Here is a 67041-nt window from a genome sequence, read left to right on the forward strand (position 1 = left end):
CCGCTGTGACAATCAGCAATGCATATTTGCAGCAGCAGGGGATTATAAGCATTAGCCCTGAAAAGGGGATCTGAGGAGATCACCACAGTATACCACAACGGCTCAGTCTGAGATTTCTCTCTCTTTCTCTCTCTTTAACTGATGGGAGTGCTATCAAAAACCTTTGGAGACACTTGGATCAAAGAAGGACTGAGGGAAAGCAGAGTAAGAACACTAACACTGCTTAAGGCCTCTCTGCTTTAGGCACTTTGCCAAGTATTTAACATACTCTTCTGCTGCATTTCAAAGCATAAAGAACAGAGAATAATAAGTGATTAACATCCTTCATGCATGTTTCACGCATGTTCCATGCTGCCAGGAAAGTGGACTATGCATTGAATTTGGTTTTTTAAAGATGGAGCTATATGAGTCACATGACGATAACTCAAGAATGAATAGTATTTAAAGAAGGACGGTACCCATTTCCATCAATGGCCACCTCCCAAGTTGTGAGGAGAGAATTCTACCCAATTATATTCCCTTTAATGCTCAGTAAAGGTATCATTCAACAAAGCTGGTATTTCCACTCTGTGGGGGGACAGATACTGAGCTGGAAAATGTTTTCCCTGAGAGTTTGTTTTGAACAATTATGGGATCCTTTCTTGCTAATGAATAATGTCTTTATCTCATATCTGCTATCTCTTCTAAAACTCTCAGAGACTGAGAACATTCACCTCCTCATCCTTTTCTCTCAGGTCCTTTTAACTTAGGTGGCTCTTCAATTCCTTTTCCAGCCCAAATTTGAAGGAGACAGTGTAGCATTGTGGTGGGAGTTAAGACTCCAGAGTTGGACAGATTCAGGGTTTTTTTTGTCCAGCTATATGCCTCCTGGGGCCAGGGACTGTCTTCCTGTTAGCACCAGTTTCCTACTTGTAAAAAGGAGAGAAGATTAATACCCATCTCACGAGTACTTTATTATTGGAGATCCGCTCTCATGGGGTTGTGGTAAAAATTCAAGAATAAAAACTATGTAAAGTTCTTAGCCTAGTACCTGGATAATAAAATGTGCAAATTAAATATTGGCTATTTTTAAATTTCTGATTTTTCTTTGTTTTTCTCACACTCTTTTCTATGTCTCTCCCTATGCCCCAGGAGACTGTGGCATTATGAAATCTCAGAGTAGAAGGGACCTAAAGGGTAACCAAGTTGTATTGCCCATCTCCATCATTAACTGCCTTTCCAGCACCTTTATCCTTTGCTCTCTGCTTCCCCCTCTCAGCGCCATTTTCCATAGCCTCCTCCTTTACCTACTCAGTTTGAGCATCAAATTACACCATGGATAGATTTCTGTTTCTTGCTACAAAGGCCAGCCCACTGTGAAGTACCAAGCCCTGGGAATGGCCACCTGTGAGAGGCCAGCCTGTTGCTTGTTGTCTAGTGCAGAGTGAAGCCCCAGCAGTGTCTGAATGCTGTGCTTAGAGCCGAGTCAGTGTTAATCCCAGTGAAATAATTCTTGATCACTGCGACTGCGTTTCCTAATACAGATACAACATGGGCTGGGTGGGGCCAGCTGAAAGGAAGCCATTTTACCCAATGCAAAGAGAAAGGGCTGGGGGGAACCACGTGAGCCAATAACTTTAAGGTGCCTTGCCACCCTGAAGCTATTGGTATAAAATTATTCAGGCTTTTTGAAGTCCTAATTATTGATTCCTTGTCTTGGTTGCTGACAACTGCTGAATTCCTTGCTCTACAAATACCGAGTTGCCTCTTTTTCACACTCAACTTCATGCTTTCATTTCTTTGTTCCCATTTTTTTTTAATTAAACAAATAGGCCAAATCTCCTCTCATGTTGCCCTTAGGCCAAGTGTCAAAGGAGGGCAAGTTCCTGCCTAAATCCCACAGCTCACATAATACACACACACGGGGGGGGGGGGGGGAGAAAGAGAGAAAGAGAGAGACAGAAAACAATCCCCAAATCATTAGGCAAAAAGCCTTATTATCCACTTGATCCTGGGGCCCTTCCCATCTGCCTGCATCTCTTTTCTATACCCCACTTGTCTTGCTTGTCTTACTGTTTTTTATTTGGAGATCTATTCTTAGAGCCCATTCCAGGAAGACTCAGGGTCTATCCAAGTGCCAGATTCTTCCCAAGGTCTGTCAAAGCCCAGTTTCCAAGAGTCTGTGGGAGTTGCCCTTTTGATCCTCCCCAAGTGACAACAGCCCAGTGACACAGTGACAAGATTCTCCATCCTCTTGGTGCATTTATCAGAATCCCTGTCAGTTTCATTCAGGTGCTGGGCAAGAGGTAGAAAAATTCCATTGTGAAAAATAGCTGTTAACCAGTTCTCCCTGACCTCTTCTGGCCCCAACTCACCCCAGAACACAGTCCATACAGGTGCAGCATGCAGAACTGGTATATGCATCTGTCATTCTCCCAGAGGAGGTTTTCAGACCCTTTGAACCAGAAAACAATCATCTGTATCATTTTTTTTCTTTATATGGTAGCTTTCTCAAACATGCACTTCCGTGTAGCATGTATACCTTTTCATTTGTGGTCATTTTACCAGTACTCAGAACTATCATAATACACAGTTTTATAGCACCCTCCATCCAGGAATCTCATTGCACTTTATAAACAGTAGCTAATTGGAGAGAGACTGCTGAGTATTTATTTAATAATACAGTTGTATCTTCTGTTTTAACAAAATGTTCAGTTCTTTACTGTTTATTGTCAATGTAATTTCCTTCACATAATACAAATTAATGAGGAGAGAAAAAAGCAAATTTGTTTTTCATTAGTTACTAATTTAAGGATTTCCAAGCCGATTAATCAGAGTTCTTCCAGCCCATCCCCTCGGTTCCCATGCACTCAGCTGATCAACCATTTTTCTTCCTAAGAATCTCATTTGTAGTCAGTATTTGTTTTGAGTCCTTAACCTATACAATTTCCCATTTGCTTATCCATCTGCATCTTTCACAGGTGTCTTTCCCTCGCCCTCCCTCACAACCCACGTGCACATGACACAAGCATGTACACACTCTTCCTTTCTCGTTTCTCGAAAAATTCCCTCTTCTTTATCATCTAGTCTCTCCAAGTTTTGCCTTTCTTTTTTCTTTTTTCCCTTTCCTTTTTTTTACTACCTTTGAATCTAACTTGGTGGCCTCAAGGGCTATATCTTTCAATTTGGAGTTATTTCCAAATACCCACACAGACAGAGATGATAGCTTTCTGCTGCTGGGGAGATTATTAGCTGCTCATACGACTTTATCACAGAATTTTTGTGTGTCTGACAGTTGCTTATAAAATTTATATTTTTCCTCAAGTTTTCGAACAGCGTGCCTATCATTGTCAGGTGTCTTCTCCTTTATTGGGCCCACAGGCAAAACCCAATTACTAATTGTGAAACAAACAGGTCTCCAGCAGAGAGAGACCCTCTCTCCTTTTATAGGAGCTTCCTGGCAGGGCTGTCTTTATGGTGTGTGACCTGTGGAGTTGTACAGAGTCCCATGCTTAAAAAGGCCCTGTGCCTGGTTTAATGCTTTGTTGTCACAAGCTTGAAGTTCCAAGGGGACCTGCATTTTCATTTTGCGCCAGGCATCACAGTTACGTAGTCAGTCCTATTTCCATGGTATTTGCTTCTTCCTTCAATTTGCAGGTCCTGGAACCCCATGTAAATCCAGAGGGGTTGGGCTGGCCCTTTGGTGTTTATTATTATCAAGGAAGAGGCCGCAACAGGCTTCTCTCACCAGTAAGAACTTACCCCATCCCATTTACCTCCACTGAGAGAATCTCCTCTGAGTCTCCTAGATCATGTGGTGACTTTTACTCCAACACCTTCTTCTCCTCTTAGAACTCAGTTTTCCTCCTCCCAGGATTCCTTGTCTGAACTTTTTCTCATCCTCTTTCACCTTCATCATGAGGTGATTCATCCTAATCGGGTGACTGGGCGGGGGGGCGGATGACCCGACTCCATAATTCAATGGCAGAGATACTAAATCTGGTATCCAAGATCCTCTGGACCTGACGTCTGAGCTCAAATATTCAGCCTGGCCTGAAAAAGTCTTTCCTGATAGTAAAATGCTATCTAGAAGGAACAACCACCAAGTGGTGGGCTGAGAAGAAAAGAAAGAAATGAGCACTTGGAAAGAAAGGGATGGGAAGACCATAAGAGAAGCAACAGGAATCAAAAAACAACTGGTCTAGGGAAGAGGTGCAGGTTCATCACTTATGAAGATATATGCAAACAAGATGCAAAATGAAGTGAAAGGGGACAGGGAAAGTCCCCCATGAGTATAAAACTGATTGAAATGTCAACTGTCATCTGTACGTAGGGGCCTATTGTGAAGGAAAAGCTGAGACTCTGCTGGAAAACAAATCTGACAAGAACTAGACCACGTCTTTCTCTTTTGGACATACACACACACACACACACCACCACGACAATGGCAATCATGACAATATTATTCTGTTTTACCTGACTTGTTCCTTTAGGCAGCTGCTCTTAAAGATCAGGGGCTTTATCTTTTTTGCTTAGGCACTGCCGTTTGTCATAGTGTCTAGTACTTGGTGTGTATTTTCAAAATTCTAGCTCAATTTATGACCCTCCTGTTCAGTACTTAATGTGTTTTGCATTGACAATGACATTCAATGTAGATTCAATAGGATTTGAAGAGTAACAAGCATAGAACACACTGCTTAGACTCAAATTCCCATTCGGCTATTGCCAGCTCTGTAGTCTTGGACATAGGGCTAAACTTCTCTGTGCCTCAGTTGGTTCATGTATAGATGGGTTCTTGAGAGGATTAGATGAGTTAATATATTTAAAGCCCTTAGCATGCCTGGTACTAAGTACTCAATAAATGTCAGCTATTATGATTGTGGTTGACTTTCCTCTCTGCCTTGTGAGAAAGCAGAGCTGGACTGTGCAAAGTGTGTGGTGAGGCCCTGCTCTCTGGAGCTCCGGAGCCACATTTCCTGCTCTAGCCAAGGGCTAGAATCCTCCCAGAGTTCCAGAGCATTCTCACCTCTCATGGCAGGAAGAAGTCTTGATCTGAATGTACAGCTCAGGGTCTTCTTCCCTTTCCTTCACCTTCCAGGCAAAGGTGATATATCCCATGTTTATTTCCTGAAGAAATTTGCCAGAAAGACCACTCACATCCAGAGCAGACCACAGAAATATAGCTGTGCTGTATGGATAATGTTCTTTCCAGATATTGATAAAGCTCCTGCAATGGTGAATGAGACAGCTAGATGAGGATGATATATCGAATGTATAAGTAAGAACAAAACATATTACATTTGAGGAAAATCTCTCTGGGAAATCAGTGGGACCAAATAGTGGAAATACTAACATAATGGATAGGACTATAGCACCTGAAGAAAGGCAGTCACCTTTCTCTCCACATCTCTACAGCGCCTACAAAGCAACAACATCAAACCAATTACACAATAAAATATTTAGAACATATTTAGTTTAACCTGCAAACACAATGATAGACCTTGGCATTTTCCATTGCTTATAGTTTCTTTGTGGAAAGAATTCACCCCACTAGGTGACAGCTGTCCTTGATACTAAAATAACATTCAATCTTTCTTCTTTTTTTTCCAGATGCAAACGAGGGACATTTGTGACTTGCTTTCACAGTGTCTAAAGCACTTGGGTTTTTAATTGATTATTTTTTAGAACAGCCAAGCTTGCCATTGGAGAATTCTTTGAATTTTCAAACAAAGCCCAATGCCACAGAAACCCTGCAGAGTCCCCGAATAAAGCAATATTATACCCTGAAGAAAGCATTTGATTTCAGGAGCAGCCGTGCTAACATTCATCAACAACATCCTTCACTGCCCCCAGTAGATGCACGTAAGTGGACTCTTGGTGGACAAGATTGTCATGTTCTGCAACCTTCTACTTCTCTCTACACAAGTATCAAGTTCTCAGATTGCACGTACTGACCCGAGTCAGAGAGCCAAATTATCAGAAGGCAATAGCTCTGTACAGGAGCCAAAGGAGTAGAAAAATAGCCTTTATGTGCCAAGCTGGTTTCTTTAACACCTTCCATGTGAAAGATCTATGTAACAACATTGGGCAGATATGATGGCAAGAAAGAATCATCTAAGTCACCTTTGCTCCCCGAACACTGCATTGTCTACAGTTGAATTGCCAATTGCTTAATCTAAGCTTTTTGAGTGATTTTCACTGGTAAAAATAATAATGATGATAATGGGTTAAAAGAATAGCTTCCTATCCTAATATGTCTTCAGATCACAGCTGGGTGACCCTTTCATTTTGGTGCAGGAGCCCATAAGCATGAAGGGACAATTGAGATATAACATGCTAGAAGAATGTCTTTAATCCAACGTGCTGTGACACTAATGGAATACATCTCAGACATTGTAATATTAAACTATTTGCATTAACTCTCCCTGGTTGCTGGCAATCACACTGTGACAAGTGTCACCTTCAACAAGAAGATAACCTTAAACATTCCATTTTGGCACAAACGTCTTTTACTAACAATAAGTAATCCCAGAAAAACAAGTGCTTCTACACAGATTTCCCTTGCATACACTGACCTACGGTAAGGAGACGACAAAGGCTAACTAATTAACAAGATGTTTTGAAGCTAATACTCAAGAGTGTTTACCCTTCTGATTTCCATTTGTAAATATTTTCTTTTTGTTTGTAGTGGAGTTTGGAGCTAGTGAGACTTTTGATTGGCTTTAGTAGGTTTTTTGGGGGGAGGGAGGGGGACAGAATTTCCCTCAATCTAGTGTGAGGATCTGACATTTGCTCTTAATTTATTCAAAATGTGAAATAAAATGTTTGGTGTAGGACTTATGTATACATTTGCACTATCAATTCTATCAGTATTTCATTGGTATTCAACGACTAAAAGGGTTTGAGCTCTCTTCCTGTATGAAAGATGGGAATGGGGCCCTTTGAAATCCAGCTAACAGAGTATTTCTTATTGTCACTTGAGATCTGTGACAAAAAATTTCCAGAACATGCTTCCAAAGGGATTGTAATCAGGACCAACATAAACAGTCGGAGGCAACTCACTAAATGCAAACAAGTCTAAACAAAACAAAATAAAAAGCTAAGATGCAAAGCCAAACATTTCAGGAACCAAGAAGATTCAGTGAGAGAAAAGATGTGAAGTAGAAGAAGATAGGTGACCCAAATGAATTCTCTTATTTAGGATTCTGATCCTTACTCTTGCTTTTTTTGGAGTACGTATGGCCCCTGGGCTGGGTGTGTTGGAAGGGGTCAATTCCAAATGACCATGATTGTCTTCCATATGTAGGCTTTGTTATTTTTACATGGGACCCAAACATCTCAGAGCACACTGCATTTGGAGATAGTTTTCACCCCATGGAGAGCCTAGAGTACAATAATATGGGTCAACAAAGACAGACAAGGTACATATTTTTATAATAAGCATATAATTCTTCAGTAGATCCACAGGTCTTTAAATCATTCTCTTGTAGTTTAAATTTTACATATCTTCCTAATTTCCTCCATTCACTGGTAGAAGAATGATGTGTGAGCATAAAAGGATGGAGTTGAAACAGAAAGATGTATGGTGAAGATGAACATCTTCACTGTGATTAGGGAAGGGAGAATGATTCCTATGGACAAAGAATGTTTTGGGTAAATTTACAAGGTTTGAGAGACAGCTTAGAAGACACCTGGGTTGGAAAGATTGTTTAGTGTATTTGAGAATGGTAGATATCTATAAAAATATTCAGGAGAATTAATGGATGTGGGAGAGAGGAGAGGAGCAAGGTTAAGATCCAAGAGAATAAACCCAGGGCTAGAGCCCACAAAAAGAGCAAGTTGGTGGTATTCTTAGGACTACCTGCTAAAAGGCTACCCTTGCCTTCACTAGGTATTGATTGAATCCTTGGACCTTACTATTAGGCTAAAACTAGAAGACCTGAGTTTATCAAACTGGTGAGACAGCTTATTATCTATGAGCACCTAGGTAAGTCTCTTTTTTATTTATTTATTTTTTATTTAAATTCAATTAGCCAATATATAGTACATCATTAGTTTCTGATGTAGTGTTCAATAATTTATTAGTTACGTATAACACCCAGTGCTCATTATATTATGTGCCCTTTTTAATGCCCATCACCCAGTTACCTCATCTCTCCACCCACCTCCCCTTCCACAACTCTCAGTTTGTTTCCCAGAGTCAAGAGTTTCTCATGGTTTTTCTCCCTCTCTGATTTTTTCCCTTTCAGTTTTCTCTCCCTTCCCCTATGATTCTCTGCACTATTTCTTATGTTCCACATATGAGTGAAACCATATGATAATTGTCTTTCTTCGATTGACTTATTTCACTTAGCATAACCTCCTCCAGTTCTATGATGTCGATGTAAATGTAGGTATTCATCCTTTCTGATGGCTGAGTAATATTCCATTGTATATATGAACCACATCTTATTTATCCATTCATCTGTTAAAGGACATCTTGGCTCCTTCCAGTTTGGCTATTGTGGACATTGCTGCTATGAACATTGGGGTGCATGTGCCCTTTCTTTTCAATACATCTGTATCTTTGGCATAAATACCCAATAGCACAATTGCTGGGTCATAGGGTAGCTCTATTTTTAACTTCTTGAGGAACCTCCATACTACTTTCCAGAGTGGCTGTACCAGTTTGCATTCCCACCAACAGTGTAAGAATGTTTGCCTTTCTCCACATCCTCCCCCACATTTGTTGTTTCCTGTTTTGTTATTTTTGGCCATTCTAACTGGTGTAAGGTGGTATCTCATTGTGGTTTTGATTTGTATTTCCCTGATGACAAGTGACGTGGAGGATTTTTTCATGTGTCTGTTAGCTATTTGGATGGTTTGTTTGGAGAAATGTCTGTTCATGTCTTCTGCCCATTTCTTGACTAGATTATTTGTTTTTTGGGTATTGAGTTTGAGAAGTTCTTTATAGGTCTTGGATACCAGCCCTTTGTCTGATATGTCATTTGCAAAAATCTTCTCCCATTCTGTGGGTTGTCTCTTTGTTTTGTTGACTGTTTCCTTTGCTGTGCAGAAGATTTTTATCTTGATCAAGTCCCAAAACTTCATTTTTGCTTTTATTTCCCTTGCCTTCTTAAGACATGTCTTGCTGTGCCCAAGGTTGAAAAGGTTACTGCCTATGTTCTTCTCTAGGATTTTGATGGATTCCTGTCTCACATTGAGGTCTTTCATCCATTTTGAGCCTATTTTTGTGTATGGTGTAAGGAAATGGTCTAATTTCATTCTTCTGCATGTGGCGGTCCAGTTTTCCCCACACCATTTATTGAAGAGACTGTCTTTTTTCCATTGGATATTCTTTCCTGCTTTGTTGAAGATTAGTTGACCATAGAGGTGAGGGTCCATTTCTGGGGTCTCTATTCTGTTCCATTGATCTATGTGTCTGTTTTGTGCCAGTACCATGCTGTCTTGATGATTATAGCTTTGTAATATAGCTTGAAGTCAGGCACTGTGATGCCCCAAGTTTTGGTTTTCTTTTTCAACATTCCCCTGGTGATTTGGGGTTTTTTCTGGTTCCCTACAAATTTTAGGATTCTTTGTTCCAGCTCTGTAAAAAAAGTTGATGGTATTTTGATAGGGATTGCTTTGAACGTATAGATCGCTCTAGGTAGTGGAGACATTTTAACAATATTTGTTCTTCCATTCCATGAGCATGGAATGTTTTTCCCTCTCTTCGTGTCTTCCTCCATTTCTTTCATAAGTGTTCTGTAGTTTTTAGAGTACAGATCCTTTGCCTTTTTGTTTAAGTTTATTCCTATCTTATGGTTTCTGGTGCAATTGTAAATGGGATCGATTCCTTAATTTCTCTTTCTTCAGTCACATTGTTAGTGTATAGAAATGCAACTGATTTCTGTGCATTGATTTTGTATCCTGCCACATTGCTGAATTCCTGTATGAGTTCTAGCAGTTGGGGGATGGAGTCTTCTAGGTTTTCCATATAAAGTATCATGTCATCTGTGAAGAGTGAGAGTTTGACTTCTTCTTTGCCAATTTGAATGCTTTTTATTTCTTTTTGTTGTCTGATTGCTGAGGCTAGGACTTCTAGTACTATGTTGAACAGTAGTGGTGAGAGTGAGCATCCCCAACTATTTCAATCTACAGAGTTACCTAGTGTGAGAGGGCCTACAACCTGGCTCATCTTTCCTGGGAGTTTTTAGATGGATCACATGAAAAAGGATATGAAAGCATTCTGAAAATCTGAAGTGGGACTTTTAACAACATGGAAGACTGAGAAGACAAGGATGCAAATTCAAGTACTGGAAAAAATATTTCTCTACCAGTTATTTAGTACATAGCTCAAAGAATGAAAAGCAAATCCAAAGTGACAGAAGTTAAGAGAGACCAGAGATTGGGGCCCAGAAACATACCTTTGAATCTGTGTGAGGCCGGAAGGTGAAAAACAACTCTGTGCATAGAGCTTGAAGTCTTAAAAAGCTGCCCTATTTGTCAAGAGATCTAGAAAAATTTTTCCTACCAGCTCAGAAAGACAGAAATAAAGCTTACTATTTATCCAAGGCCTCAGGGGAAGGGGAAAGAGTTGCTTATGAGAAATTTAAAGCCACATGTGGGTTGTACCAAATGTAGATGTAGTCTGAATTTATTCTACTAGAGTGGTACAGAAAATTTAAACCATGAGATTAACATTAGAAACTGATCAAATGACTTGAAATCCCCAGTGAAAACACATCTGAAAGGACTCAAAAGTGTTTTATTTTTTTCTCCCACATTCAGAGCAATCAGGATCTCCAGGGAAAAATAGGCTCTGCGAAGATGAGTTCACAAATTAAAAAATTACAAACCACACGAGGAAATGAGTCACCATGAAGGAGAATCAAGACATAAAAACAAATGAAAACTATCTACCCGAGTCTTGAACATAATAAATTTTAGATGATGTAGATTTTGAAAGAATTAAATAGAACTTCTGGAAATGAAAATAGAGATTAAAATTTTTAATGCTAAAAAAGGATAAGTATTAGTATGAGGAGAGGTGAGATATCAAAAATAGATGTTTTTATTTTATACTGTAATGATAAATATTACAAGAATAAGGGAACTTTATGTAGTGTTTATTAATGTCTACTATGAAGATCTATATTAAGTTCTGAAGATACCAAAACCAGTTAAGATGCAGTCCTTGACCTTGCAGAGGTCTGACTCTGCCAAGAATACATTCTGTGGATCATGCCCACTGTCCAGCCATTTACCTGCTACTTAAATTAAAAAATTTAAAAAAAGCTTTCTTTTTTAATCAAAAGGGAGATTATTTGGCATTAGAAAAGAGTTAAAATTAGCATTACAGAAATTGAAAGGGAAATTAAAAGGGACCAAATTTCTCATTATTTGATTTAATTTTAAATAATACTGTTTCTATGTGCCATCTAAAACCATGTCAGGGTCACCAGTGCTATATTTACCTTGCGTTCTGAGAAACACTTGTTTAAATCTTTTTGTTTTTTATTATGTTATGTTAATCACCATACATCATATCATTAGTTTTTGATGTAGTGTTCCATGATTCATTGTTTGCGTGTAACATCCAGTGCTCCATTCAGTACGTGCCCTCTTTAATACCCATCACCAGGCTAACCCATCCCCCCACCCCCCTCCCCTCTAGAACCCTCAGTTTGTTTCTCAGAGTCCATAGTCTCTCATGGTTCGTCGCCTCCTCCGATTCCCCCCCTTCATTTTAGAGAAATATAACTCCCATTCTTATTAAGATAGGGTTTTGAAAAAGAGATGGAAGCAAAAAATAAAGTAATAAATATCATGTCATTTATTCAGTCTACAAATAATTTGAGACGCTGTGGAAGAATCTAGGGTTATTGTATGAACAAGAAGACTTCACTCCTTCCCTCAAGATAATTACATTCTAAATGGGAAGACAAATATTATAAAGAGGCAGAGAAATATTAAAATATTAAAAGGAGGCAGAAAAAAATGATTGTTGCAATTCCCAGCATCACCTGGGAACTTGTTATAAATATCATTTTTCAGATTCTATTCCAGACCTACTGAATTGAGAACTTTGTGAGTAGGTCCCAGCGATCTGTGTTTTAACAAATACTCCAGGTGATTCTGATGCGAGCTGAAGTTTGAGAATCCTTGCACAAGGCTTTTATTACAAGTTTAATGGAGGGAGTTCTTTACAGCAGTTAAAAACACCCCAACAGCTCCTGGAATGGAGCCATTGAAAATTACTTGGCTCCAGGTACTCTTATGGTGCCTTCAGCTTTTCATGTTTTTTTCTGTGGACTAATTTAGGTTTAAAAGACCTTGTTTTTTAAATTGAATCTTGGTAAAATCTTAAGGAAGAAATCAATAGCTAAATATAGTCTGTTTGATTTCCCCTCTTCACTACCCTCAGGGGGATAGACTATGGGCCTTTGGCCTCCAGCAGGGGGCTCCATGATCATCCAAAGAGGCAAAGAGAGGTCCCTACCCAAAGACCAAGAGTGAGGGCCAGCCGTACACAAGGGCTGACTCTGCCAAGAATACATTCTGTGGATCATGCCCACCGTCCAGCCATTTACCTGCTACTTAAAATGCTTAAGTATTCAAAGTACTTAAAGTAAAATGCATAAAATACCTTCTAAGGAAAGTAGATTCAGTTAATTGCAGAGCCTTTAATTTTGTGATTGGGTGGGCATACAAATTGATACAATACGACCTGTGGCCTTCTTTTTGTCCCTCCTTCTGAGTAACACTCAACTTTTATCTTGAATATATGTTGAAGAAATATTTAATGAAGATTCATTAGAAGGGATGCCAAGGGGCACCTGGGTGGCTCAGTCTGTTAAGCATTGGACTCTTGGTTTCAGCTCAGGGTCCTGGGATCAAGCCCTGCATCTGCTTGAGGATTCGCTCCCTCTCCCTCTGCCCCTCCCCCACTCTCTAAATCAATCAATCAATCAATCTTAAAAAAAAAAAAAAAGGATGCCAAATGGTTAGCCTGCCCAGGGCTACCACAGGTCCAGGTCAGGCAGATCAAATGGACAATTCTATGTCACAACTTGCTGATGGACAGACTGGTGATGTGTTCTTGGTCCATCTCTGGGACTGCCCACCGCAAAGGAAAGTCAAGCTGCTAACCTCACTGAAAGTTTAAGCAATAGTTTCCCATAAACACAGCATCTTTGAGGCTGAACCTAATCTAGAGGTAATTATCATCCCTAAAAGTTGTTTGTAAGGTTTTGTTTAACACTTGGACATCTTGTTATCTATGGTCATTGAGTAACAAGGTCAATCCATGCTGTTCCTGCAGAATAGCATTAACAGTGCTGATTTTAACTAGACATAATCACTATCTGTAAAGGACAATGCAGGAATATCTTTGCCCCTTTGAATACACCCCTCTCTCTAATAATAGGGCCACTGAAAGCAATATTTGGTGACTTAGCATTGGGCCTGGGGAAGGGTAGAGAATGAGAAAGGAAGACGTATTCCTTTAATAAGGGTGTAGTACTTTTTTTACACTTCTACATTTCTATAGTGGAAGAAAATGCTTTATATCAAATATAAGAAGGGATCTCTTAGTGTTCTACACTGGGGACTGCAGTCATTTTGATGGGTGGGCAGAGGTGAAGGATTAGATTAAGCTCTAGGTCATTTTAAAATCAAGGGGTAGGGGTGGGGCTGCTTGTTGGGCAGCATTTGAATGTGGTCCTAAAGTAAATTCCCAAATGGAGACATTGACCTTTTCTTTAGATGAAGGACAAGGAAGTGACTGACAGCTGGAAAATCTTTTGTATGTATAGCCAGAATGTTGGAAACCAATATGGGATCCCTAACATTCTAATGTAAAGTCAGTAGCATGCCTGGAGTTTATTCTAGAACCAATCCATGATAAAAGTGCTCCCGATGACACTTTCCCATGAGGAGTGGAGGATTTCATAGGTCTGAGGTCCCCCTTGGTATTTGACCAAGATTAGACCATGTTGGGGGCAACAAGGGTAGGGGTTGTTTGCCGGAGAGCCAAGAAACACCCCATGATACAGTGGCACTCACTGAGGTAGAAGGCATCTATCTCAACAGATTTTTCAGTATGGGTAACTGGTTATTTAGGGGAACAGATATTGAAGATAATAAGGAAAGATGAGAATGATTAATTTTCAAGCTTCAAATGGTCAACTCATTGCCCTTTATGTATGGTTTCTTATGAGCTCTCAAAATGGTACAAATGGAGAAAACGAGGTAGAGAGATGTTAAATGACTTGCCCCAGGTACCACAAAGTGGTAGAGCTAGGTTGTGAACCCAGGCACTCTGATTCCAGAACCTCTACTCTTAAACAGCTAAATTGCCATAAACTTAGCTGTCTCTGAGTCTCTGGATTTATGGACAAGAGGACATACCAGCTTTTTGCAGTCAAACCTCCCACAGCTGGAAGATCCTCTGTATTCTAAACTTTGCACTTAACCTCAGTTATTTGGCAAGTTCAGATATGCCTGCAGTGAGTTTGAGGGAATTTTCGATGCGTTGGTTTAATTTGGAATAATTTCATTGGACTATATTTCTCCTCACTAGTCTATGCTTATTTTCTCCACCGTACCATCACTGCATGATTTAAAGAGGATATTACAGTGACTAGAACACTTTAATTCCCCAACCTTCTATGTATTTGTACATGACCTTAAAGCAAAGGAATTCTCAGGTGATTCTAGTATCTACATTGATAAATGGCAGTATCTACATCTGCAAATGGCAGGTAATGGCTATTGCCTGATGGGTTTTTAAAAAGCAATTTGTTTGTAAGTGACTTCTGACTTCTTGGGTCAAATAATTATATAAATTAGAACAGAAATGAAAGATTTGCCATAACACCAGTTACTACTGGGAAAAAGAAGAACGTGCCTTCAATAAGAACCATGGAGATCAAAGGGCAAATGCATTCAATTGAGTGAAACTAATAAATTATTGGAAAACACTTTCTAAGTAGAAGAAAATGTCATATACATGAACAACAGCATTATTACTAACTTTAAAAGAATACAGAACTTCTCACATTGTAGCCTATCAAAATCATCTTTCAACCATTTTTATTCAGAAACAATGACTTACTACAATGTTTATATAGGAACTAAAATTCCCAGGGCAGAATAAGCACTTATTTCATTGATGGAACTCTGGAAGCTTAAAAGGCATTAGACTGAGGTGGTGCAAGCAGCCTCTTGGCCTTCTCACAAATGAGATCAAGCCATTCCCAGGAGAATTACCAGAACAGATGTCTGATCTGAAGGGGAAGTTGACAATAGATCAGAATCTACATGGTAAGCATATATTATTTAAAGTTTAGGCTTTATATAGTATCATAGATTATAGGCTCTTCTCCCTAAGACCCAGAACCATATGGCTTTTAAATCTGACTAGTGACATCCTAACAACGATAAAGAAAAACCCTGTCGTTTCATATTCAGACAGATGCAGAATCGAAGACTTCTTGTTACCCTTTGGTTGTGCAAAGCCTTTCAACTCCCTCCAAATACTTCATGCTCCTAAAGTCCCTATCCTATAAAATTACCAAGTTAAATCTCAGCTTCTTTAAGTCAGACATTTCCAGCCAATGTGCCAGAAACAGGTTACAGATGTGTTGAATGATTGTTGCTTTCCTCAGTCCGTAGGGGGCTGGGTAGGGTCTGAGAGCAGTGGTTTCCACGCATGAGCCGCTGTAGCGATTGACTCCAGTGTAATTAACACACAAATATTATTTTCCATGCATGAGGTGACATTTTTTTTAAGTTGTTGAAGAACTGTCCTGAGTGTGGCAGAAAGATGCTCTTATTCTGAGGCTATCTAAAACTGATTTAGGAACCTTCCGTAATAGTGCCCCAGTACCTAGTAAGTGAAGTAAAAGTGCTTATTTATTTTGTGCTATGGTGAGCACTGTGAATTGTGTAAGACTGTTGAATCACAGACCTGTACCTCTGAAACAAATAATACATTATATGTTAAAAAAAAAAAAAAGAAGAAGATAGTAGGAAGGGAGAAATGAAGGGGGGAAATTGGAGGGGGAGACGAACCTTGAGAGACTATGGACGCTGAGAAACAAACAGGGTTCTAGAGGGGAGGGGAGTGGGGGGATGGGTGAGCCTGGTGATGGTATAAAGAGGGCGCATACTGCATGGAGCACTGGGTGTTATACGCAAACAATGAATCATGGAACACTACCTCAAAAACTAATGATGTAATGTATGGTGATTAACATAACATAATAAAATAAAATAAAAAATAAAATAATGGAAAAAAGTGCTTATTTAAAAAATACATACAATCGAAGCTATGATTTAAAAACACTTACACCAAGGTATGAATGACTGATAAGTTCAGTACAATATGAGGACATTTGCAATCTAATAAAGGATCTTGTTAATCCGAGCTCATTTCTAATCGAGAAACCACAGCTTCTCTTCCCCCTAGCAACCTCTCGTTGCCCCCAGCTATGGGGTCATCATCCTCCACCATTCCCTGCCTTGCAAACTAGTCCTGTACAGTGTGAAATGCACAGAATCAATATTGTTTCTTAGCAGGAAGTCTTGTGTCACTTATACTTCTCTATCCTAACACTTTTCCAAGTGACTTCATATCTCGCGGGGCTTGGTTAAAAAATAGTCATTTTTGGAGGGAGAAGTGAATGTTGATGAAAACTTAATAGATATTCTAAATCAAGGAATCATAGATCCATGACTGCAGAGGATTGCTTATGTACTATCAGTTATCACAGAGACACATAACCTCCTAAGGGCTTTGAGCTATTTTCCCAGCATAGGCAATAGATTTGCACACGTGTTTGTTGAATGAATAACATATAAATCAACAAATAATCAAATTCTGGTTGGTTCATGACAACTATCGTTAAGGAACAGAGTAAAACAATTTGGTCTTTGCATAGTGCTTTAGTCTGGCTAAAAAGTTAAAAAGAATGTAGCAATCAGCAATTATACCAAAACATCATAATGTGATTATTTGAGAGCTGGGAATCATGGTACAATCCTGTTTTGGAAAGTCAAATGTACAAGTTTTTTGATCTATGTTCCCAAAATGAATTCCCAAGATTAGATCTAAAATTGGTACTGAATCAAATACTAGTATCAGTTACAGGGAGAAGTTTCAAGTGTGCCTCTAAATCTATGGAGAATCATCTGCTTTTTTTTTTTTTTTTTTTTCCCTCAGTGCCTTCAGTTTTTTGCATATATGTGATCTCTGGAAAAAAACAACAACAACAATATGTATAGCAAAGAGTTTGACTTTATATATGAATTCTGTGCACAGATTAACCGCTCCTGAGTCACCCAGGAGGCTCTGGGGAGAGCTAGGTGGCACTGAATTTGATCAGAAAAGACAGAATCATATTTTTAAAAGAATTCTCGCAGCAGTGCAGCTACATAGCAGAGGTTTGCCACTTTTCTTTTCAGTGTTGGCTGCAAACACCACACTCCCAGCTGTCAGCACGCTTGGAGTGAGGTAAGGGAGGTGAAACAGAACAAAGGGATTGGGCCCTATTGGGTGCTGGTGGAAAGACCCAGGCCCATCTGACATTATTTGCACTGCCAACTCATTTCCTAAACTCTCCCCCAAATAAAACCTTCCGTGAAGACAGCACTTCCCAGGCTCAAGGTGTAGCTACAGCAGCGATGCCACTTAATCACGGTTCTAGCCCGTGGGCCCTAAAAAGAGGCAGGAGAGGACTGCTGGGGCCTCATACGTGGGCGGGGGGAAGAAGTACAGGGCGAATTCGCTGTTAAGTCAGGCCTCAAACCCCGCCTCGCATCCCTTCCACTGCAGAACGGAGCCTCGCTGAGTCACTGCAGCTTTAGGGAGCCGCTGTGGGAGGAGGCAGCCCGATGCCCAGGGCCATTCTGGAGAACCGCAGGAGAGGGTCCAGGGTACCACGCTAGGCCGAGGTGCTCAGTCTTCTTGGCATCCAGTGGACACGGACAAATTCATTGCTAAATGGAAGCAAAATCCCCTCTGGCTTGCTTCTGCCTTGTTTATGGTCTTTCCCTTGTTATTTAGGAGCTAATTAGGCAGTCTGCCCAGTGTCTCTGCTCCCAAGCCGGGTGCTGCCTGCTCTCTGACCATTTGCCTGCCTGCTCTTTCTATCAGCAGACAGAGGTCAGCGAGAGAAGGCATCAGACTTTAATAGGCCTCCTCTCCCACTTGTTAGCATCAATGGAAACATCTTTACAGAATGTTTCATATTTGGCTATGAGGATTTGGACATCCGGGGATTATTTATGGATTTCATTACTCACTTTATTCCAGTCACTATTACTGTGAAGAGCTGGGGCTTGCCTATATCCCGAACACAATTACAAATTTGTGGAGGGGTCTTCTGCCCTGAAGAACCAAGCATGTTCAGCTCATCAATCTATCCATGGCAAACAATGGTGGGTTACCGAATACAGAAGGATGCAAGAAGTGCGTGTGTGGAATTAGAAGGTACGAGGGTGGAAAAGTGTCAAACTGTAGGAACATCTCCCTCTGAACAATAGAGCTATATCTGAAAAGTTCTTATGAATAGATTTCTAAACAGTAGTTACATTTTAAATCCGCCAGAGGAGTTGACAACTCAAGGCACGCCCTGTTATGGGCTCTTTTCCAGGTGCAAAGTATTTTTGTGAGGAAATAATTCCCTCCCCATTCATCTTTTTTATGAATATGAATTTGAATATATCGAGTTGTCTTCAAACACCTGTGTAGCTAAGTCTGCCAGGATGCTTTTCATTGACTACCTGGTAGATGAACAGACTCATTCTCAAGCAGAGAAGTGCTTATTGTAAATTGGACATAGGTTTTTAATCGGCCACACCTGATTAGGTTCCTATACTTCTTGAACACTCTCCTCTGTATATAGGAGAAAAGCAAATGGGCCAATTCCATACAGCCAGGTTTAGAAGCTTCTGCTTTATGTAATGTTAAATCTATTGGTTATTGTGTTTATGTATATTTGGGTGTATTTGTTTTATTTTAAGTCTCTAAATCTATTATCTTTGCAAGCACTTTAATCAGTAGCCTACCGAGTTTTCATTTAGATCCAACAAGTTGGAGTAAGCTCATTTTCATTTGTAAATTTCATACTCTTTTCTGCGGTTTATACCTCCTCTCCGCTCTTCTATCCCTAGACAAAAAGCTAGTGTTTTTAGTTCCCATTTTCCAGATGATTGCTCTGTCTCTGTCTTTGCTGTCATTTGTGCAGATGGCTTCAGAGTTCCAGAACAAACATATAGTGCCATGAAAAATAAGCCAAAAAAAATTGCAAGTGTTTGAGTATAGTAAAGCTGATTTTGCCTACAGTTTTCGTTTCTCTTGGCCCACTGCCTGACATCATTAGGTATACTCTGAATATTCTAGCCCTGGACACAAAGGCAGGAATTGCTTTTTTAGACTGGTTGCAGTATTTACTGTCTGAGATGATATCAGCAAGAAGAGACACATTAAGCCTTGCCAAGGTCCTTGGTTCATGACTGTTCCCTGGCTTTGAAATTCATTCTTACCCTTCCATCTAAGATGAGAAATCATATCTTGGTTACCCGCCTAATCCCCTTTAGAAGCAGACTTGGTTCTTCTTCACCCTTAAGAAGGCAAGCTGTGGGCACGCCTGGGTGGCTCAGTCGGTTAAGCGTCTGCCTTCTGCTCAGGTCATGATCCCAGGGTCCTATGATCGAGTCCCGCATCGGGCTCCCTGCTCCGCAGGGAGCCTGCTTCTCCCTCTGCCTCTGTCTCTTTCTCTGTCTCTCATGAATAAATAAATACAATCTTTAAAAAAAAAAAAAGAAGAAGAAGGCTAGCTGTGTGCCTTTTAGAAGAGGAGAGCCATAGAAGCTGATTCCATTGGTAGGCACTGCATTTTAACCATAACATTGTTTGTTTCTAGCTTCAAACTACCAAGGATAGTCTTTTAGCATGCTCACCAAACCTCAAGAATTTTCTGTTCTACTGCAAGCATCTCCTGAGGCCACCTTGTTAAAGAATTTAATTTCATAATCAGTTTCCCAGAATCAATATTTCTTTTCCTATTTCCCTTTGCTTGGACATAATGTGATTAGAACAAAGAGCTCTCATGCTTTGGGACTTATCAGAATTGTTGCTAAAGAAAACACTGTCCAACAGTCCTCTTCCCACATGTGAATTCTGCTATTCTCCTTCCAGTTGGGCATCACAATGGCCATGAGAGCTAGGGACCTCAACCAAGCAGGCTTGGAACTGGGGCTCTTGGGAAGCAAATGTGCCCCCATCTTCTTGAGGGGCCACTAGAAGGGGCAACTTGTACCGAGATCTACGTTGATCCATATCTGGTGTTGCAGGCATGTGTCCCATCTTGCTCAACTCTTCCTGGAGGCTCTTTGGGAGACAGTGGCATTTTGCAGTAGGTGTGACATATTCTGGGTCATTCAAAGAGATATTTGGATTTATCTAATTTCAGTGAATAGTGCTAAAATTCATAGGGGTTTTCCTTCTGTTAGGAAACAAAGGGCATTCTGTAAGGCTTTTCTCTGATTCCTCAGTCAGTGGGAAGAGATTAATATTTGAAAATATTTGCATCAGATGACCAAGTAAGACAAATTGCTCATAGCCACCCAGGCTAGAAAGATTGGGATTTAACAAGAGAAGCAATCAGAGGCTGAATTGAATGGCTAAAGGGTCTCTGTTCCTTCTAGAATAATCAGAGATTTGAATGAGGAACAAACCAGAAAAATTGTTGTAAAGAAAAAACTATGGCAAGCACCCCCCCACCTTAAAAAAACACACAATTTCTTCGTATAGATCTTGTGAATATATGTATGTTAGGATCTTTACAAAAACTGTGAAATAAGCAATTAATTTGGGAAAGCATTAATGCCAGAATATTTTAAAGCTTTACTCCCCTCCCCACAGCATAACTCAAAAACTGTTTTTAGTTTTTTTCCTATCCTTTCTAAACTCAAATTCTTAATTGAAAAGCAGTCCATGTTATTCAATATGAATGAGATAATTACACTTGGGTCAGGTGTAGGGTTGGGTTGCTTTGGATGGTTTTAAAAGATTCTCCCCCTTAGTCCTTATCTATTTGTTCTGAAGGGTTTCTGTATCTCTTTGGGCAAACCAGGCAGAAGCAACAGCAATAATCTTATTTACAAAGGGGGCAGGAGGGCAGAGGGCTGGAGGCCTCAAGGGCTGATGTTCAATACCATCTCTGTCATCCTGAGATCAGAGGGTTTGCCCCAGCCCAGGTGAATAATGACCAGGAACTCTTTGTGACTGATGACTGCTCTGTTTCAGGAGCTAATTGATGTCCCTCAGTTGCTAGTGAATAATGCTCTTTCTAGCAGTGACTGTAATGTCATCAGGAAGGAAAATATGTGGCCAGCTAATGAGGAAACAGGATATGGAGCCCCCACCCCCACCGCGGTGCTCTACTGGGCCAAGCAGGAAGTGATACTCCTACATATGTATACAATGCTTTGTAAAAATCTCTTTGAGTAAGCAGAATTAGGGAAAAGGTTTCCTAAACGTTGACCTTTTTTGCCTAATATTATAAATCTGCTCAGGCCCCTGTAAATCATAGTGAAATGCATCAAGAAAAATAAATCTTTTGGTATTTATGGCCCTTGGTGATCTGGCCCCTGGTCCACATCCTCATTTCTCTCCTATGGGTACCAAGTCCTGGCCACATGAGATTATGTGTCATTCTCTGGACATATCATGCTCTCTTAAATCTCTCACCTGCCTCCCCCACCCTGCCATTATTTCTCTCCCTATAACATTCTTTATCTCCATCTTCTCTATAACATTTTTTGTCTTCCCTTTCCTCTTTTCCTGGATAGTTCCTACTTGGTCTTTAATAGTCAGCTTCAATATTCCATATTCCTAAGTCAGTTCCTTGTGCCCTTTCTGGTTTCCCACAGTGTCCTCTATTTTAGCATTGATTGCATTGCATTGAGATTACCTGTTTAAGTGTTCACCTTTTTTCATTAGATGTTAAGTAATTTGATGACTTACCATGAAGACACAGCATTTTAACCATAGCATTTTTGCTTGAATTGAACAGAATAAATGCACAGTACAATTTGCTAAATGGAAATTGCCTTGTAACTATCAATTCAGTAATGTAGTAACTAAGAGCAAATCTGAACTCTACCATTTAATGGTTGGGTGAACTTGTGCTGGTTACTATCTGTCAAATGGGAATCACAATACTTCACAGGCTGGTTAAGAGGTTTAATTGAGATGATGCATCTCATAATAAATGGGATAAATGCTAACAATGACTGTCGGTGCCAAGTAAAATATAGGTTCTCAGTAAATACTTTCTAACTTGTATTTTAAAATTTTAACAAGCCACATTTCATTGACTGGTAGAGCATTATTTCCTAGATGACTTGTTCTATGTACAAGTTAAAAATAAAACAAGGTTTTTTTTTTTAATTATTAAAATGAAAACTTTGTCCTAGGAAGTGAACAAAGGGCTGGGGAAATCACTGTTGTCAGTGGGATAAGGGATATATTTGTAGCACCCAGATCTGGGGATAATATAAATAAAATTTTCCTCAGCCACTGTTTCAGCTACCCAAAGTGAGTGCTGAATCTTTTTTTCTTTTTTCTTTTTTTTTTTTATTCTTATGTTAATCCCCATACATTACATCATTAGTTTTAGATGAAGTGTTCCATGATTCATTGTTTGTGCATAACACCCAGTGCTCCATGCAGAATGTGCCCTCCTCAATACCCACCACCAGGCTAACCCATCCTCCCACCCCCCTCTCCTCCAGATCCCTGTTTGTTTTTCAGAGTCCATCATCTCTGATGGTTCATCTACCCCTCCGATTTCCCCTGCTTCATTCTTCCCCTCCCGCTACCTTCTTCTTCTTTTTTTTTTTCTTAACATATATTGCATTATTTGTTTCAGAGGTACAGATCTGAGATTCAACAGTCTTGCACAATTCACAGCACTTACCAGAGCACATACCCTCCCCAGTGTCTATTACCCAGTCACCCCATCCCTCCCACCCCACCCCCCACTCCAGCAACCCTCAGTTTGTTTCCTACAATTAAGAATTCCTCATATCAGTGAGATCATATGATACATGTCTTTCTCTGTTTGACTTATTTCGTGAGCGCTGAATCTTACTAGGCAAGTAAAGAACACAAATTTAATTTATTTTGACATCCAGAATAGATTTGATCAAGTTCTTGAATTGCTACCATCTGGAGAATGAAGGAAGGAAAATGCAAGTACTGGTTAGAGCCACACACCGCATCACATCCCATGCTCCCTTGCAATGTGGTGAGATGGAAAGATCCAGAATTTAGAACCAAAGGACCTGGGTTTGAGCTCCAGAGATTCAACTTACTACTAACTGCTGATGTGAGCTTGAGCAAGATACCTGACTTCCAGGTCCTACATGTGTGAAAATGTCCTGCAAAACAATAGAACTTTGGGCATTATTTTTACCATTCTGGTACATAATGGTGATGTTCTTCAACTTTGCATTTCCTAGAACATGGGAAGTTTGCAATAAATACTTGTGGACTATACGGCTTTAAATGAATAATGAATGAATGACTGGAGTCACTGTAGTTTAAGAAAAATACTATGGGCTTTGGAATCAAGAAGACCTGGGTTCTAACCCTGGCTATGTGGTATTTACTTCACTCAGCTTTTGTCTCACCTATATTATAAGGCTAATAGTATACATATCATAAAGTTGCTTGAGGACTAAATAATATATATATGATGTAATATATATAATAATATACGTGTATATATAAATAATATATATGTGTGTGTATATTTGTATTATATGTGTATACATATATAAAGTGGCAATGTAAAGCACTAGCACAATGTAGCTTCTTTATTCCTAATTATTAGCTAAAGGGCTAGTGTAGACATTAATTGAATAACTAAGATAAAATGAATGATCTGAACATGGACCAGTGCTAATACCTTACATTAGTATAGCCCTTCACGATTTTCAAAGCCCTTTTTCAAGACATCTGATATCATCTGATGATACTGATATTTTCAGAGCAGGCATTTTTACTGATGAGAAAACCAGATCATAGGTGGTAGCTTGTCCAAGGCCAAACAACTAGATAGCGACTGATCCAGAACTACATTGTGGGTCTAATAATTTCTTCTTCTCCAGTGTTCTTTCTAGCACAATAGCTGCCTCGTCAGTCAAAACTGGGTATCTTTGAGATTTGCTGAGATTCTGATGTTGATCAAAATGTTGTATACCAGATAAAGAACATTTGAACATTTTCAAATGGATCAGGTTTACCTAAGGATATTAAGAATTCTAATATTATTATTATGGTGGGGTTTTTTTTTTTTTGAGAGAGAGAGAGTGGGGGGAAGGGGCAGTGGGGTAGAGAGAGAGAGAGAGAACCCCAAGCAGGCTCTATGCGCAGTGCAGAGCCTGTCATGGGGCTCCATCCCACAACCCTGAGATCATGACCTGAGCAGAAACCAAGAGTCGAACACTTAACTGACGGCGCCACCCAGGCACCGCTCTAATATTATTATTCTTAACAACTGAAGGGCTACATAAGTCATCTGTTTCTTAGTGGTAAGAGAAAAGTTATTCATTTGCTCTACAAATGTTTGAACACCCATGTTCAAAGCAATGAACAAGCTGCTGCAGTCAACACTGGGGAGTCCCAGAATCTCATTTTTCTGTTAATCCAAGTCTACAGCTGTATTATTTTAATTGATCCTTCACCCCATTTCATTCCTTTCTGTCATTCTCTTTTCCTTTGGATATGTCACAGGGAAACATGTCTCTTATAATCCTATGTATTCATTCCTTAATATTACTGGAAACTTCTGAAGAACAGTAGCCCAATGACCTGTACTTCTAGATGTTCAGAGACTTATCCATTCTTCTTACTTCATCACCTCCTAAACTAATCAGATATGGACACTCCAAATTTCCCTCACCAGTATTCAGGGATAGGGAGTTGAAGAACAAAGATTATGTGTATTGTTCACTTTCTATGTTCCAGTATGGGGCCAAAAACTTCACATGTATCACCTTCAATCCAGGAGAAACTTTATAGAATATTCTAGAGGTAAGGGTGGAATTTTTCCAGCTGGAACCATCCAAGGGGGCACTGTGGAGCCTCTTGCATACCTCACATAGTTTTCTGTTTCTATATCGTTCTAAATGTATATTTCACTATCGATGGCACACATACTATTGATGGGGGATCAGTTTTGAGTTTTGCTACATGAAGATACTGAAATAAGTATCTTATTCCCATCAAGTTCCGATGTAATATTTAAAAACCAAGAACACATGTCATTTGCTTTTTTGTTAGAAGCATTCAGCTTATGCAGTTAACCACAGTGTTTATAAAATAGACAGAATGATAAATTTTTATTTTGTCATTAAAATAATAATCTATTTTCAAATATTTGCCAATTTATCATTTGAAAAATTTAAAACTTTCAAAATTAACTGCCAACATACCTTCAGATAATAATAATGTGTAAACTTCCACTATAATGCTTTTTTTTTACTTCATCGTAAGATTTCCAAACTATTTTTCTTCTTGTTTAATTAAAAATTATGTGTTTTATGAGTTATATTGAAAAGTAATTATCTCTCTCACATGGTTCAGAAAATGTGTTTATAAATTCCTCAGATTTATATATTTTGCTAAATCTGCTAAGTTCCAGTTTCATTACACATTGTGAATAGTACATTTGTTTTAATTTACTGCAAAATCACTAAACTATGATGCTTTAAAAAGGCATGGCAGGCTTTTGTTCTTTATTATATAAATGATGGCTTTATGCATGTTTTTCCTATGTTAAAAATGACTACATCAATTCAATCTGTCCTCATTTCTCAAAGTCTTAAGTGATTTTTGGGAACAAATCGGTTGTTCAACAATCTTTTAGAACTTTAATTCTGAGTGTTTTAATGTTAGACTGTGAAATAAGGCAGAATTCAAAGGCACTTTATGTTCTTCATGAGAATCTAGAATTTTTATTTGATTCCAGGTAATTTTGGACAATAGACATGATGGGATGTTTTCTCTTTGAGTAAATAACAATTTAATTGTATCACTGAAATAAAATATAGTGTGGGCTTAATACATTGTAAATATTAGGAAAGTACTACTTTGCTCTAGTAATTTAATGGTTGAAGCTACATTGAATAACAATCTTACTAGTAGCTGTGCACAAAGTATTCTACAGATTACTAACGAACATATTGCTGCGGTTGCAAGGGTGTTACCAGCTCAACGAACATCTAACGATACGATATTCTTCTAAGAGGAAAAGGAATAATGTTAGATTTACAGACAATAAAGAGTTATGTTTCCCAGTTGAAACATTGGAAATAAGAATCCAGATAATCTGGTATCTTGATTCATACTATCACAAGAACACGTTTCCTTTCTTGGGGACTCTGATCCCCAGCAAGCCTAGTACACTAAGTTTATGTGAAGATAGGTTTTAGGATGCCACAGCAATGTAAAGAAACTCTTCTATCTGAAAATTACTGATTTGTAGGCCACTGCTTAAACATCTGACTTTTTTAAAAACCTATTTACATACATTCAGCCCAAATCAGTAGATAAAATGTTTTGTCTATATTACAATAGGCATTGTTAACATTTCATCAGAAGGCCAATGCAAGACAATTGTTAATAGCCATTGCCTAGCATTTAGGAGATTTTAAAATATCATACAAATATACAGTTAGATTGTGAGAAATCTAATTTTACGCATGATATTGGGGTGGTCTCTTTTACAGATGTGGAATGGCAGAAATGAACCAACAGGACAGTAACTAGAGTGCTACTCATCCAGGGCCTAATTCTCCTCTGGTGGTTGGGCCTAGTTCCTGCAACGTGGGTTTAGGCAGCCAAAATTCCTTGACACGTAATGCCAGATAGACTTGACTCGACGTGGTGGGGAGGCTTGGGAATCATCTGAAGTGTAGGCATATGTCTGCAGCTTCTCCCAGATCCGTGTTTCTTTTCCATAAATCTCACATGTAATGGAAAATTCGAGGTTCTTGGAAACAGCCCTCCTTGTCTAAATAAAACTATTGGTGTAGCGCTGACAGATTCGTCACTACTCTGAAGAAATTGAACAGGTTAGGAATTTGGCCCTTTCTGAAGACATACATCATAGTGAAATGCACGGTCAGGACAAATATGTTACCTTCAGAGGAATGTAGGTAAGTCTGAAGTCAGACCTTGTAAAACTTATTGAAATTTAAAGTATATTTAAGTTAATGGGCCTAATTAAGGGACGAGGTAATGAATGATACTAATGAATGGTAATTCTAATAAGTATACTCATTAGGGAGAACATTTGAGTCTCTTGGGTTAGGAAATGATATTAAAAGCATCAAAGTGAATCAAGCTAATTGAAGTGTTTTAAAATGAAGGTAGTGTAACACACATGTGATGGTATTTCACAGATATTTCTTAGAATATCAATAAGCACCAAGTTTAGTGCTGTCAGCCCCATTGTCCCTTAATTTATTATATATGATTTAGATCTTGAAAGCACAACACACTATAAAATCTACATTGCATACACACAGATACAGTTTCAAAAATGAATCCTGGACTTTTTCTACAAATAACACGAAGTTCATCTTCACCAGGTCTTCAGAACTGTGAGAAGAGAGCTGGTAGTGCCTGGTGAGCTCTGAGACATGTGGATTAACATTCGGGATGATGTGGGACAAAAGAGTGGCCATTCTTTAGTGGAACCAGACCTTGGTGAGTTTTTGTAAATGATCTTTTCTTTTTCTCCTAAAGAGATCATATTCAGCCTCCAGCATCCTGAGCCCTCCCCTGCATATCACAGAGAGATAAAGTGAGGCAACCAGCAGGCAGATTTCAGCTGTATGTACAGACAGATAAATCCATCCCAGGTTGGCCCACGGGCCACATTCAGCTGCAGACCATACATTGCACAGAAGGACACTGGCCCAGTAGGCTGCTCATCTATCTAGAGAGCTAGAAATCACCAGATAAATGCTAGCTCTCCACTTTAACTCATGCTATGCAGGTCTCTGGGTCCTGTAGGAGCCACGCTTTATCTGTATAAGAAGACTATTTGTAGGTAAAATTTGTCAGGGTCAAGTGGCTTCTGAAGCAATATTAATGCTTACTGGGAAAAGGGCCTAATTCTGAGCACCCATGGCACCATGACGGAGTATGAGGCTGGGGCATAAGAAGAAAGTGAGCCATGCTCATCTTTATACCTCAGCAGATCTCGCTAACCAGGAGCAGAGGAGAGGCCTATTCCTTAGCCCAAACTTACCCAATCAAAGCCCAGTCCTGGGGTTGTCACCGAGGGCATCTGGGTGAAGCACAGAAGCAGCCGTATGTCATCCAAGCCTCAATCACAAGTGTGTCGGGTCCTCACTGCCTTTTTCTGTCCCACCCACTGTCTGCCTGGCCTCCTTAGCCATATGCACCAGACCGGGTAAGTCCTCCTTCAGCAAGCGGGGTCCAGTGCTGCTTAAACAGGGTCACACCACTCCACGCTCCACCGACAAATGTTACCACGGGGCCTTTCAGAACCACTTCCCTTTTGATGATTTACCTCCCCATGGACTTGGTCGACCTTAGGTGCTCAGAAACCAAGACACTCATTTCCCAACACTGACATGGTAAATGCAGACCTTCACCTGCATGTTTGTCGTTGATCATTCCTTGCTAGACACGGGTCTTATGAAATATCTAAAGATCAGTTTCATAGTACTTGACCCAATCCCTCAAGGGGGGAGGGGAGGAATTTTCTGAATGTTTATGGTCAGTATTTTTATCAATGAGCTTTCTGGAAGAACTCAATTTTAGAAACTGAATTCATGTGCAAGTGTGCAGCGAGTGGTACAATTTACACTTGGTCACGGTTTTCTCACTTTGTGACACGACTGTAACAGTTACAGGATAGAAACACACACACACATTTATATTCACACTCACACACGGTATAATTTTACTTCTTTTCAATTAAGAAAAAATGAAGACTCATTTGGCCACCCAGGCATGAAATCTACTGAAACCTGGAATATAAGAATGCAGTACTCTTCAAGTAAACAGTAATTGCACAGTGATAACAATATACATTAAGATTGACACATGCTGTCTTAAGAGGTCTAGTAATAGCTAAAGACTAAAGAAAAGTCAGAGATGTCAGCCATAAAAGTCAATATGCCTTCTCTCTTCCATTCTGATTGTAATCCATCACCCAACAGAACAGCCATAGTCCAGAAGATAATAAATGTCCATGTATGAAAATGCAGGGCTAACAAATTTTTAAGTGTCAATGAATTCTGCTCAATACTCTGGAGAGTCTTCAAATTCTTCTTGTTGTGTTAACAGAAAAATAAACCTTTATGGTTATCTGAGTGTCAAATTTAAATTGATTGGAAAAAATATTAAGGTTTCTAAAGTCACGGGCAATAATTTTTTAAAAAGTGGTCTCACTGGTGTATATCTGCTGCTTGTGTCCCATTGTTCTCATGAAAGTCTACCTTTCTGTTTTGCTGAACTAGACAAATATAAATAACACACAGTAAACACTGATACACATCTCACATGACATGATACATTTTACAAAAGAGCTCTACTTTAGTACTGTAACTTGTAAAAATGGACATCTCTGATACTTATGGACAAATACATTTCACATTATAATGAGAGTTGTGGTTACAAAGGCATTACTCATTTGATGGTGTTTTCCTACGGTCCTTAGAATTCCGACCATGTAGCCGCAGGTGTCTCTCCTATTTCGCTGAGACTTTGAAGAAGCTTCGGTCACATCAGCAGCAGGCTTTCTTCACTGTAAACCCCCGAAGAACTGAGTTTCAGTACACTATCGAAACGCTAGAGAACTGATAACCGATCCTGGTAACAATCACCTTTCACTGAGCATGGTCAACTTAAAAAAATATAACCGATGAGACGACAGACTCTTCTAGATTTTAAGCTTTAAAAAAAAAAAAAGAAATGAATTTCTTTTCCTGTGCCGCCAGGAAGGCGTCAGGCTCACAGAGCCTCGGCAGACGTGTCTGTGGACACAGACATGGTCACCTTGGCAATCTTGACCGTGCTCTTGATGCAGCTCTCTGCGGCCCTGTGAACGCTGGCCGCGTTGTTGGCGTGTTTGTGCAGGCAGTCTGAGTCCCCCATGCTGTTATCTAGAGGCTGTGCGGTGCCTTCACACGAGGGAAACATACTCCGGAAAGCATGTCTCAGGTCCTTGCTCCTCAGAGCGTAGATGATGGGGTTCACGGTGGAATTCAGCAGGCAGAGCATACTGCAGAACGCAAATACCGTCTTAATCAGCTTGTTCATCTTCCCAAAGACGTCATACACCATAATCGCAAGCAGAGGGCCCCAGCAGATGATTAAAACCACAAGGATCAGAACCAGGGTCTTGGCCAGCCGAATGTCCATGCGGGCTTGGTCGGGCCGCGTCACCTGCACCTTGCCGTCCTCTGACGTGTGGATGATGATGCTCTTCTGGGTGCCACGCTGAATCATGCGGACCGCGTGGCTGTGAGCCTTCCAGAGAATATACATGTATGCATACACGATAAACAGCAGCAGAACGCTGGTGACCCCGATCCAGAACATCAGGTAGGTTTCGTCAATGAGTGGGAAGATGTCTGAGCAAACGGACTGCAGTTTCTTGCAGTTCCAGCCCAGGAGAGGCAGCACGGCAATCACGATCGCTATGGTCCACATCAGGCAAAATGCCACCACGGCCTTGGGCCTGGTGACGATCCTCTTATAAGCCAGGGGCCTGTGAATAGATATGTACCTGTCAATGGCAGTGAGGAACAGGCTGCCTACGGAGGCTGTGAAGGAGGCAGTGACCCCACCCAGTTTGAAGAGAAACACATTGGGGCTATCTTTGCGGTGGAACACGTGGAAGTCAACAAAGCTGTAGACAAAAATGACGCTCCCCAGGAGGTCGGCCACCGCCAGGCTGCCGATGAAGTGGTAAGAGGGCCGGCAGCGGAGGCTGCGGGAGTGGAGGATGACACACAGCACCAGCAGGTTCTCCAGGACCGTGAAGGTGCCCAGCGTGAGGGACAAGACGGCGATGGCCAGCTGCTGGCTGGGGTTCAGAATCATGAAGCACTCCATGTCCATGAAATTCTCCCCACACTGGATGTTCTCCTCATTCTCCTTGTAGGATGAAAGGGACTTGTTGTAAAACTCGGTAATGTTCACCTGGTCTGCCGGGACTAACTGGGCATTGTCTCCTGCAGTCATCTTTTCTTGGAAGGGACTTCCCCGAAAGGAAGTTAAAGGAAATTTCTGTGGGAAGTACCCTAATTTGGATGCCATGTCACCTTTGATGTCTTCGTACTGAATGTCATTGGAGCCCACGTAGAGGAGGTCTGTTGTGATGGTGCGGAAGGTGGTATCGGCAAGGCCATCTAGGATGGACTTCATAACCTCCGTCTTGGATTAGGCCAAACTCAAAAGGACTGAGAAAGAGACCCGCAGCAGGGAATCCTAACAGGAGGGAAAACAAAAAAGCTCAATGGTGAGAAGACGGGGAGAATAATAATAATTTTTTTAAAAACTGACTGTAAACATCCTAAATGTGTACCATCATGTTATTCCATTCCTGTCTCTGGGCCTAGATAAAATCCTTGTCACATTCCGTCAACAAAATGAGTCAGTCATTCCGAGAAAACCACCCAAAGTTGGCAATGTGGAGGCGCCCACTAGAAACACACTTCTTTCATTATTTAAGCTGTCTGGATTTAAGGCACCGTGTGATCCTGCGCAGACCTCCAGGGTCTGACAGTCAAGCGGAAGGAAGTGTGTCTTGGGCGCACCTCACAGTTGCCTTAGGAAGTGTCTACCACCTGGCTTCTACGTCACAGACACACAGCGTCCTAATGCTGGTGGGGACCGGGGGGAAGCAACATGTCCCACAACTTCTGCTCTTGAAGACTTTATCACCTTGTCACACAGGTAAGACTGAATGTACAGCACAACCAAAGAACGAGGTGGTGTGTAATCAGGGACTGTGTCGTGCGGCCTGTGTGCTGAGTGTGAAGGGGGAGGAAGAGACTTCTGAAAACCAGAGGAACAGATGACCACAGGGGAAGAGCTGGATGCTGGCCTGTCTCCATCAGGCAAGTTTCTCCCCCCAGAGGAGACATTTGGACCAATACACTGCTGAGGTGAACTTTGAAAATGTCTACACCAAACAAGAAAAATGTCACAAAGGGCAAACTTGCACTGAGGCTCTTGGGAAGACCAAGATCCTGAGCACTGGGAAGCAGTGATGATGGAGAGCGTTTCCTGACAGTGTCCCCCATGAGTGGTGCGGTGACCCAAGCACACTGGGAGACAGGAAGCAGGTCTCGATGGTGTATCACCTAGGCTTCCATGTAGATGGCACCGGAAATAAGGATGACTGAGAAAAGGGGGCCAAATTTTAAGGGCTCTTCAATTCTAAGATAAGCAATTTGGTGTTTGTTTCAAAATAAACAGCCAGGGAATTGATTTTACTATTTATAAATGTCTGTTTAAAACGCAGCTGTTAGGCGCTTTAGCTTATAAAGATATTAGAATTACTGAGTGGTACCTATAATAATTTTAAAATAATCATAAAAACCAACATTTTATTTCCTAATTGTATTTTTCTTTTTTTAATATATCACACTGTGGGGGGGGTAGTTATTAATCTTGAAACAAATGAAAATGTTCTGAGTTCTCCTGCTAAAATACAAAGATCCTACCTATCTGAAGTCATGATTCATTTATTCATCCATTCAACAAACTACAGAGCGCCCAGTATGTGCCAGGCACCATGGTAGGTAGGCACAAGGGGTTACACACCAACGGTATCAGGCAAGAGTCCCTAGCACATGAAGTACACAGTGTGGCAGAGGACAGCTGACCCCGTAATTAGGATGAAGTGTGGTGACAGCTATGACTGGAGATATACCAGATGATGTTGGGAGCAGCCAAACTAGGGGGGTTGAAGGAGGCTTCCCCAAGGAAAGGATGTTGATGCCGAGCGTATGTAGGATTAGTGAGTGGAGACAAAACGTGGAGGCAAAGAAAAAAAATGTAAATTAATACCTTAAGTATCACAAAGTGTTTTTTTTTTCTCTTTCTTGTTTATTTAGTAACCTGGAATAGGGACAAGGTGCTAAATGTGGCCCACCTTCCGACATCCTGCCATCCCTGGGTCCAGGCTGTCTCCTGAGTCAACTCCACTCTCTGCACACTTACATTTGCTAAACAACTCCATCTACATATGAAAATTTTCGCCCATCATTTGAGGGACACAGAAAATAGCCACAATTTGTGAGAGAGCTGTTAATGGTCCTGGCATATCCTCATATCTCACTTTGACCTCTCAATTCCCACCCGTACTCAAACACAGCTCTCACTGGCCCTGGAAGACATGCTGCTCTTTGGATCACACCTGCACACCTTCCTCCTTCCCTCTGAGCCTTCCCCTGTCTGAAATACGCATTTCCAAGATCACTGTTCCATTGATCTTTCAGGGCCTGGTGCCAGTTTTTCCCTCTATTACAGGCTTCATACTATCATTTAATCATGAGCTTACATATTTACTTTCATAACTAGAAAGTGGTTTCCAAGCACAGGAATGGTGTCTTTTTCTCTTCTGTGTTTCACCAGCCTGAAAACATGACAGCAGACAAGAAAGAGAGGGCTGGTCTCCCTGAGAAATGGTCACATAAACCTAATAGGTGGCAGCTGAATTTTATTAACTGGTGCATAAAAGCAGTGATTTAATAATATTTATTTGCCTTTTCTAAAAATTAGAGGAGAGAAAGGTAATTAATTCAATGGATATATGGCCTGAAAACCAAAACTTGAGCCCAACATTTCCTACTGGGAGCCAGGCCAGGACCTAAGTCCTCTTATTTCAAGTAACTAACTTGCCCTTCACATCTCCCAATTAAAAACTAACTTATTTGAAATTTTGATCATTTATATGCATATATTACATTCAAATGATTCCAAATTCAAAAGGAACAGAAGGATGTACAGCAAAGTCAGTCTCCCATCCCCATGTCCCAACCATCCAGTTTTCCTCGCCAGTGGCAAGAAGGTCCTTTCTAGAGATATTCCATGTATACTCGAGCAAATATATAAATTCATTCTTTACTTTCTTTTTAACAAATACTAATATACCATAGGTACTGTTCTGCACCTTGCTTTTCCATTTAAAAGTATACATGAAGACAGTTCCACGTTGGTCCACAAAACCTCCCTCCATTTAGCAGGTGCCTTAAGTGTCTGTTAGATGAATGCGACCAGGCTCCTTCTGATGCAGGTTTAGGTTGTTTATCATCTCTTGCTGTTACAAAGAGTGCTGCAGTAAATTAGCTCCAGTCCTGTCTTTTTTCACATTTCTTATGGAATTATGAATAATCGTATTCGTTGTCCAATCTCATACTTTGAACTTACCCTGGACGCCTCTTCTTTCTTGGCTTCTATAATCAAGCAGACCACAAAGTCTTGCTGATTTTCCCTTTTTATGCACTTACGGAGAGCTTATTATCCCGAACCTCTCATGTCTATCGAATTGTTTATTTTTCCCAATGGCCCTATGAGGTGGGTGCCACTATTATCCCCATTTCATAGATGAAAGGCACAGAGAGGGTAAGGAATTCGCCATTCACATAGCTAGTAGGTGGTCAAGCCAGAACAAGCCCAGATGTTCTGGTGCTAGAGCCATGCCGTCTAATAAAAATGTAATAGGAGCCACACCTGCAGTTTTAAAGTTTCCACTACCTAGGTAAAAAGAAAAAGGTAAAAGGTGAAATGACTCTTAATAATATATTTTATTTAACCCAATGTACCCCAAATATTATTACTTCAACATGTGGTACTAGCCACATTTGAAGTTCTTAATAGCCACATGCTGCTGGTGGCTACCATACTGGACGGTACAGGTCCAGAGCTGCTTTTAACCTGAATGAACCATCATCCCTTTAACCTGAGCCAGGGATGCTACTATCTCCCTCCTTTTCCCCACTGATTCTAACCAGTCAAAACACTAGTAATGAAGAAAACACTGAATTAGGAGTCAGCAGACCAAATTACTGTGAGACTTGTACTTGGGCAAGGAGTTGTCTCTAAGCCTCAGCATTTCATCTGCAAAATGGGGATGAGGGATGATGATGTTGCCTAAGTCATACAATTGTTCTAAAAATTAAATGAAAAAAAAAAAAAGCAGACAACACACTTAACATAGTGTCTGGCACAAAATTTAAGTCTTTAGTAAATATTAATTATCAATCAGCACTTAGTACTGTGACTCTTGCCATATATTATTTCAAGAGAGTGCATTGCCTTATTAGATCATAGGCTGCTTATTCAATTTTTATTTCTCTCAGCACTTAAAGCATGAAAGAAATAGAAGATGCACAAACTCCATGAGGTGCTTATTTATAATCCCCATTTCACAGATAAGGAAATGGAGGTCATTAGATGTTAATGTAAATTGTCCAGAAGATGAAGAGTTTGTAGCTGAACCCGTGTCTCTCAGACTCCCGAATTTTTGCTCTTGGACTTTATGCACTGTTTTAGGAATTAACGGTAACTAGAATAAAGCCATTTTGCTTTCTGTATTATATTCAAGTCTTCTAGCTTCTTACAGACTCAAGTTAAGGCATTTTGTCAATAGTAATTAAGACCAGCTCCTACTAAATCACTATTTCCTATCCCAGCCCATCTAGGTAAATCTGCCTACTGGCATGGCCTCAAGGATTAAAATTTTAGTATCTGGAAGAGCTATCAAGCTTCTTCAGTGAAGACAAAGTATCACAGACCTTTTTTCAGTAATGCAAACCATGTGCCTGTGATTTACTCTATATTAAGATCACCACATATGTGATCACAATTTCCCACTTTAATGCAACCAAGCACTTTCATTAAAACAAACTAACTTGTTAAATCTGAGCCAGAGCATGGTATGGTTATGAAATATAGACTAATTTCTGTCCAATATCAGCCAACTTTAATTAAGGCATACAGTTTTAAGGTATACATGGATTTTGTGCAGTTCAAGGATTTTAGTAATGTCAAAGTACCACTGTGCACAGGCTATTTTAACAGTTAATGGGATCATGGCGGGAAAGCGGTCCTCTGCATTTTAGTAATTCTTTCCTTTATTTCTACATTTGGATTATTACAGTAATTTTCACCTGATTATTTTTTGCATTGAGAGTTTTCTTTGAGAGTTCATTAGTAATACAGTTTAGGCTTTGGGGGATGCAGCTGCCATTAATTTTGTTTTTGTTTGCTACTGGGAAAATCATAATTGGAAATTTCTAGCAACATGCGTAGATGCACCTATTAAAAAAGCATTTGGTTTTTATTACTGTTATAGTAAAACAATGATTGAATGACATTTAAGGGGATTTTCCTAGAATTTCCTAGAATTCTGTTTTTGTTTGTTTTTTGTTTTTTTTTTAAGATTTATTTATTTATTTATTTGAGACAGAGAGAATGAGAGAGACAGAGAGCACATGAGAGGGGGGAGGGTCAGAGGGAGAAGCAGGCTCCCTGCCGAGCAGGGAGCCCGATGCGGGACTCGATCCCGGGACTCCAGGATCATGACCTGAGCCGAAGGCAGTCGCTTAACCAACTGAGTCACCCAGGCGCCCTAGAATTCTGTTTTTAAAAATATAGCCAACTTATGCTATTTTATAATCAATTATAAAATTGATTTTATAAAAATAAAAATATTTTAATGTGTTGAATCTATTATTTAAAAAAAAGTTCAAGTTTTTAGAATGACATTACCTATTCTGTTTGTCCATCTCACTAAATGCACACTTGTTTCTCCATTTACTACCCCTAAACTTATATATACTGGCAGACTATGGTATCACATCAAAGAAATGGTCTGGGTACATCAGCAGCATGAAACATTCTAAAGTCTACCGAGAGTCTACATCTTTGTTTCTGTAATCATTGAGGGTATAAAATATCCATGCTCTGATTAGGGTGAGCATTGAGTAATAAAACAAGACTTCAAATAAAGTTTTTTCTATATCAATATAATTAATAGCTGGTTATTTTAGTCTTCACTACCCTACTGAAGACCTTCTTTGTTTTAGAGAGACATTTCAATAATTAAGATATTTATCACTGCTGTACTGGAGTCAAAAATCCTTGCAGTTCTGGACTGTGCAACATCTCGGGGTATCCCTGCAGGAGGTCATGTCTAGTTGGGCATAAAACCCTTTAGAAGCATCAGAAGGACCAGCACTCCTGAATAGTTACAGACTGTCTCAGCCCCCCAGGCTCCTTCTCTAATATCGTAAGTGTAGAAATGTTTTAAGGACACAATGCCAAGCTCATAGTTTCTATGTTGATAGGAGTCCAGGATATCAAATGCAGGAGTCCCAGGCCCTTGCTTAAATGAACCTTGTTGTTTTCCCTTATTTCTTTGTTGGCTTTGTGTTGTTCTGCTCAGTTAGCTTCATAAAAGAGCCTTGTGAAGGGTTCAAGGGAATGAAGGTGCCAGTGGATGTATTTATTATTTTCCATTCACTTCTGGGAACAAGTCTGGTTTCTACTAATTTGATCAAGAAAAAGTAACTTGATAATGTATTTCTCTAAAGTTAGTAGGAAAATTTTAGTTGACCCTTATAATTGCATTATGTCTAAGACATGTCCTCAATATACATGGCAGATCTCATGGGCCAACACCATAATTCAATGAATGATGCTTCTGCTATGGTTGAATGGGCAACTGAGTCTTTTCTAACTCTTACATAATCATCAGAGTTTTGGAATTATTAAAGTAGTTTGGTCACTTTTTGCATTATCTTCTATACCAAAGACAAGTAAAGGATTGACTTAATTATCCTGATAATTCAGGCAAAAATACATAATCCTTCTTCCTTGTATTAATGTCAGTTCCTTTTCCCATATATAAAAGAAAATTCCATTATGTAGGTAATGCTCGGTTGTTTCTCAAAGCTTTAGCTTTTCATATATTTTGTAATGTGGAATAGAAGTTATTAAATGCACCATTTTCCTCTGGTCTTTGTTAGTAAGAAAATACATTTCATGAAAATATATCAATTAATATGAACTAAATCGACATTGAGGGACTTATAAGGCTCTATTTCTGTTCAAATTTAGTATGCCCAATTATTTAACATTTAAAAGCTTACTAAAATTTAAAGAATTTTAGGGCTTAAAAATGATGGCTTTAAAACTACATCAGATTAAACATTCACCATTAGGTGATGATGCCATAAGAAGAACCTATCAAAAAGGCAATGATACAAATGAAATGATTTGTTGACTTTTATAACCAATTCCAGTTATTCATTTACCATTTAATTTTGTTGTATTGTTTTGATGTTTCTTCTTACTGAGCACCCTTCTCTCTCTTTTGTTTTAGAGAGCTAACTTTTCCACATACCTGTGAAGAGAGGAATCAAGCATAATTGATGCGGCCTTCCCTTAAAAAAGACCATGCAAAATTTTCAGCTCAGTAGAAGCCACGGTCCATACACAAAATACTCTCTAAGCCTGTCTTTATCATGTATGTGAAGTTCGGTCATTGAAAGCCAGCCCATAAAATATGTAGAACCCAGTAGATAGGTTACCTGACCGTTCATTGCCAAGGACAGCAGTAGTTTAAAGTGTGCCACATGTTGTCCGGCGATGCAGATACCTTTCCATTTCTTCCTTCACCTTTCAGTGAAGGAGTACATTCTCTTTGAAGCCAAAAACATACAAATGAAGCCCAGTGAAAAATCAAGGCTTGTTTCTCTAGGTTCAAGTCTCAGAGTGATTGGGTGATTTGGGTGATTAAATAAATGCACAACAGAAAGAATTCCAATTCCCCAATATTTTAACAAGAAACATCAGGATACTTACGTGCTAAGAATATAGATTATTTTTTAAAAATACTTACATGCATTAGGTGCTATCACAATCCCCATTCTACATATGGGCAAACTGAGGCTTAGAGATGTGTAACTATTGGAGCAGAGCTAGAACTCAACCCAGGGCTGCATAACTCGAAGTCCCTGCTCTTAATCTTGAGGTCCAGGAACGATATAATAAGACACTCTTCTTTGTTGCTAAGGGCGAAGAATTGATTTTGGGGAAAGGAAGTAATAAGCAGTACCTGATCATTCTACATAGCAAACAACTAAAATCTGAAGGAAGGATCTGTGGACAGCAAAAATATTGCCCATAGTGCTTGCAAATCATCCTTGCCCCATGGTCTTCAGGGACAAAGTATGATAATTAACTATAAGCTATACATCCTAACCCTGGATTAGCACCTTATTTTCAGTGACTGTTGGCAAATAAAACAAAATCTACCTTGTCTTTGCCGTTATTTTTTTAATTAGATTTTTTCCCCTTCATTTAGTCAATTGTAAGGACTGTGGACGGTAATGACAGTTTATACCAGCGGGGAATGGAGAGGACACCTTCTTTAGGCCTGAAAGGGGCACAGTGTTGTTAGTAAACAAGCTTGAAGCTTTCACTCCCGTATGAAGAAATTCAAACTCACTTGAAATCACTCAATTTGTCACCATGAGCAGTGTGGTTTTGTTAGGCCCAGACGGAAGATGATTCTCCACGGCCAGTTCCTAAGATGCTGGCTGGAATCAAGGCAGAAGAACTTCTGTAAACCTTTGTAAGGCTCCAACAAGGGAGTGCTTGTGACAGAGTCCTGATGCCCAAAGAGCACAAAGCTGTGTTACTACAACAACGTGGCTGATGGATACAAAGTTATAGGCCTTCACGTGCTTCATGTACTGCATTTTTATTGGGCACATACTCTGTGCCTAGCACTGTAGACCTTAAACACATAACCATGTATTATACCTGCGTAATGGATATGGGTCAGGGAAGCAAGAGAAATGACCGTCCATCTCACCCCACTCTGTTTAATAAAGGCCACCCATCTGTCCTTCTCCTCCCACAGATGACAGAATCGAATAGGATATGAAAACATGTCATAGGCATATGATACTGCATCACCCAACAGCCATTGGGTTGTGTAGCCCAGTAATTGGGTTGTGTAATCCCCTTCCTATATATGCTTTGAGTCTTCCTCCCAGGAGAGAGGGTGGGCACTGCTGAGTCATCCTGCGGTAGTCTTTCTTGCATCTAAACCCTTCAAATCGTGAACACCTTGAGAGGAGGGACCTGTCTTACATGCCTCGCGTGTCCTCTGCCTGGCACAGTGCCTGGCACGGGGTAGGAGCTCAATACCTGTTTATTAAATGAACGCTGGTGTGCATCGGCAATATGGCAGATCTATCTTAGCAGAATGGCGTTTAACTATGGATGGTTTTCCTTGGCATAAAGTCCATTGGTTTTTAGGGAATTAAAACTGAGTTTTAGTCTCAAACAAACATTCACCTGCAAAAAAAAGCAACTGCCCAAATGTAAAGGTTACAGAAAACCATCAACAATTATTCATCCCAGGATCTTTTATCTCATTGTTAAACGGAAGTTATATTGATGGCAAGTGGAAGCTTGAGGCAAAGACCAAGGATGTATTTTTTATTCTGATCCTTGTTGAGCCTGGGTGTGTGTTATGAACCTCCCTCTGTAGCCACACAGCAATGATAAACAAAGGGATTTTTGTGACACGCACAACCTTGAATGAATCCTGATTACATGCTGCTGATAGACCTTTAAAGACAATATATAAAGTTATGATTATAATGAAGTTTTTCCTTCCCTCGAATGCCTGTTACTATGCATTAATCTTTCCCAAAGGGCTTTCTCCACATGCAAGTGTGTTTGCAAAACCACTTGTCAAGAGAAGTTATGTGAAAATTCGACCACTAGATGGAGTGGCTTCTATAAGCCCTCAGGAATCAATTTGTTATTCTATTCAGTGGACATAGTTCTTGCTTTGGTTGAACAACTTCTCCTCCTGCTACGACATTTTATGTATTTTACAACCAAATTAATTAAAACATAAATAAGAAAATATGTTATGCAGGGTTAAAATGGGTTATTATTACTGTCTACAAAAACTAAATTTTTAATTGCTTTTCTGGGGCAAAGGGGCATTGAGAAAATTTAATATATTGATAAAATTAATTGTGAATATTTTGGGAAGTCTGCCTCAAGAAAGTAATTAAGGATGAGTAAAGGAAAGTAGCTCTACTGGAAACAAATAATATGTTTATGCCAAGAGATGCTAAAAGTAAGATGGGAATATCTCAGGAGCCCAAAATCAATTCTAATAACAAACTCAACTCATTTCTATTTTATGAAACATTTGGCTTTCCGAGTTTCAAATACGAAATCACCAACACAGGCCATAATTCTCGGATGAAAAAGAACGGAAAATTATTTATCATTACAGGGGCTACAATGGAATATTTCACAAGAGAAGTGAATATTTGTTCAAATACTCATACAAATCAAGGATATGGTAGCTTTCTAAATAATTCCATTTCCTTCCTATCACTTTCTTACTGGAATAATTTTAAATAAATTTTTATTGTATAAATCCAGGATTCCTTCAAACACGATTTTATAAATTAGGTACTTATGTGCCATCTCCTTTAGTTGAAATGTTAAAAAAAAAATTTCAGTGTGTACTAACATGCAAGATACAAACATAAAAATATGCTTTCAAGATGCAAATAATTATATATAAACAGAACTGGAAGAACTAGGTTTCAGTAAAAGTGAAAAATGTGCTTTGGAAATGTAGTTTCAATTAAGATGTAAGTGTGTAAATTGGCTGCAAGTATAGGATTTTGATGTCACTGAAACCATGAGGTGGTTCTGTATGTACTTGTTCAAGGTCAGCTAGGATTTGTGTGGTGCAATTTTGTGATTATGAACAGAGCTGAGGAACTACGAGTATTCAGGAAAAAGTGACGTGAAGATAAAGAATTAGGGAATAAGAAGGGTGAGAACAGGCTGGACGTCCAGTGTACATACATCTCAAAGAATTGTCTGAGACGTCACACAGCGGTCTGCGAGTGCATGCGGAGTGATCTTCTAGGCCAGTGGTTCCCAAGGGGTGATCTCCCAACCAGTCGTATCTGCGTGACCTGGGAACTTATGAAAACTGCAAATTCTCAGGTTCACGTCAGACCTACGGAGTCAGAAACTTTGGGGTTTGGGGCCCAGGTGTGTTGTCACGAGGCCCTCCAGGAGATTCTAACACACTCTAAAGTTTATGGAGGCCTATGAGAAAGACTAAATGGGTGGGTGGGGGGATAAAAATTAACCTTTAGGAATTGAGGATAGGAAGAAAGAATATTCTGTGAGTGCAGATTTTTAGATCATTGAAATGGATTGCTAAGGGAGCCTGCTGATGATAAAGTAGTCTCCCAAAGAAGATGTTTAAAACCAAGGTATTTCTATGTGACCGAAATAGAATGTGGTCTAGCCTGAAAATAAACATAACATAACGAGTGGGGAACCTCTTAAGGTTTTTTCAGTCTACAATCCCGGGCTTCTCTGCACTTTTTCAGCAAATTCACAGTTATATTTTTGACCAAGAGACAAAACTGGCTTCGAGATATAATGTGTACTTATCCTGCATGCAGACATAAATTAAGAACTCCACACACCATTTTCTCCTAATTCTATTTACAAAGTCTATGCAAAGCTTTCCAGGCCAGCTAGCCATTCCTTTCAATGCCACTGCGAAGGGACCCATGATGACTGAGAATAAAAGAATGGGAAACCAGTAATAGTAGTTAACATTCAGCTTATTTTTTTAAGCTGGAAGTGTTTCTGTTTCTGTTCGTCTCTTCCTCAAGCTGTAAAACAATGTGTCACAGGATATGCACCCAGAAAACAACAAACTAAAATGGAAATTTTGCAGTAGGCCCAAGTAATGCAGATCCGCTGCAAATTAACTGACAGAATTAAATTATGCAATTTATACTGCTTATAGCTGGCATATATCTTGCAAAAATACCTAAAAGTTATAGATATATGGAAATGTATCCCAAAGTACTTAAATGTCTGATTTTGGGCAGAATGTTTCCTCTCTAATTATTTCATCAATAAAAATGGATCAGAGATTACGTATACTTAGTTTCCTAGATGAGGACTACAATCATCCAAAGGTTTTACCTTTTCTGGTTGTTGTTTGTAAGAAGTTTGATGTAATTTCCAAAACTACTTGTCTATCTTCCAGAGTCAAATTCCCATATAGGCAAAGACACCGAATTCTCCGGACAATCTTTTACTTACTTTGCTTATGCATCAAATTGTTCAGCTTTCCTTCTTCCCCACATACATACTGCTTGCTCACCACAACTTGTACAAATGCTAGAGAAAACATTTACAAATTCTGGTAGCAGTGCATTGAAATGAGTTGGAAATCTGGTCCATTTAACAAGCCACACTGGAATAAACCAAAATACACAGATCATAGTGGCATTAAATTAAGTCTCTTTTCTAAAGAATAAATCGGGCTGATTACTTTTAAATATAGCTGAGTTAAAAGCAAACAAGACGGACAAAGGCATACTGCGTATGGTATTGGTTCATTTGCTATATTAAAAACATCTGTTTAGCCTCTTGGCCAACAGAAATCAATGTTATAAAATTTCCTAGACGAATATCCAGGAGAAATTTGTTTTTAAAAAATCACACTGGAATTTATTACCAATTTAAATGTAAAACTCCTTGTAACTTAACTCAATTTATAGAACTCATATTCCAATTTTCTTCTGTAAATAGATGGTTTAAAAGAACAGATGAAGAAATAATGAGGAAAGAAGGGAACCCTCCCATTTAAACATAAACTTTGAAAAACATTATTTCCTAATTATATTTTATTTTAATTATATTTAAATATACTACTGACATACACAGTTTGTGAAAGCATTTGCCAGTATATTCAACTACCACAACAGATTGCCTGGCACATCTTTGAAAAATGCCTCTGCTTTTCTTTAAAAAGCAATAGCATGGAATTTGCTAGTAGGAATAAAAAAAAATACATATTACATTGTCAAATTTAGGAAACTATACTGCACTTTATCTCCTGAAGTCAAAAACAAATTTTAAATGCTTTTCAGAGTTGATAATGATGGTAAGGAGTCAAGCCAAAGATATCAAATTTCTACTCAATGAATCCAAACTCTACACAATTAAGAATCCAAACTCGAGGGGAAAAATACGAATTAGATAATAAAATATTGTGCTCTTAGGGAAAAATGATTTACCGTCTGTGTTAGGAGAAAAGGGAACTTAAATCCTTTGTTGCGTTCAAAAGATGAAAAATCTACCTTAAGAAGCTCATTCAAAACTACAGAATATAATGCAATAATAGCACAATAGGTTAAAAAAAAGAGTTGGCTAAGCATTATCAAGTCCCATCTAACTAGTCTCAACTCACATATTCCAAAACAAAAGAAAGCAAAACAAACAAAGCAACATTTTGAAAGCTTTCCTAAAGTGCAGGTGTGAACACTTCTCCAGCTGGGGCTACAGCAGAATTTCTAGTATTTCAGAACAACAGCTAGGACTCTGCCAGGCCCATTTGCTCAGGTTTGGTGAGTAAACAATTCTTCCTTCGGAAACCCATACAAGCACAGCAATGAACCTCGTGCTCACTACATTATGAAATTAAGGTTCATTTAAATGAACCTTTAAATGAGAGGGTATCCAGAAGTTATCTGTTAATAATCCATACGGGAAATACTTCAAATATATGGGAAATATCAATGAAAACTAGCTCAAGAATATATTTGTAATGGCAACTGTGCTAGAAAAACTATTATAATGAAGGGTACTTTACTTTCCACGAGGCACCCTTTCAGTGAAGAAATAGGACCCAGGAAAGATTTTAGTAAATATTTTCTGTTAAGAACTAGAGGTAATCACAGATTACTTTATGTAATGGCTTTGACCTATTATCACTGATAGGTCATAAACATACCCCTCACCCACGCAGGCCTGTTCGAGAGAGCGGGGTTCCTCCAACATCAAACTTGTTGAGTAGGACCAAGAGAGGGACCGGAAAACCACTAGAAACAACCTTCCCCTTCCCCCTCACATATTTCTTATAGTTTTAACTTATTTGTGATGGCACTATAATGTGCTGTATATTTCACAGATACTGATATTAATATGCATCCTGTGATAGAGAAATAACCTTGTATTTTTTTCTCCCAACTTTCTTTCCAAAAATAATAAACAACTAGCAGGATTGGTGACAACTGTATTAAACACATCAATCAGTGTTGATGAGAAAACTATAATCAAACGTAGCTATGCCCGTCCTATCATCTTTGCAAGGTTCTTATGACACGTGAGACAGGAACAGATTTCCACTACCCTGGAAAATCAGAACAGCCTTGTTTAATGCAAGGTGGATACTTCTTTTGCCTTGAGTCTTCTGTGTCCATCTGCACAGCTGCCTTGAATTTGGACATTTCCCCAAGTTTGTAGTATTTATTTAAAATCTGAATTATATATTCAGATATATAAAGACAATGGGTCTAAATATTTATGTCAGCCATGATACACATCTATGAAGAAGTTTGTTCATATATGTATACAAGTGTGTTTATATATCCCAAACATCTAAAATTGTACAGTATATAATTTGATGTTATATATTTTCTGGGTGACATTTATTCTTTCTTTTAGTCCAGAACATATCTGGGAGTAGTCTGAGTTGATTTATAATGTGTTATATAGTTACCCCATTCTAATCTAAGCAGATACAGATCAGTGAATTAAATGATTATCAAAAACATTAAATAACAATTCAGTGGCAACGTGTTGTATCCCCCAAGCCCTCAGAAACAACGTTCATGCAGTTATAATCGAAAGTGAATATCGCTATGAGAGAAGAACTAAGAAAGCGCTGGAGATGGGGGGGGGGTCATGAAGTTAAAATTTTGCCAATACAAAGTATATCAATTGGTTTTGATTTCCTCTTATTCTTTAGCTTCTCTACCCATCTTCAGTCAAGAAAAGAAAAACCAGCAGAGCTTGCAGTCCCTCAAAATATAGATAGGCAATACGTAAGCTTGGCCCCAGCAGTTTTTCAAACAATGTTGGGTCCAGGTCTTTTCAGAGGCAAAAGCAGAATTATAAATAATTTAAACCCAAAGGCTGGTTTCCCTCTAACTAATTTGTCAGTTCAATTAGAAAATGATGAACACTAAAACAGAAGAGACAGATTACACTGGTGAAGACACAGCATCCTTTTTTTTCCTGGAACGAAAGCTCTCATCTGTGTTCTTCAGGCAACTGAGCTAACATAATTACCCCAAGAATAACAGTCAGCAACCTCAAGGACAGGCTCCATCTGACTAACCAAATTCAAGATGCTATAACCAAATCTCGTTTCACTCATCACATGTTGTTAGGTATCTCCAAATTCAATTTATTACTTTTTTTTTTTTTTTTTTTTTGCAGCATTCCTGGAGAGCTAATTATGGGAAATAATCCCTTCTCTTATTAGGCCAACTGTTTTCTGGGAAGAAACATTTGGTAAGCGTGGTGAACTATAAACTGCTATTATAAGTTCCATTTCATCATAGTTTTTTCTTCAACAGCCAAGTATTCCAATTCTACTTCCAAACACTAATATGCAAGACAACCAAGGAGCCTGTCTAAATTTCCTGGTGGTTCATGTTAATTTTGAGTCAAAGCAAAGTAGAATATCACAAGATTGTTTGGAAAGAGTTTTTCAGGCTTTTGCTTTGGTAATTAATAAGCTGACACTGCATACTAAATACTCATCAACACAATCAATGGGGCTGCTTCTTTCCTGAGAAAATAGGTAGACCAAATCCAGGAGTTTTCTTTTGGAATAGACTGTAATATGCCACAGATAGAGTGGTTCTTCCAGAGAAATTTCATTCCCAGCAGTTTCATCTTGGTAACATTTAACAATTTCACTATTTTAACATTTTGAAATGCCAAAAAGAACACACTGATCCCGCAGCTCGGCTTATTAGAGAGGAACGATCTCACACGCGACAGGGAGGCATGGAGTCCACTGGGAAAAGGGTAACAGAAAAAGACAGAAAACAGTGGATAACAAACAAAGCCGAGCTCTACTCCAACGTGAAATCAGATTTTCACCAAAATGTAAAACTTTACACACCAAATTAAATAATATCATCTATGGTTTATTTCAGGGACTAGGCATAACGTTCTTTTCATAGGCATCTATATCGAAGCTATCTATTAAAATGGGGGGGTGTGTGAATATCTAATTTGCCTTCCTAACAATGAGTATGCAAGCATAGTAATTTTATTTTTGAAAGGTCAGAACTGAGCATTTTCTCCCTGTGGCATCACTTTACCCCCACAGAGACTTAGGAACACAATGAGACCTTTGCCCATCAGACACTTGATACATACCTCAGCCAGGATTGCTCCTTGCCTGGAGTGGGAGACATCTTTGGAACAAAAAGAATCTGTTTACAGTAAGTTCTCTTGGTAACCTAAAATGGATTAGTTTTTTAAAAACCACGTCCATCCTCTTGCCTCTTGCCCAGCAACTGCTATTGTGCCTACAAGTAACCTCTTGTAGTATGCAACATTTAAAAATCTGGAGGTGTGTGGATGCTGTTCATGTATGGATATAATCAGAAAATTATTTGTCTCACTTAAGAAACTATGCATGGCCTTTTATTTTGATAAAATTGCTTTTAACTGAGTTAGAGATGGGGAGGGGCAGAAGGGGGGGAAGGGACAGAGAAAAATCAATCAGTGTATCTTCCCTTGCAAACTGTCAGTAGGGTAGCATTAGAAAAGCAACACTTTAAATCAGATAAAGTCCTATGGGAACCTTAAAGGTTAGTTGCTCTGAGCTTCTCAGTATTCTGCAAAATAGATTGATGGCAGTGGTCACCCCCCTGACAACTCAATGTTCACTGAGTTTATGCTAAGAAATTGCATTTCCCCCATTGTTGAAAAGATATTAATTCGGTAATAAAAAATGAGAAGTTAGGGGACCCACAGAGAGATCTTTCAACACCTTTAAAACCAGTAAATCTGTTCTAATCTCTTATTAAATGCCCAAGGATGCTTAATGTATCAAGAAGCAACAACAAAGACAAGACTAGCACTTAATTTGAAGGTAAATAAAAAAGATGGGAGGCAAAATGATTAACGGATTACTATTTTTTTTCTCATTTGCTCAATTTAAAACTAAAATTAGAAGCATGCATGTTGCTTTCAAACTTTCAAATGACCAAACGACAGTTTCTCGTGTCTGTCACTGCAAACATTTGCACTGGCGAGGAGATCCATTTATGATTGTGAGCCTTACCGAGAAATATCTTTCAAAAACACAGCAACTTTTTTCATCTAATGGCTAGTTCTGGATTAAATGGTTCCATCAACATTCAAATTTAGATGTTAAACGTACATTTACTTTTCCTCTAAAAGAGTGGCTCCTGCAGCTATATTTTCTACACCAAAAGTTTATTATTTGACATACATTTCTTTATATGACATTTAATATTTTAGACAGTTTCTAGGTTTGGTGCAGAGATCGATGTATTTGGGAACACTTAGTTGCTGATATGGTTTATAGACATTCAGCACCAACTCAAGCGCCTATTTTTTTCAAACATGCACAATTACACGTTTTCTACAAACACACATCAGTGTACCCAGGGGTGCCCACACATTCAATAAGTAGTAAATGGTAGAAACCTCCAGAAGTAGCACAGACCACAGTTTACATGCTGGGGCTATACAGCTAAGTAAACATCGACGCACGATTCGCTCACACGGAATAAGAACTCCACGAAGGACACTTGGGGACTACACTGGTCAGTACCCGAGGGGGCGGGAGGCGGAAAAAGTATTTCCAAACGCAACCCTGCCAGGTCTTACCCTTCGCATCCCCCGGTCCTCGGGGAGAAGCTCCCTCGGCACCTCTTGCCCAGCGCAGGGCTGCTTCTCTGCTAGAACGAAACGTTCCGCCCGACTCTACGGAGCTCTGCCGAGAGCCGAGGCGCCCCGCCCGGGCCAGGGGAAGGCACTGGCGCCGCGGGAGCCAAGAAGAGGCGGAGGCGGAAAAGAAGTGCAGGAGGAAGGGGTGGCCGAGGAATTAGCCGGAGGGAGGCGGCGCCGGCGCGGGGATGCGGGCGAGGCGAGGCGAGGCGGGGCGGGGTGGGGTGGGGTGGAGCGGGCTGTGCCTCCGTCCGTCGGTCAGTAAGTCAGTCGGTCCACGCTGCCCGCGCGCCGGCGTCCCCTGGCTCCAGCGCCCGCCCGCCCGCGACAGCGACCGGGACTGGCGACCCCTCCGCTCCCGCCGCCCGCGAGCCTCGCCCCTTCCCCGGGCTCTTCAGTGGGTCCTCCCGCGAGCCTCGCCCCTTCCCCGGGCTCTTCAGTGGGTCCTCCCGCTCGCCCCGCCTGGCTCGGCGTGGGGCCGCAGATCTCCGCCAGCACTGGCGCCCGTCGTCTCGCCACGCTCGTGCGGTCCCTGCCTCTGCCTCCGCGGGCGCTCTGTCTCTGGCTCCCTCTCGCTCCAGTCCCATTTATGAAGCGCGGTCCCATCACGTGCTAATGAGCCTTTGTCCTGCCCTGGCAGCGGCGGCGGCACAGACCCCACCGAGGGAACTGCGCGGGGAGGGACCCGCGCACCGCGCAGCGCGGCACCCGTGGCTCCAAACTTTGCTGGCGCGGGGGACATGCCGTGGCGCAGGCCCTGGGGCCGGAGGGGACAAGCCTCTCCGGCCCGCGTCACCTACTTCTCTTCCTCCTCCTCCTCCTGCGCCGTCGCCGCCGCGGTCCCGGGGGCTCCCACTGCCAGGACCTGGCTCTCCTCCCGGATACCCTCACACCCGGGCCGAGCCAAGAAGGGGCTCGTGCCTGCGCCGCCCCCGACCTCGGGGCCATTAATCACGCGCGCCCCGGCTGCGCGCAGCGCCAACACCTTGCGCGGGGGTCACGTCTGGGGCAGCTGGCTGAGCGGGAAGGGAGAGGGGAGCAGGAGGCGAGAGGCCGAGGCGCGCCGGGCCGGGGGTGCCGCCACCGGCCGTTCAGCTTGCCCCAGGACGCCCCCGGGCAATTGCGGCGGGCAATAGTGAGCCAGGCCCGGAGGCGGGCGAAGCGTTGGAACCGCGCTGCGCAGCCCCCGAGCAGTTTGCTACCTGGCGGTGGCCACGCCACCACCTGTCCTCCGCCCTCGGGGCACCCGCTGGTTTCGCACTGGGCGCCTTCTGCAGCCCCCGCCGCCCCCGCCCGACGCGGACCACTCGGGCGCGCCCCACCCGCGCGCCCCGGCTACGAGCAGCTGGGCTCCGTAGGCGGCTGGTTCTGCGCCTTGCTGTCCCGCGCGCCCCCTCCCCAGCCGCCGGGGGACCCAGCTCCTCGCACCTCCCGCACGAGGAGGACGCCCCCCTCCAGGGCCAGGCGGGAGGCGCATGGGGGCTCGGGGACAGCCGCCGCAGGCGCCTGGGGAACGGCGGTGCGCCCGGTGGCCGCGACAGGAATTAGGGTACATGCTCGTTAATTGGTTCCACTATCAGCCGCCGTCTGCCTCCCGTGTGCACGGATCAAACCTTAATTGGTCTTTACATTTATCATGGTGAATTGCGAACCTACAAACAAGCCCTAGTCGCTGCTTCAGCAGAAAAGGCGCTCCCCCTCCCTCCGGGGCCCAGGCAGAGTTGCGGCGGCGGCGGCGCTGGGGGTTGTTTAGACATCTTTATCTCTCGTGAGTTGGGTCGAGGGAGAACTGCACGGTTTCCACCTGATGGAGGGAGCCACGTCACTCCGGGCCCCAGGAACCCTGCCGAAGGCACTTGGTTCGCTTCCCAGCCCTCCTTTCCGCGGTTGCCTCAGCGTTCATTTTATCACACCTCGCCAGGGATCCAGCAAATTCCGCCCCAGTCCTCATTCCGCACGCCCTCCCGTAGCGACCTCCACATTCCTCTCCCCCAGGCCAGAGCCCAACAGCACTCGTAACATCTGGGCCCCATATTTGGACTACGTGGGAAGAATCCGGAAAAACCAGCCTCAGAAGGAAGAGGGGAAATTGGTGGGGAGGAAGCCGGAGGGTGGTGAGTCCAGAACCCTGGGGCAGTAAGTGCCTTTTGGAAACATCAGGCCAGTCATAGGTTTCCTACAGAGTGCTAGTTCAGTCTTCGAAAATCTCCCCAGATCGCTTCAGGTTAGAAATATTATTTCCCATTTCCCCACCAGGGAATAGCCATTTAAGAATCCACAGCTGAAATGATCGATTTCTAGTAGGTGGGTAGATGGAATAGGTTATAAACGAAGATCTGACGGACCCATCTATAGATGGAAGAATAACTGACATGTGGGTAGATGTGGGATGAGCACTGGGCATTGAACCGGATGCTTGGTGCAGGCTCTACCCACAGCAGAGGAAAGCATCTTCAGCCTGCCTCCACTGGGGAGACAGCTTCATCTAAAGATGTAAAAGGCGGGGTAGGGAGGCTTCAGCATCTGTTGATTCTTTTTTCTTTTAGGGGTCATGGTGGTTAGATTTTTACCTTCACCTACACCCTTGGCAGGAGGACATAGTCACAGTTTTGCCCTCCTTGTGACTCCCAGACTCTAATTTCCCAAGTGAGTTGGTGACTTGATACCAACTTCAAAGTGTGGCCACTTTCATGTAGCCTAGGTTCAAAGGATTGCTAGCCATTAAAAGAAAGGATGTAGGTAGGTCTTCTTGCTATGATGAGCACATCTTTCAGGCGACAGGAAAACTGGAGGCTTTCCAGCAACACGATTTCACATGGGCACTGCCACTCTTCCCTGCAGGCTGGTGATCTGGGCTCTTGGGGTGGTCCAAGTATTTAGGATCCCTCCCATCCACAATTCCGACACACCCCAGGGGTACCCCTGATAGGACATTCTCCCACTCATCAACATACCCCTTGGTGTTCAATATCAAATCTAAAGGTGGAAATCATTTGCAACCTACGAAAGGTACTCCATGGAAATGTCGTATCTCAACTTATTCACACCAACTTTTGCTTTTTCATAAAAATGAACAATCTAATTACTTTAAGGGTCTCTGAGTCATCCTGAATCTCTTTTGGTTGATGGTGGATTTTTTTTTTCACTGAATTCTATGAAATTCCAAACAGAAACCTGGGATCCAAATAGCTTGAAGTCTATTTGTTGAGTGACTGGCTGAAGTGCCCTGTGGACAGAGCCAATCATTAAGAGTCTAATCAAGTAGTGACTCCAGCAGCTATAACTATTTCGCCTGTGATTCTGTTGTTGTTCAGGGCTGGGCGAGGGCTGGAGCCTGACAGCTGGTGAATTGTACTGACTTTCCATTTAGAGCTCAAGGATAATGCTCAGTAATGGAGTCAAAATTTGACTTGTGACCTGGCATTTTATCACCACATGTGAAAGCTTTGTTGAAACTGAGAGAGTTATTTTGTTGTTTGAAAAATGCAGTTCTTGTGGGCATGCTTGAACATGTTTAAAATTTAAAGTCTGTCCTGGGCCCATCAGGATGTTAGACAACGCCCCCCCGCCACTGCCGCCCCCAGTCAAAGGGCTGCTATACTTTTCCTTCAGAGCTGGAAGAGGAGCAGACAGCAAACAGTGTGAAAGCAAGATGCTTTTTAGAGGCTCGGAGTTCACCCAATGCAAGGATCACCTCTAAATGGGAGGAAATGACTTGGTTTCCACTCGTGGTTGGCCAGCCACTGTACTCCTGAGAGAGTCAGCGAGAGGGACAGATGCAAGCTATCAGCATCCCTATTAAGAACATCATGCGGACGCACACGTACATTCAACACAAGACATTGGGTGCTTCTTGGTCACCACAAACCCAGGTTGAATTTGAACCCACGACCGTCTGGGGAAAGAGTATGGCAGCCCTTTAATGGGCATTACTGGTCCCTGCGCTGCTACATGTGAGGCTGTCTCGTTTTTTAGTTCTTTATCCTTTTAAAATTAGAACAGGGCTATGATGAGCCAATTTACTGCCGTTCTGTGTAATTTAGGTTATTCACTCAGTGAAACGTAGAGGATGAGAGCGCAGTTAAGGCTGCGTATTTCAACTTCAGAGAGAGATCTCAATTTATTTCTGCCAAAACGTTAATAGTTTTACTGGACATAGAACATTAGAGAAGCATGCCCTGCCTCCCTGAGATAGCTGTTGATCCTAAAGGAGCTGTACTTCGAGGTTTCTTTTCTTTTTTTTTTTTTTACTTATGGTTGGCCGTGCCTCTCTCTCCCACTCCCCACAGGAGTGGTCTGTTGGGACTGAGGAGTAATGATTTCCTGGTTTGGGAACTGGTGAAGCAAAAACATCACTCTCTCTCAGTTTTGAGAGCTCTATCCAAGTTTGACCCTCATGTTTTCTTTGGTATTTTCAGTGTGACGCTCACACCACAGGGCTGGAATGCTCGCTGATTAAAGACATTTTGGGAATGATATTATGACGGCACGATTTCGTTCTAATTCAGAGCCTTGCTTTAGAGTTCGACAGCTATTATTGGCTCTCCTCTGAAGCATTAAAACATTTTGTTTTTCAGTGCTAGATGGGAATTTGCTTCCTCATTCCCAGTCTAAAGGGTAAGTGTCAGCAAGCTGCGGATGGACATGGCTGGGGCTCTGTCATCCCAGGCTTGAGATCTGAAATGCTTGCTCATAAGATGCTCTACCAGTGATGCAGGTAACCTATAGAACCTCCTGCACCAGTTCTGCATGTTTAGCAAGAGCTACAAGCTGGAGATGAAAAATGACATTCTTTTTAACTCCACCATCAAAAATGAAATCTGGTCTAGGTGGAGAAGCTGGTTGCCAGGGTAGGGAATGAATAGGTGAAGAAGGAAGGACGATAGGCTTCCTTGACCTTGGGGAACACTGTGTTATGTCAGGCACAAAGAAAATCACTGCCGCTTCTCCGTGATCTTCCCATATAACTAAACACATGCTCATTAGGGCGGTTTTTGTCACCTTCTCACCTTCTTTCATTAAACCCCACTCTTTAACAGCCCAGCTGAGCAGCAGCAAAGAAGGCTGAGAAATGACAGGAAGGCATTTTTCCTTTGTTCATATGTTTTGTTTTGTTTTTCATCACCAAGCGGAGGATCGGTAATGAGGAGATGGATCATCCTTTCATTTCAAACCATATGAGGAGTATGTGCTAACAGATAATAAACAAACATATAGTGCAAATAAAGGGAGTGAGAAAACAGGTTAATAAAGCTTTTGTTCCCCCCTTGATTAAACTCTTGCAAAATAGCCATCAAAACTCCATAATTTAAAAGGCTACCAACAGTCTTTGTCTAAATATTTCACTTTTTTGAAAAATCGGGCAAGCAGCAGTATGAGAATGTCAAAATATGGTAAATAATGAAAAAAAAATAGTACTAAAAGACAGGTACTTCTTAAATAGTCACTTGGCCTGCCTTCTGAGTGAATTCTCTTCCTGGTGTCCTTCATGGTTTTCTCAACTTCAGGTAGGAGCTTAAGAAGGAAAATGTCTACCTATCTCCGGTTACAAGGATTCAATGAAATAAGAAACACAGAACCCTCAGCCTGGTGCCTGGAACTTTGGCTCTCTGTAATTGAGAGTTGTTTTTCTTTCTCGGGCCACTACTGCTACATTGTAGCTGGGTTTGTATTAAATATCTGGATAGGATGGCAGTTTGGTCAGAGGATCTTTCTTTTTTTTTTTTTTTTTTGAGGATCTTTCATTTTTAAAGCAGAGGGCAGGCGGCTCCTTTGTAAACAAAGTACACACATTTTGCAGGTTTCTTGGGGCTCAGCTTTGACTTCTTTGCTGTGGCTCCCATTCTAAACAGATGCCCTGGATTATCTGCTTTACACAGGGGTCTGGATGTACTGATACCTCGAGAAGTCCGCATTATCTGCTCCCTGCAGTTCACCAGCTTTTTCCTTGAAATGCCGCTGCCAGTAAAAATGAGAATTGGCAAAAGCCAATGGGGTATATGATTAGTCTGTGGGTTTGTTGCCTTATCTGTTGTATCCAAAACATGTTAAAGAAACAAGGACAGCTCAGACTTTACTGTTTCGACAGCAGTAAAGGATTGAAAGTATCATAGTTTTCGAATTCGTGTCTGAAGAACCATCGATTTAGACAGGACATAGGTGAGATTTGGGAGCAGAACATCAGCTATGGTACTGATGATCCAGGCTATAACTTACCATTTCTAGACCGTACTTTTCTATGCTGTGGGATGGGAATAACACTAATCTGTCTAACTTTTTATACAGTCTTTCAGAATGTCTAATAAGATAATGAAGGTAGAAATACCTTGGAAAGCTTCAAGAAAAATTCAATGAAGGATTTTATTACCATTAATAATTTATCTGGTGTAATGGTCCACTGATTTCTCAGTTGTATCAAATTACATGGAATATTTTAAATATTCTCCTCATTTCAAGAGAGAAAAATACAATAAATAAATAAATAAATAAATAAATAAATACATAAATAAATAATGAATCTTAGAGCTTTGAAGGCATTGACTTTGTATCCAAGGCCCAGGGAAGAGCATGTAGTGTGCTAATAACCAAGTTGAAGACTCCTAAGCAAGAATACTGGACGTATGTAATGGATGATTATGGGTATTGAAAGGAATTTCAGTTTGTGGCCTGAGGGGATGTCTCTCTAAGCTGGTAGAAGGGCTAATCCACCTGTGGTTTTTACTACTACATGCAACAAATTGTTGCCCACTGAGGGTGACTTTTTCAACTCAAGGGGACACAGTTTACTCATACATAAAAATCTGGAAAATGTGCTATTTACTACTTCTTTAAAAATATCATTTCCCTTGGGGCACCTGGGTGGTTGAGCGTCTGACTCTTGGTTTTAGCTCAGGTCATGATCTCAGGGTCCTGGGATCGAGCCCCACATCGGGCTCTGTGCTCAGCGTGGAGTCTGCTTGAGATTCTCTCTCCCTGTCCTTCTACCCCTCCCCCTGCTCTTTCTGTCTCTAAAATAAATAAATAAAATCTTTAAAAAACTTTAAATAAGTTCAGTTCTGAAATTTTCTATCATGATCTGTTATAAGGAGAATCCTAATGTCAAGACCACACCTCCAATTGGCTGAAATATTCTCTCCTTCATCACCTTCTGGAGGAAGGCTTTCTTCTCCCTTTCTCTTGTTTTTTCTCCCTTTAATAGATGTTTTTGTTAATAAGGAACCCATTGGGTGGGTGGATGGGAAATACAGAAAAAGGAAAGAAAAAAGAAACAGGAGGAAAGAAAATAAAAAAGATTTATCCAGGATATCTGTATCTCCTAGTGTCCCTTAAATACTAAAAATGAGAAGCTTGAGACAATATATGAAATTTGTTGTCTGATACTTTACCTACTACGAAGCTCATCCTTCGTAAGCAGGCCCCAGGGTCTGACTTTGGAGAATTCCTGTCTGTAAGGGTAGCTCCCTACTAATTCATTCTGCTCTAAAAGACCTCAGAGAAATGAACTGGTTTAGGAATAACCCTGAAAGAGCACATTGAGACAAAGTGTGGATATTTAATTTTATTTGATTAAAAAATGATTCAAAGATAATACAACATCAAGATGACATTTTTTACTGACATCACAATAATACATTGGGGCTAATGTGTTCAACTGTTTGAGTCACTGAAGCAAACCATAGGTTCAACACTCAAGTTGATCATTTCATTCTCAGCCTTTATTATTTTTGAGTAAAAATAGCACTTAAAAACTACTGTTTTTTTTTTTTTTTTAAAGATTTTATTTATTTATTTAACAGAGAGAGAGATAGCGAGAGCAATAACACAAGCAGGGGGAATGGGAGAGGGAGAAGCAGGCTTCTTGCCGAGCAGGGAGCCCGATGTGGGACTCGATCCCAGGACCCTGGGATCATGACCTGAGCTGAAGGCAGACGCTTAACGACTGAGCCACCCAGGCGCCCTAAAAACTACTGTTTTAATAAAACTAAAACATGTTCATCATAATGAAAAACTATGTGATAAAAAGTAAAAAGTCAAAGTCTCTTCCTCCTACCCCCATCTCTCAACTCTTTACCCAGAGGGATTTGCTGTTAAGAATGATATATATCCTATTACACATTGTTTGTATGTATAATTGGTTAAGAGAATTAAAGGACAAATCCCCAGAAATGGAATTTTGGAGTGAAAGTTTTGTGTATTTCAAACACTGACAGAAAATGACAGTTGCATACTGAACCCTTTATTTTATTTTATTAAAGATTTATTTTATTTATCTTAAAGAGAGAGAAAGCATGAGCAGGAGGGGCATAGGGAGAGGGAGAGAAGGAGAGAGAAAGAGAATCTCAAGCAGACTCCACACCGAGTGTGGAGCCTGATAACGGGGTGCAGTCTCTCAACCCTGATTTTGTAAACCTGAGATCACGGCCCTGAGATCACAACCTGAGCTAAAACCAAGAGTTGGATGCTCAACCGACTGCACCACCCTGGCACTCCATACTGAGTCCTTTAAATGGACATGATCAAGCCATATAAACACATGGCTGGAGTGAAGTGAAAACCCAGTCTAGCCCCATCTCCAAGACAGCCCTGGGCTAGCTCAAAGATCGTAAACAAGTACTGCCCTCCAGGATCTTTGGAAATTGTTGGAGAAGGGGTATTCTGTTGTCACCACCGTTAGGAGGGTAGAATAAGAGGCTGGGATGTTAGACATGCTGCAATTCACAGGGCAGTCTCACACAATCAAAACCTGTCCTGTGTCTCATACAATTTACAAACGTTTTGGTGGCCATTCATGTGAGTGAAGAGCCTTTATTATTCTAGGCCCAGAGCCTAACTACCTTTTTTATGCGTAAGTCCATCCAAAGTTCTTTGTTGTTTTTTTCTTTGTCATGTTTTTAATACACATTGAATTTTCCAGGAATACAACCACCATGTAAATTGAGAGCGAAACATTTTGAAAAATTGCATCACTATAGCATTTATGTCCTAAATCAACGTATCTTTGTTGGTCTCTCTGTATAACTAGTGCATTCACAGTACTCCTGTGTCTAATCTAACTATGGCACCACTATCCCAAGCTTATACAGAATGATATATATGTATATTACATAAATTGCTTCCTTTCAGTTCTTTTTTATATTTTATTTAGGGTTTGATGTTAGGTTTTCTTCAAAAAGTAGGTGTGTAGTAAATTATATTATTTACGAATTTTATTTCACTTTAGTTAAGGTTATAGTACAAAATATTTGTTATCAAAAAAAGGTACTTGTGTCTGAGAAGGGTGAAACCCACCGTTCTAAGGAACATTCATGCTTCCTGATTGAGATGGGTCATGCTGGCTTGCTTGGCTTCCAGTTCTCAGACTATACTCTGTGCTTGTCAGGCTCTGGGATCCTTTCTTCACCACCCAGGCCCCTGAATCTACAGGTAGAGTGTTATTCCAATCTTACACAGCCATTCCAGAGAACCAGTCCAGTCAGAGCAATTTTGTCTAGTGTTCACCAGAGGGAACGGCAATTTGTGGATGAAAGTTCTTCTCTCTACTCCCAGGAGAAAGCAGATGGGTTAACCTAGAGACAATGAAGCACACTGATGAGAAATAAAAACATGAAGATACTCATTTCCCTGAGGCCTGCCAAGTATCTAGAGAATGTGGATCATCGGTCACCTAGGGGACAAGAAGCTACATGGGTCGGTAACAATTGTCACCGCTACTGCAAGTAGGTCTGCAGTCAGATCTTCACATACAAGCAGAGAACATTGTTGTTGCTACAATTCCTATTTTCAATGGGAATACCGCCATAGACCCTTTTTTCTTATTATAAAAGTAGCAAATGCCTTTTATAAAAATGTAGAGTGTAGAAAAGCATGAATAATAAAACTAAAAGTACTTAAAATCTCATTACCCAGAAATTATGATTAATATTTGGTGTGTATTTATCCAAATGGGTTACTCTATCCATATACATAATTATGTATGTGTATTTTACAAGTGTGGGTAATATACAATCTGATTTCACTTTAAAAATACATCCTGCATATTCATATAATTGTATGTGTCAGTGCTACTAATGCTACTGTTTGTTTTTTCCTTTATTGTTGCTTAAAGTCCATCTCATGCTAATTGTTGAATCATTATTTAACCATGATTTTCTTCTAATTTCTCTAATAGCACATTTTTAGTGCAGAGAAAATTCCTTTTGATTTGCTACACTCCACCAGAACATAAGCTTTCATATGATGGTAGGAATCCTATAACCTCAAAGCCTAGAATAGAACTTGCTAAGTTGATGCTCAATAAAAGTAAATAGGTTAGGGCGCCTGGGTGGCTCAGTTGGTTAAGCGACTGCCTTCGGCTCAGGTCATGATCCTGGAGTCCCGGGATCGAGTTCTGCATCGGGCTCCCTGCTCGGCGGGGAGTCTGCTTCTCCCTCTCCCGCTCCCCCCTCTTGTGCTCTCTCTCTCTCTCAAATAAATAAAATCTTTAAAAAAAAAAAGTAAATAGGTTAATATATGTATCCATCTACACCCTCAAATATAAGATATTACATGTATTATATAGGAACATAAGGAAATGTTTTTTTCTTTTATCTCATATAAGAAAAGATTTTGGGGGGCCCTGAACAAATTCATATTTTATGGAACTAGTTAGGATTCCATCAGAGAAAGATAAAAAGCATGATGTGGAAAGGAGACTGGACATTCAGGGTGGCAGCACCTTGGATCCTATGGGCTGTAATCTGGCCCTTAGCTCTGCATGATAAGAAACACCATCTTGTCATTGTGTCCTTTGATCTAGATCTTCTAACAGATGCTGTCTTATGATAACCAAACTCACAAGAGACTGATGTACATAAGCTGACATGGTGATGAAGGGTGAGTGCTGCACACCTGTGATTCTTCTCATCAGCACAAACTCTTTCAGTGCATAGAAAGTTAAATTACCATTAGAAGGTAGCTGGTAGACATGGGAACGAGAAGGCAGGTTGATGACCTTACCAGCAGCTATCATGAAGCTGTCATGAAACTAACCCGTCTCCATCACAAGGACCTACTGAGGGAGTGGAGAAGCCCTGTCAGCTACTCAGGGCACCCCTCTCCTGAGCCACAGTGACAGAATCGGTCCTCCGGTAGTCACCCCACATGTAGGTAACAGAAAAAGACTATATATAAGTAAATTATGAAACACTAATAAAATGAAGACTCATGAACATAATTATCCAACTTAAGAATCAGTAAATTTCTAATATTTTAAAAAATGTATATATACACTCCTCTCCTGTCCCATACACTATCTCCCCTATCAGAGTAACTGACCTCCTAAGATTTGTATGATCGTGCCTTGCTTTTTTTTTTAAATAAATTTTATCACATATTGATCACCAAAATACCGTTTTTAGTGTTTATAAAAATGATGTTGTACTGTAGATTGCTTATTTCACTTAGCATTTTGTAGATAAGATTCATTCAGGTGTTGTTTTTTTTTTATTAGCTGTATTTATTTTCACTTCTAAATGGTCTTTGTGTGACTATATGCAGGATGCTTGTTGCTATAAGCAATCTTGTGGCTGTCTCTGGATCAGAGACATGAGTTTCTAATGGATAAACATGCCTACGAATGGAAATGCTGGGTTATAATGTGTGGGCATATGTGACTCAGGTTTGTAATGCGTTATTTCTAAAAATGCCTGTACACTTTATTCTTCTGTCTTCAGTGGAGAATACTTCTGCTTGCTTCCCATCACCATCAAAACTCTGTGTTATCAGACTTTCTGTTTTTTTTTCTAATTTACTAAGTATAAAGTTGTATCTCATTTTGAGGCAAAACTGTCTGGGCTTGGTGTTTCCTATGTAGGAAGATTTTAAACTACTGCTTCAGATTCTTCAGTGGTTACAGACATTTCTAGCTTTCTCTTCTTCCCGTAGGTTGGTTAAGTTGTATTCTTACAGGAATTTGTCAATATCAAACAAATTACCAAATATATTGGCATAAACTTTCCATACACTCTATCTTTTAAATTTCTAGCACATTTGTATAATGCCTGTTATTTCCTAGCATTATTTATTTATGCCTGATTTTTTTTTTCCTTGATCATTCCTGCAAGAAGTTCATTTGAGAGCTATTCAGAGGCCAGGAATTTTTAGAAATTCCACAAAGAGCATCCATGTGCCGAATCACTGACATTTGCTTTGGTGTAGTTATTTTTATCCAAGAATTTTCAACTGGTCAACCAAATTATTATTACACAATATGCTTGTGCTACGAACAGAAAACCTGTTATATTTTTGTTTGTTCTTCCTCTTTTTTCCTTTCTTCTTTCTCTTCCTTTTTCTTCTTCACTTTTTGATATAAAAGAAATCACTTGTATAAAATCACTTTGGGATTTTATAATTGTGAAAGAAATATGGAACATAGAAAAAATTCTGGGGTGTAAAATGAAAAATCAAAATCTTCCTTCTTGTCCCAGACCCACTATCTCTAGAAACAATCATTTGTTGTCTTCTGTTTCCCTTTAAAGACATATTATACATATAGATGTATCATCTTATTTTTAGACAATCTTAATCATATTATTAATGTGATTCTTCACCATGCTTTTTATTTAATAACATATAGAGATTTTTCCTTATCAGCAACTGTAACTTTATTTTTGTGTCTATCTAAGTAATTTCATTAATGTCTGCTCTTATCTGTATTATCTGTTCCTATCTACTTGACTTTATGTTTTTCAGTTTTTTAAAGTAGATGCTTAACTTCTTAATTTTCAGTCTTTTGTTTCTAAAATAAGCCTTTAAAGCTATACAGGTCTTTTGAAATACACATTCAGTGTATCCCATAGGTATTGATTTATTGTATTTTCATTTTTTATTATTTCCATGTGTTTTAAAATAAATTTACATTTTTGTTTCTTTTTTTGCACTGTGAATTTTTAGAACATTGTTTCCTTACCAAATACCTGTATGAAGATTTTTTTACAGTGATCTTTTTGTTATGGATATCTAACTTAATTGCACTGTGGTCAGAGAATATGATTATGTGATGCAAATTCTTTGAAATTTGCTAAAACTTGTCTTGTGGCTGAGAACATACTTTTCATTTGTAAATGTAATAAATGATGGGTGCATTGTATTGCATAAGTCCAAGAGACCACGCTTGTTAATTTTGTTGTCCAAATTTTCCATAGCTTTACTAATTTTTTTTCAGCTTGCCTTATTAATAATTGAGAAGGATGTGTTGAAATTTTCCACTATGATGATAGATATATCAATTTTTCCTACAGTTCTCTAAATTTTAAAAAAATTGCTTTATTGTGGTCAGAACCTTAACATGAAATGTACCCTGCTAATAGATTTTTTCAGTGCACAATACAGTATTTATTGTTAACTACAGGCCCAGTGTTATACCGCAGATCTCTAGAACTTATTCATCTTACATAACTAAAACTTTATACCTATTGGTTAGCAACTCCCTATTTCTCCTTCCTTCTGGGCTCCTGGCAACCACCTTTCCCCTCTCTGCTTCTATTAGTTTCACTATTTTAGATACCTCATGTAAATGGAATCATGCAGTATTTGTCCTTCTGTGACTAGCTTATTTCACTCACATAATATCCTCCAGGTTTATTCATGTTGTCCAATATGGCAGGATTTCCTTCTTTTTTAAGGCTGAATAATATTACATTATTATATATATATATATATATATATATATGACATTCTTTTTGTCTATTCATCTATCAATGGACATTGAGGTTGCTTCAGTGATACTACAATGAACATAGGAGTCCTGCTACCTCTTTGGGATCCTTATTTCAATTCTTTTGGATAAATACCCAGAAGTGGATGGCTGGATCATATGATAGTTCTATTTTTAATTTTTTGAGGAACTTTCTCACACAATTTTCCATAGTAGCTATACCATTTTTCATTTTTCATTCCAACCAACAATATATAAGGATTCCAATTTTTCACATTCTTGCCAATGCTTGTTGTCTTTTTTTTTTTTTTTAATAATAGCTACCAACAGGTGTGAGGTGATATCTCATTGTGGTTTCAGTTTGCATTTCCCTCATGATTAGTGACTTGGAGCATCTTTACATATAACTGATGGCCATTTGTATGTCTTCTCTTGAGATTTGTCTATTTAGGTCCTTAGCTCATTTTTTAATACTTTTTTTGTTGAATTGTAGGAGTTCCTTACATATTTTGCACATTAACCCCTGGTTAGATATATGGCATGTAAATATTTTCTTCTATTCTGCAAGTTGCCTTTTCACTCTGTCAATTATTTCCTTTGCTGTGCAGAAGTTTTTCAATTTGTGGTTGCACTTGTCTCTTTTTGCTTTGGTTGTATGTGTTTTTGATGCCATATCCATGAAATCATTGCCAAGACCAATGTCATGAAGTTTTTCCCTACATTTTCTTATAGTAGTTTTACAGTTTCAGATCTTACATTTAAGCTTATAATCCATTTTGAGTTGACTTCTGTGTCTGATGTAAAGTAAGGGTCCAGTTTCATTCTTTTGCATGTCAGTATCCAGTTCCCAACATCATTTGTTGAAGAAACTATCCTTTCTCATTGTGTATTCTTCACAGTCTTGTTGAAATTAGTTGACTGTATATATGTGGATTTATTTCTGGACTCTTCGTTTTGTTCCCATTGGTCTTTAGGTCTGCCTTTATGCCAGTAAATACTGTTTTAATTACTGGAACTTTGTAATCAGGAAATGTGTTGACTTCAGCTTTCTTCTTCTTATAATTGTTTTGGTTATTTGGGGTTCTTTTTGGTTCCATGTGAATTTTAGAATTGGTTTTTCTATTTCTGTAAAAATGCCATTGGAATTTTGATAAGGATTACATTGAATCTATAGATCATTTTGGGTAGTATGGACATTTTAACAATATTGTCTTCCAATCAGTGTACATGAGATGTCTTTCCATTTGTGTCTTCTTTAATTCCTTCCATCATGTTTTGTAGTTTTCATTATATAAGTCTTTCACCTCCTTACTTAAGTTTATTCCTAAGTATTTTATTCTTTTTGATGCTATTGTAAATGGGGTTGTTTCCCTATTTTCCTTTTCAGATAATTCATTGTTACTATATAGAAATGCACCTGATTTTTGTCTGTTGATTTTGAATCCTGCAATTTTACTGAAATTGTTTATTACTTCTAACTGTGTGTGTGTGTGTAATCTTTAGGGGACCTATATGTAAAATCATGTCATCTGCAAACAGGGACAATTTTACTTCTTCCTTTCCAATTTGGATGCATTTTTTTTTCTTGCCTAATTGCCATGGGTAAGACATCCAGTACTATGTTGAATAGAAGTGTTGAGAGTGGGAAACGTTGCCACATTCCTGTAATTAGAAGAAAAGCTTTCAGTTTTTCACCATTTAATATGAAGTTAGCTGTGGGCTTTTCATATATGGACTTTATTGTGTTGAGGTAATTTCCTTTTACTCCTAGTTTGTGAAAATTTGTATCATGAAAGAGTGTTGAATTTTATCAAACATTTTTTCTGAGATGATCATGTGATTTTTTTTCCTTTATCTCTTAATATGGTTTATCACATTAATTGCTTTTTGTATGATGAACCAGGCTTGCTTTCCAGAGATAAATCCTGTTTGGTCAATGTGTATGATCCTTTCACTGTGTTGTTGAATTCAGTTTGCTAATATTTTGTTGAAGATTTTTGTATCTATATTCATCAGGAATGTTGGCCTATAGCTTTCTTTTCCTGTAGTATTTTTATCTGGCTTTGGTATCGGGGTAGTTCTGACCTTAAAAAGTAATTTTGAGAGTATTCCTTCCTCTTCAATTTTTGGAAGAGTTTGAAAAGGATAGGTGTTAATTCTTCTTTAAATGTTTGGTAAAATTCACCAGTAAGCCACCTAGTTTGAGGCTTGTCTTTGTTGGGGGATTTGTGATTACTTATTCAATCTCCTTGCTATTGGTCTGTGCAGGCTTCCCAGTTCTTCTTGATTCAGCCTTGGCAGGCCATATATTTCTAGGAATTTATCCATTTCCTCTAGGTTATTCAGTTAGCTGGCATATAATTGTTCATTGTAGTTTCTTATGATCTTTTTTGTTTCTGTGGCATCTGTTGTAATGTCTCCTCTTTCATTTCTGACTTTATTTATTTGAATCTTCTTTTTTTCCTGGTCTAATTAGAGGTTCATCAATTTTATTTATCTTTTCAAAATGCCAACTCCTACTTCCATTGATTTAAGAATATTTTTGTTCTGTATTTGATTTATTTCTGTTCTAATCTTTATTATTCCCTTCCTTCTGCTCACTTTAGGTTTACTTTGTTCTTTTTATCTAGTTCCCTGACATGTGTAGTTTTGTTGTGTATTTGAGATCTTTCTACTTTTAATGTAGGAATTTATTGCTCTAAACTTCCTTTACAACTGTTTATGTTGCATCCCCAAAGTTTTGAAATGTTATGTTTTTGTTTTCACTTGTCTCAAGGTATTTTCTAATTTCAGTTTTGATTTCTTCTTTGACCCATTGGCTATTCAAAAGCATATTGTTTAATTTGCACATATTTGTCAATTTTCCAGTGTTCCTTCTACTATTGATTTCTAGTTTCATTTCATTATGGTCAGAAAAGGTACTTGGTATGATTTCAGTCTTCTTAAATTTGTTACCATTTGTTTTGTGACCTAACACGTATCTATCCTGGAGAATGTTCAATAGGCACCTGGGAAGAATGTATATTCTGCTACTATTGGGTGGAATGTTCTGTATATGTCTGTTAGGTCCATTTGGGATATGGTGTTGGTCAAGTTCACTGTTTATTTGTTAATTTTCTGTCTGGTTGTTCTCTCCATTATCAAAAGTGGGGTATTAAAGTCTCCTACTTCATTATTATATTGCTTTCTATTTCTCCCTTCAGATCTGTCAATGTTTGCTTTATATATGTTAGGTGTATGATATTGGGTACAATTTGTTCATAATTGTTATATTTTTCTGGTGAATTGACCCTTTTATCATTATATCATGTCCTTCTTTATCTCTTGTGACAATTTTTGACTTGAAGTCTATTTTGTCTGATGTAAGTATAGCCACCCTGGCTCTCTTTTGGCTACCATTTACATAGAATATTTTTTCCATCTCTCCACTTGCAGCTTATTTGTGTCCTTAAATATAAAGTGAGTCTCTTTTAAATAGCATATAGTTGGATCTTGTTTTTTTAAATCCACTCAGTCATTCTACGTCTTTAGTCATAAGCAGCAGCCTTTTTCGGAAATCACGCACACCACTCTAACATCTATTCTTAAATTAACAAAGTCTAAAGTTAATTCATTTCTTACTATCATCTTGACAAATACATAGACGTTAGAACAATTTATACTTAGAACATAGACTTAGAACACTACTCCCTTTGAATTTATATGCAGTTTTTATCAATTTTATATGATTTTTACCTCCACAAATTAGCATAATTATTAGTATCATTTTATACAGACATTAGTTTATATATACCAAAATATTTACTGATTTATTTGCCTACTATTTCTTCTTGAATCTCAGACCTTTCTGGTAATATTTTCTTTGTCCTGAAATGCACCTTCATTTAGACTTTTACTTAGACTGAGTTCAAACCCTGGAGTTGTTCTTTACTAGCTGTGTGACCTTGGACCTTAACCTCTCTGTAAAATGTGGATGATAGTGCCTACCACATAGAATTATTCTGAGGATGAATTAGCTAATAAGTATAAGGAATCCGGCATATAGTGAATGCTATTTAAGTGTTAAGTATATTTTTAAAGTTTAAAAGTTCCTTTACTGAAAGTCTGCTAGTGATAACTTTCTCAGTTTTTGTTTGTCTGGAAATATATTTATTTCATTTTCATTTTTGAAAGACAGTTTTCTTGAAAGATAATTTAGTTGAGTATACAATTCACTTTAAAGGTAAATTACACAGTCACTGGCTTCCATTATTACTATTAAGAAGGGTGCTTTGTCTAGTTGTCATTCTCTTTTAAATGGTTTATCGTATTTATCTCTTCTCTCAGGTTACTTTTAAGACTATCGTCTATTTTTCTTTGATATTTGTGTTAGTCAGAGTTCTCCAGAGAATGCAGAACCATATATATATATATATATATATATATATATATATATATATATATA

At 39.7% G+C, this 67041-nt stretch overlaps 1 protein-coding gene across 1 annotated transcript; it reads right to left on the reverse strand.

Moving 5' to 3' along the window:
* Nucleotides 1-28817: 28817 nt before the first annotated feature.
* CNR1 (cannabinoid receptor 1) lies at nt 28818-49028 on the reverse strand. The gene is made up of 2 exons (XM_034991346.1): nt 48845-49028; nt 28818-31510 (listed from the first exon to the last, which is right to left on the reverse strand). Exon 2 carries the CDS (start codon nt 31445-31447, stop codon nt 30029-30031), a length of 1419 nt encoding a protein of 472 aa, XP_034847237.1. The 5' UTR covers nt 31448-31510; nt 48845-49028; the 3' UTR covers nt 28818-30028.
* Between the last annotated feature and the right edge of the window lie 18013 nt (nt 49029-67041).

This window comes from Mirounga leonina, unplaced genomic scaffold (assembly GCF_011800145.1).
Source record: "Mirounga leonina isolate KUSES-001 unplaced genomic scaffold, KU_Mleo_1.0 Mir_53, whole genome shotgun sequence".
Classification (NCBI taxonomy): Eukaryota; Metazoa; Chordata; class Mammalia; order Carnivora; family Phocidae; genus Mirounga; species Mirounga leonina.

Bases quoted from the DNA above. Each gene is read 5' to 3' on its own strand.
- CNR1 (XM_034991346.1), bottom strand. From the start codon at position 31,447: ATGAAGTCCATCCTAGATGGCCTTGCCGATACCACCTTCCGCACCATC.